The 72,089-nt window shown below is 39.5% G+C and overlaps 1 protein-coding gene across 2 annotated transcripts; it reads left to right on the forward strand.

Annotated features, from left to right (window-relative positions):
- Positions 1-16,554: 16,554 nt before the first annotated feature.
- COLEC10 (collectin subfamily member 10) lies at positions 16,555-55,832 on the forward strand. Of its 2 annotated transcripts, XM_058698903.1 has the most exons (6): positions 16,555-16,831; positions 38,089-38,160; positions 39,534-39,605; positions 49,586-49,639; positions 51,272-51,367; positions 53,209-55,832. In XM_058698903.1, the coding sequence occupies exons 1-6, from the start codon at positions 16,684-16,686 to the stop codon at positions 53,598-53,600; spliced, it is 834 nt and encodes a 277-aa protein (XP_058554886.1). In that variant the 5' UTR covers positions 16,555-16,683; the 3' UTR covers positions 53,601-55,832. The 2 variants fall into 2 exon arrangements, with proteins under 2 accessions (XP_058554886.1, XP_058554887.1); XM_058698904.1 differs by lacking the exon at positions 49,586-49,639.
- Positions 55,833-72,089: the final 16,257 nt, after the last annotated feature.

Below are 72,089 nucleotides of genomic sequence, written 5' to 3' on the forward strand. Positions count from 1 at the left end.
CAAATCGAATTCAACAGCATATAAAAAGAATTATTCACCATGATCAAGTGGGATTCATTCCTGGGATGCAGGGCTGGTTCAACATTCGCAAATCGATCAACGTGATACATCACATTAACAAAAAAAAAGAGAAGAACCATATGATCCTGTCAATCGATGCAGAAAAGGCCTTTGACAAAATCCAGCACCCTTTCTTAATAAAAACCCTGGAGAAAGTTAGGATAGAAGGAACATACTTAAAGATCATAAAAGCCATTTATGAAAAGCCCACAGCTAGCATCATCCTTAATGGGGAAAAACTGAGAGCTTTTTCCCTGAGATCAGGAACACGACAGGGATGCCCACTCTCACTGCTGTTGTTTAACATAGTGCTGGAAGTTCTAGCATCAGCAATCAGACAACAAAAGGAAATCAAAGGCATCAAAATTGGCAAAGATGAAGTCAAGCTTTCGCTTTTTGCAGATGACATGATATTATACATGGAAAATCCGATAGACTCCACCAAAAGTCTGCTAGAACTGATACATGAATTCAGCAAAGTTGCAGGATACAAAATCAATGTACAGAAATCAGTTGCATTCTTATACACTAACAATGAAGCAACAGAAAGACAAATAAAGAAACTGATCCCATTCACAATTGCACCAAGAAGCATAAAATACCTAGGAATAAATCTAACCAAAGATGTCAAAGATCTGTATGCTGAAAACTATAGAAAGCTTATGCAGGTAATTGAAGAAGATATAAAGAAATGGAAAGACATTCCCTGCTCATGGATTGGAAGAATAAATATTGTCAAAATGTCAATACTACCCAAAGCTATCTACACATTCAATGCAATCCCAATCAAAATTGCACCAGCATTCTTCTCGAAACTAGAACAAGCAATCCTAAAATTCATATGGAACCACAAAAGGCCCCGAATAGCCAAAGTAATTTTGAAGAAGAAGACCAAAGCAGGAGGCATCACAATCCCAGACTTTAGCCTCTACTACAAAGCTGTAATCATCAAGACAGCATGGTATTGGCACAAAAACAGACACATAGACCAATGGAATAGAATAGAAACCCCAGAAATAGACCCACAAACGTATGGCCAACTCATCTTTGACAAAGCAGGAAAGAACATCCAATGGAAAAAAGACAGTCTCTTTAACAAATGGTGCTGGGAGAACTGGACAGCAACATGCAGAAGGTTGAAACTAGACCACTTTCTCACACCATTCACAAAAATAAACTCAAAATGGATAAAAGACCTGAATGTGAGACAGGAAACCATCAAAACCTTAGAGGAGAAAGCAGGAAAAGACCTCTCTGACCTCAGCCGTAGCAATCTCTTACTCGGCACATCCCCAAAGGCAAGGGAATTAAAAGCAAAAATGAATTACTGGGACCTTATGAAGATAAAAAGCTTCTGCACAGCAAAGGAAACAACCAACAAAACTAAAAGGCAACCAACGGAATGGGAAAAGATATTTGCAAATGACATATCGGACAAAGGGCTAGTATCCAAAATCTATAAAGAGCTCATCAAACTCCACACCTGAAAAACAAATAACCCAGTGAAGAAATGGGCAGAAAACATGAATAGACACTTCTCTAAAGAAGACATCCGGATGGCCAACAGGCACATGAAAAGATGCTCAACGTCGCTCCTTATCAGGGAAATACAAATCAAAACCACACTCAGATACCACCTCACGCCAGTCAGAGTGGCCAAAATGAAGAAATCAGGAGACTATAGATGCTGGAGAGGATGTGGAGAAACAGGAACCCTCTTGCACTGTTGGTGGGAATGCAAACTGGTGCAGCCGCTCTGGAAAGCAGTGTGGAGGTTCCTCAGAAAATTAAAAATAGACCTACCCTATGACCCAGAAATAGCACTGCTAGGAATTTACCCAAGGGATACAGGAGTACTGATGCATAGGGGCACTTGTACCCCAATGTTTATAGCAGCACTCTCAACAATAGCCAAATTATGGAAAGAGCCTAAATGTCCATCAACTGATGAATGGATAAAGAAATTGTGGTTTATATACACAATGGAATACTACGTGGCAATGAGAAAGAATGAAATCTGGCCCTTTGTAGCAACGTGGATGGAACTGGAGAGTGTGATGCTAAGTGAAATAAGCCATACAGAGAAAGACAGATACCATATGGTTTCACTCTTATGTGGATCCTGAGAAACAGAACAGAAACCCATGGGGGAGGGGAAGGAAAAAAAAAAAAAGAGGTTAGAGTGGGAGAGAGCCAAAGCATAAGAGACTGTTAAAAACTGAGAACAAACTGAGGGTTGATGGGGGGTGGGAGGGAGGGCAGGGTGGGTGATGGGTATTGAGGAGGGCACCTTTTGGGATGAGCACTGGGTGTTGTATGGAAACCAATTTGACAGTAAATTTCATATATTAAAAAATAAAAATAAATAAAAAATAAATAAAAATAAAAATAAAAAAAATAAAAGTGATTGAATCCTTCCATCCTTCCCCCCCACCACCCTGCCCCCACCACCAAGTGTTTCACTGAAACACATGTATGTTTCAGAGCGGTTGACTTAAGCTCCTTTCCAAGCTGGAGGAGTAGGAGCTGCAAAATTCAGTTTTTTTAAGGTTTATTTATTTTTGAGAGAGAGAGAAAGACAGAGTACGAGTGGAGAAAGGGCAGAGAGAGGGAGACACAGAGTCCAAAGCAGGCTCCAGGCTCCGAGCTGTCAGCACAGAGCCCCACGCGGGCTTGAACTCACGAATCGCAAGATCATGACCTGAGCTGGAGTTGGACGCTTAACTGACTGAGCCACCCAGGCGCCCCAAGATCTGCAAAATTCAAAACATACCTGCATTTACTTGTGGACATTAAGAGTCTGTAATAAAATAAAAATTTTCAATTCACCTGTGAGAACTGGAAATAAAAGCATGAAATAAATAACTAAAAGCATGAAATACAAGTAATGTACCCATCATTGGCTCTTCCCAGATAACTGTTTTAGGCAGAACTTGCTTGACAGCAACTGCTTTCCTTTTCAGCGCTGTGGCGACAAAAGCCACGAGAGCCAATCAGAAGCTCTGAACTCGAGTCCCTGCTATTTCCTAACCAGCAGGCTGAAGCAAGTCTTTTGACCTTCCTGAGACTGAGTTATTATATTTATAAAATCAGGTTTTTATGAGGAAGATGAATATCATGTATCTAATGAAAATGTTATCAGTGTCTTAAAACAGCAACAAAAATACTTTGCTCAGGAAGTCTGGGTCTTTATCACACACAAGTGTGCTTGGCACACAGATGGAGCCAAATACGTGTTCTTTGAATGTTTATCAATGCGTGGATGAATAAATGAATGTACAATAGATGAAAGATTGTGACATTTATCTTCGCTTGAGGAAGGAAAATCAAACTGCATCTCATTTCACTCATATGCAGAATTTAAGAAACAAAACAGATGCGCATATGGGAAGTCGGGTGGAGAGAAGAGAAGGAAACAAACCACAGGAGACTCTTAATGATAGAGAACAAATTGAGAGTTGATGGAGGGAGGTGGGTGGGAGATGGGCTAGATGGGTGATGTATTAAGGGGGGCACCTGTGATGAGCAGCGGGTGTCGTAAGTAAGCGATGAGGCACTGAATTCTACTTCTGAGACCAATATTGCACTGTATGTTAACTAAAACTTAAAAAGAAAAGAAAAGAAAAAAGCATCTGGTATGGACAAAGGCACAGACATCACCCTCATTTGAGGCAGTGAGCGCATCGTTTAAGTTGTCAGGGTCTCAAATGCGTAACATGCCCTTTGCTTAACACGTCGGAGCAACGTGGCAAACTGGTGGCAGAGCTCAGAGACACCCAGGCTCAGCCTAAGTACAGCCTAAGTCCACGGCACTCTTGAATCCCATCTCTGAGCCTCAATTGCCATGTGATACTAAGCCAGCCACTTAAACGCTCTGTGTCTCAGTTTTCTCTCATGTACAATGGGAAAGGTAACAGTTTTATTTATTATGTATTTTTAATATTTTTACAGCATCAAAAGAGATAGCCAGAGTGCCCAGGACTCAGCAAAATAGGACCTTTGCGGGGTAACTTTGTAAGCCCCTGAAGAACTGATAGAAAATATACCAGGATGGCGAAATTGCTGTAATCATCCTCACCCGCAAGATTACCAACGTTTCTCATTCGTAGGAAGTCATTTGGTTTGGTCGTAGCAAAACATTTCATTCGCTGTGGCTCCACCAACATCCCCTAGTCTGGCGAGGGCTCACAAGACACATGCATTTTTTTCCAGTAGGCCAGATGCTAGCCAAGGTGTGGAGAATAGTAGCGACACCAAGCCTGTGACATACTGATCTGTCACAAAGATCATGGTAATGTCACCTACACTTAACCCTGAGAGCCACGTACAAGTTTGTCTGCCAGGTAAGTGTTTTAAGATGACAATGACAGACCCTTCCGTTTCCCGAGGCATAATTTCATTCAGTTTTTAAGGCTACTACAGCTGACAATTGCTGACTTTAATTTTTTCGAACAAATTTTCTTTTACTTCGTTTATTATTATTTTTTTTTTAGTGAAGTACAGTTGACATACAATGTCACATTAGCTTCAGGTGTACAAGGTAGGGGTGGGACAATTCTCACCACAATAAATGTAGTTACCACCTGTCACCAGATACCACTATTACAATATTATCGACTATATTCCCTTGGCTGTGCTCTTACCTTATAACTGGAAGTTTGTACCTGTTAATCCCCTTTAACTATTTCATTCACCTTCCCACTCGCCTCCCCTCCGGCAACCGCCAGTTTGTTGTCTGTATCTCTGAGTCTATTTCTGTTTATTTATTCATTTGTTTGGTTTGGTTTGGTGTTTAGATTCCACGTGAGTGAAATCATATGATATCTGTCTTTCTCTGCCTGACTTCTTTACTCAGCATAATACCTTCTAGGTCTGGGTTGTTGCAAATGGCAAGACTTTATTCTTTTTTGTGGCTCAGTAATATTTCACTATACATCTATAATTTATTTAATATATATTTATTTTAAGTGTTTATTTAAGTATTTAAGTATAATTTCTGTACTTCAACTTCTAAATTCTATGCTTAATTTCTATACTTTAATTCCTATAACTCAAGTTCTGTCTGTGGCACTTATTAGTTATACAAATTTATTATGTCGCTTAAAGTCCCTGAACCTCCATTTCCGCCTACTTAACAAGACTATCAGACCACTGCAATATCTGTGGAACAAATTATAAACAGTAAAGCAAGCCAAAGTTCTCTCCCATCAGCTGGTGATGTTGTTTTTGTGCCCATTCCATTTTTAGAGGAGAGAAAAAAATAACCATTTTCGCATTTTAATTTAATTGAAAGAAGCGTTACTGGTGGCAATTCATACTGGGAAAAAGGTATTTTATTTTAGAAATTGTAGGGTAAATTTAGGTGAAGGCGCACAGTGAGAAAGCAAAAGTATCTGCAAAATGAAAACTAACCCAAAAAATGATTTTGGGACTTCTTTGGCAGCTCAGGGAAGATGGAAACTGAGGGTATCTGGAACCAAGAAGAGAGGAGCAGAGGTAAAATTTCCAAGAAAAATGTGGAGAAGGAAAGCACAAGAGAAGATAGCAAAGAGGATATTCCTCATATGTTATTGGCTCCAGAACTTTGAAGAACATGCCTGCTACTCACACTTCAGTTGTTTGAGATTCCCTGAAATTGTCAGCTCCCATAGGACGCTGACCGCATATAACCACCTCGTGCCGGTGACACGTCAGAGAAATCTAAGGAAAGAATTCACCTACATGTGAGTGAAGCAGGGTGGAACATTGAGATGAATTGCATGTGACAGACAGGGAGCCGCTTAGCAGAGGCACCAGGGGACTGAGATTGAGGAACAGAACACGACACCAAAAGTGAACAGAGCTCAGTGGTATGGCCCCGATATCCTAACACATTCCCCTGCATACCTATCCTTATTCCCCTGCATACCTATCCTTGTGGCGCCCAGAAACATACACAAAATTATTCCTGGGAGTTCCTAAGTTCTGCCTTCCATTTTCTATGATGCAGTCTTGCCTCTGAAATTAACACATTTAAAAAATATTTTTAGTAACGAAATATTCATTTTTAAACAAACATGTCCTTCGGTGTTGTATATATTGTGACATGTCCTTGTGAGCTTTTGTATCCTTTGAAGGAAAAAATAATTACATGCGTAAAAGGCTTCAGTATCTCTGCATGTTATCAACTAGAAACTTCAGAGTCATTTATGAGAATTTAGGCAACGAAGGATATTTGCTTGATTATTAAGTTTAGATCTTCTCAAAAGAATTTCAGGAAAATATGTTTTGAGAGTTCTATATGATGTAAATGGCCAAGATTTGTGATGTGATCTCTAAAACATAAACAGACCGTTAAAAAAAAGGAGCATGCCATTTGTTAGTCACATGCTTCCCAGCACAGCTGAAATAAATATTTATCTCCACAGTGCAGGAAATATTTTCCCAGGAATGGCTTATATTCTGCATTTCATCAGTTCAACAAATGCCTGATAGTCTGTCTTTAACTCCTCTGTGTTGAGCGTCAAACAGATACAGCAGGTCAGCCACATACACTCTGTCTGTGTGGAAACCCTGCTGCTTTAGGCTTTTTGGAAGCAAGGGGTAGGGGACGAGTGCACAGGAGCAATTACCCTGAAGAATCCTCTTCCCTGACCTCTGTGCACAGTGAAGAGAGAGACAAAGATGCCCTTTAGTTACTCGATCTATATCTGTCTGGTGCCTGTGTCCTGGATCTCAGGTACCGTGAACCTTTATTTGACCCATCTGCACGAGCAGAGCAGGGATGTGGGTCTCCACATTTGCCACATGGAGAGGCAAGATGTAGAACAAGTAAATAATCTTCCCAGAGGCAAAGTCTGCAATGGAATTGAAAGTTGGGCTCAGGCCTCTTAAATGTCAAGTCATGACGACTGTTTAACATAGTTTCTATTAAACATATTCAATTTAATCATCTATTTGTCCTCGAGAGCATTAAAGCAATTCTAAAGAGATCATGTATTTGAGCAGACTGCAAATAATAAAATGCCTTGTCAAAAGGAAAAAAAAAAAAAGCGCCATAAAGTATTATTTCGTTTTTGTGCTGCCAAAAGCATCCAAGCATCTCCCGGTTATAAAATGTGAACTTTCCTTCTCTACACAGATTTGACAATTTACCAAACTCTATTGATTCTACCTTTGAAATACTTTGACTATATTTTCTTCTCACTTTTTATTCTCTCAAGGTCTCATCCACTCCCATGGCTTTAAATACAGTGTATATGGGGATGACTTTCTAATCTGTACCTAATCTGAGATTTCTTCCAGGTCATCAGATGCATCCCCTTGAATAATACAGAAGGACGTTGAACTAATGTATCCAAAAATTTAATTCAGCATCTTTCCCCCCAAATTTGCTTTGTGTATCCCAGTAAATGGCACCACGTCCAACTGTTCAAGTTAAGAACCTGAGAATCCCTCAGACTCTTCCCTCCCCTCCCTTCCATTTCTAAACAGTCAGTAAGTCTTGCTACCTCCACTTTTTTTTTTTTTTTTTTTTAATCCATTTGCTTCTCTATATTCCCATTGGCCCTGCTAAAGTTCAGGGCACGCAGAGTCAGGCACTACTGTTTACCTGCTTACTGTCCATTCTTGCTTCCAAAGCCCAGGTTTACCCAATTGAAATAGTTGATCTCTTAGCCTCCCTTGCTGCCACCATAGGACCTAATCCTGGCTAATGAGGTGTAAGTTGATTTCACCCCAGAAGCTCTCCAGGAATGTTCTTTAAAAATGTGACTAACTTCGCTGTCTTGTTTTCTTAGTCTTTTGTCTACAACCATTCCCTTCATCCTGCCTAGAATTTAGGTGGAGTGTTTGAACTATAGCAGCCCTTTTGTGACAATGAGGAGAAAAGCCACAAATAAATTACGGGAAAGCCAGAAAGTGGAAGTCATAGTTCCTGGTGACAGCATGGAAATGCTCTGTTAGGATTCTCTGCCTTCAGATTCCTTATTATCAAAACAAACAAACAAACAAACAAACCAAACACGTCTTATTTCACTAAACCAGTAAGTTACTGTTGCTGGGTTTCTATTACACGAAGCTGATGAAGTTTTATCTCTGACACATCTCTTACATTCTGATTATTAGTTCTAATAGTGACATCCCTTTTCTTAAAATCCTTTATGTGCTCCCACTGGCCTTAGAATATTTTTCAAACTCTTGAGCGGCACATAAGTGCCTTCAGGATCTAGTTTTTATTGATAGCTTGAGCCTCATCTTCCCCACCAAGTTCCAAACTCTAGCCTCAATGAACTACTTTTACTTCCTACAGACTAGCATATACTAGTCTGTTTATGTGGAATATCTTCCCTTTATTCCTTTTCAAGTTTATTTGTCTAACGCTGACAGGTTCCCAAACCCCACTTAGGAAATATCCCCTAAAGGAAACGTTTCCTGAGCCTCCAAGTCTAAGCTAGGTCCCTCTCCTCTAGGCGTCTATGAAATTGGATACCTGGTATTTATCTCCATCTGAATGGTGGGGAAAAAAAGGTAATGGCAACTACTTTAAACTTCTATGTTTTCTCAACAAGACAATGATAAAATCCTTAAGGAAGAGAATGTCTTGTGGGTGATTGTAGCTACAGATATTGTACCAGTTGTCGAATGAGTAGATGAATTAATGCATTTTCATCACACATTTCTATCTTCCAAACTCAAACTTCCATCATTATGTGCCTGTATAATTATCCATTCTCATTAATCCAATATTATTCAAGAGATTACTATATATAATTAATCACAGAACAAACATAATGAAAATCAAGAATTCGCCCCTACTTCCATTAGGGCCAGCAGAAGGTATTGATCCCTTAGTAGGTAAAAAAGATTGGCGATGCCTGTGCTCTTTACTGTAATTAATTCTTATAATTAACTTTATACTTAGATGTATTTAAGTAATATAATTTAGCTGTGTACGTATAGTCATATTTTTTCTTTTCTCTGGTAATTTTCTATCGATTTCTTTAACTGAAAAAAGACACTCTTCAGGTGTGCCAAACCCACATACACTGGACTGGAAACAATCTTAGGATTGATGACTTACTGAACATGTAAGGACTGCTTTCCGAAGTAGAGCAAAACCAAGTTTGTCTCATTCATGATTTCCAGGCTTATAAACACTTCTTGAGAATGAAAACATTCTAAGAGTTTTGATTGCAAATTGAATGTTAATTTTTTTATAGTTTTATGGAGGTATAAATCATATACCATAAAACTGACCCGTTGTAAGTAGAGAGTTGGATTCTTCAGTGTATTTGTATACTTGCACAACAATCCCTGTGATTCAGTTTTACAACATAGCTATCTGTCGCTTCCAGAAGTTCCATCGTGCCAATATGCGATCAATCCCTGCTTCTACCCCCAGTTCTAGGCAATCACTCATCTACTTTCTGTCTGTAAAATCTTGCTTTTTCTAGAAATGTAATGTAAAAAGAATCATCTCGTACATAGTCATTTGTTTCTTAATTCTTTCACGTAGCATAATTTGGAGAGGAGATGTCATCCATGCTGCTGCATCTGTCAGTCGTTTTTCCCTTTTATTATTGAAGAACACTCCATTGTACACATACACTACTTGACAGGCGAAATGCATTCACTGCCTGATGGACATGTGTATTGTTTCCAGTGTTTTACTACTATGAATAATACTATTATGAACATTCATGTACAAGTGCTTGTGTGGACACACTTTTTAATTTCTCTTGGTTAGATATCTAAGAGTTGAATTGCTGGGTTATATTTTAAGTTTATACTAACTTCTTAAGAAACTGCCAAACTGCTTTCTAAAGTGACTGTGCCACTTTACATCCATACCAACAGTATATCAGAGTTCCAGTTTATTAGCCAACACTTACTCCTGTCACATTCTTCAGTATTCTGACTAGTCTTCTCTGTGTGTAGTGGTATCCCATTGTGATTTAATAAATGATGACATAGGGCATCTTTTCCTACGTATATTAGCTATTCATCTTCTTTGTAGATGTGTCTGTTCAAGTACTTAGGTCATGTTTCTTAGTCATTAGTATTCTTATTATTGAGTTAGATAAAAGTCCTTTATTGGATGTATGATTTGCAAATATTTTCTTCCAGTCTGTGATTTGTCTGTTTTTTTTTTTCCTTAAAGATATGTGTGTGCATGTGTGTGTGTGTGTTCGAAGCATAAATATTTTACCTTTTGAATTGGTATGATTTATCAAATTTTTTTTACGAACCATGGCTTGGGTGCAATATCTAAGAAATTTTTCCCTAACCCAAGGTCACAACGATCTTCTATTATGTTTTCTTCTACAAGTTTTATTCTATACCCAGCCAAAATAGTCATAATTTGGAGGTACAGTTATCATATTTTCAGATGTGCACTATCTCAAAAATGTATATACAGCTACATGCTTTATAAGAAATTACTTATGCTACCATAAAATGAGAAAAGAAACCAACTATGAAACCAGGGAAAAAAAGAGGTGGATACAGGAAAAGGAGCTGTAACAGATTGCTAGACAATGGCAAAGACCCATCCCAATTGAATAGCTCTACCAGAAGCCTAAAGAATATCCAGTCCAGATGCAGCAAAAAGCATGAGTGTTCCAGAATAAGTATTTCTTAGAAAAGCAATGAAAACTAATTGGACATTTTGCATTTTCCACAGAACTGACAAATCTCAAAGAATTAGTAGTTATTGTGGGATTGGTACATTGAAAGCTATGCAAAAGAAAACAACCCAATTATTAAACCTTGTGAAAACAAAATTAGTACAAGAAACAGAATGTAATCATAATGCACCATGTGATTCAGCATGAATAATTGTTATAGCATCCTTATGATATAAACATTGAATATTATATTAAATGATAACATTATTAAATTACCAAGAGAAAGAAAGGAAATGTGTATGGAGGGGGGTGTAGGGCTAAGAATGAAAGAGAAAAAAATCTCCATCTTCCATATTAAGAAGACAATGAGTATCCAAATTGAAACAAATAAAAATCAAGAACATTAGCATAAATTTATTTTAAAATATGGAAGAGATAAAAGAAGAAGCACTACAATTATTAAAATAATTTTCTTACAGAAGTAAGAATCAAGAATGGGATGGGAACAGTAGGAGGTTTCTATTTAATCTCAGAAGCCAGTTAAAACCATTTTTTAAAAATATGTTTTTATAAATGTGAAATTTAAAAAGTGAACGATAATAAAATAATTTTATGAGTGTGTTTGTTAGCATGTTGTTTCCTAACTATATGTCATTTTAAAAGCTATTCTACTAATTCCCATTTTTTTACAAACTGCATTCAATTGAATTAACTCACAAGAGAGAACCTGAGTCCAGTAAGATGCTTATGTGAATGGACACATACAAAACCAAGTCCAAAACGGAAGTATAGCAATTTGTCAGGAGATTCCTTCAGGAGAGGAGGGTGTCATTTTGTTGCCATCCTGAAGATAGCCTGAGTTCTGCCTAGGATGTGCTGGTTTCATATGTATTTCATCTCCCTCCAGATATCACATAAGCTGGATGCATGACAACTAAATGCACAAGAATAGATGTTGCTCGGTCTCTGTCAGGCACTGAGTAAATGTTTTGATGTGTCATTCCTTCCAGTAACTGTGCACGAATATCATAAGAATGGTGTATTAATTCCCTAGGGCTCCTGTAACAAATTACCACAAATGTGATGGCTTAAAACAAGAAAATTTGAGGGGGCACCTGGGTGGCTCAGTCAGTTGAGCATCCAGCTCTTTATTTCAGCTCAGGTCATGACCTCACAGTTCGTGGGTTCAAGCCCAACACCAGGCTGTGTGCTGACAGTGTGTGTGGAGACTGCGTGGGATTCTCTGTCTCCCTCTCTCTCTCTGCCCCTCCCCCCCCACTCATACTTGCTCTCTCTCTCTCCCCCCCAAAATAATTAAACATTAAAAAAATTATTAAAAAGAAGAAAAATTTATGAACTCACAGTTCTGAAGGCCCGAGGTGAATCAAGGCATCAGCAGAGCTGCATTCCTTCTGAAGGTTCAAGAGGACCCTTCCTTGTCTCTTCTAGTTTCTGGTGGCTCCCAGTGTTCCTCAGCTGCATAACTTCAGCCTCTCCAGACTCTGTCTTCACATGACCTTCTCCTTTTGTCCCTATGTCCCTCCTGTGGGTGTCTCCTAAGGACACTTGTCACCATCACCCAGATGATACAAGATTATTCCCTCTTGAGAGCCTTAGCTTAATTACATCTGCAAAGACCCTTTTGCCAACTAAGATCACATTTACAAGTTCTAGGGATTAAGTTGTGGGCATATTTTTCGTGGGCTCACCATTCAACCCCATGAAAAATGGGTCAAAGAATAAGAGTGGGGAAATATCACATATCATTCACTTTAGTGGAATGTTGTATTCAGACAAGCACAAAACCAAGCCTGAAATTTCAATGCCTTGGGAAGAGGAAGAGAAAAACATTCAGGAAAATGTGGAATTACAGAGACAGTTTCATAAGCCAGTCACTAAGTCCTGTCTTTTTAGAGTTACCATTAACTTCTTCCAATTTTATACCTGCTGAAAACTTGATAGGTTTATTGTCTATTTCCAAACCATGTTTTTCTAAAAAGAAAACAATTGAATTGTTTTACATCTCAGTAGAAATTCTTTGGGGCATTAGGTATCTGTCTGGGCATTAGGTATATTATTCACACACTAAAATGAATACACTTAACATAATTTGACCACTTCTTTTCATTTATCCAATCACCTAACCTATTCTATTTTATTTATTTTTTAAAGGTTATTAATTTATTTATTTATTTATTTTGAGAAAGAGAGAGCAGGGGAGGGGCAGAGGGAGAGAGAGAGAATCTTAAGCAGACTCCATGCTGCTCATGCCCCTTGCCTCAGGAGTAATATCTAGAAAGAGCTGCGATGGCTGATGTCAGAGAAATTACTGCCTGTGCTCTCTCGTAGGATTTTTATGGTTTCAAGTCTCACATGTATGTCTTTACTCCATTTTGCGTCTATTTTTGTGTATGGTGTAAGAAAGTGGTCCAGTTTCATTCTTTTGTATGTAGCTGAGTAAGAACTCATGAAATTGTGTCCCTCTGTTTTTCCTGCAAGTTCCCCATGCCTGGGGTGCCTGGGGTGGGATCTGGTCCTCCCCTCTTTTCACACCTGTGGTGTTCCTCCCTCTCACAGATAGTACCAAGGGTCTGTTTGCCTTCTGACCATGTCTCTGCCCTTCCCACCCTCTTCAATGTTGCCTCTTCTCTACATCTAGCTGGGGAGAGTCTGTTCTACCAGTCTTTGGGTCATTTTCTGGGTTATTTAAACTGAGTGTATCTAGATGTATCTGTGGGATGAGTGAGTTTAGGGTCCTCCTACTCTGCCATCTTCTCTGGAAGTCTCTATGAATTGTTGAACTAAAAAAAAGGAGCGGGGGGGGGGAGGGAGAGGTTGGAAAAAATAGGCATAGGCTATCCCAAGGAAAAGTACTAAGAACTATTATTTGCTTCAAACTGCTACCAGTGGATTTCTACATATAAATGTAATGAATGTATTTCACAGTTTGCCAGGAAATGCTTGAAAAAAAATGAAATAGATTTAGAATAGTCTAAACAACTTAAATAACACCTATTCTCAGAGTATCTTAGAATTAAGAAAATACATTATATATCAAGTCTAAACTCACTTTATATGCCTTATAGCAATTGAAATTGAGTGTTTTGCTCTATGTCATTTGTCTGGTTATGATAGATGTGGAACTTGAGGTTGCTCACACCATTCTATGGATTCCCACTATTATCCCATCACTGTTAATATGGCAAATGAAACCATTTTGACATTTTAAGAATATGTGAAAATTAATGCATCTTCAAAGCTTAAGCTTATTCACCTTTATGGAAGACAAGTAGCATTTTAAAAAGCAGGAATTTGGGGAAGTGATTTGTATTAGACTTATTTTGGTCCCTTTTTCATTTTTTTTTTCGTTTTTTTAAATGTTTATTTATTTTTGAGAGATACAGAGAGAAACAGAGCACTAGCAGGGTAGGGGTAGAGAGAGAGGGAGACACAGAATCCGAAGCAGGCTCCAGGATCTGAGCTGTCAGCACAGAACCTGCCATGGGGCTCCAACTCACGAACTGTGAGATCACGACCTGAGCTGAAGTCCAACGCTTAGCCGACTGAGCCACCCCGGCACTCCTTTTTTGGTCCCTTTTTCAATTGGTGACTATTAATCAGAGTTCTCCAAGGAAACAGAACCATCAAGATATGTCTGTATCGATATCCATATTCTGTATACATCAGGATTATCTCTAAATTGAGAGATGGAAGGATTTGTTAGAAGACATTGGCTCACATGATTATGGAGGCTGAGAAGGCCCATGATCTGCCATCTGCTAGCTGGAGGCCTGAGAAAGCTGGTGGCATAGTTTCAGTCCAAGCCCGAAAGCCTGAGAATCAGGGAAGTAATGGTGTTAAGTTCAGTCTAGGTGCAAAGGCCCAAGACCCAGGGAGATGATGCTATGAGCTCCAATCCAAGTGCAGGAAAAGACCGAAATCTCAGTTTCACCAATGAGGCAGAGAGGGAAATCTTCCTTCCTCTACCTTTTTGTTCTAGTAAAACCCTCAGTGATGTGGATGAGGCCTACCTGGATTGGGGAGGGAAATCTGCTTGACACAGTCTACAGATTCCACTGCTAACCTCCTCTGGAAACAGTGACACGTGCAGCCCAGAAACAATGTTTAGCCCAATACTTGGGCACTCTATGATGCAGTCAAGTTGATACATAAAATTAACCTTCACAGTGATGTTAAACAGAATGCTTATCTTTTTGAACCTCAAGTACTTTGTCTGCAAAATGGGCATTCCACAGGGCTATCTTAAGGCTTAAAAAAGATACACGTAAGAGATCAAACCTATTTTGCACATAATGACTATTTGATTAATGCCAGTTCCCTTTCCTCTCTCTCCTTGTATTGCTAATAAAAAGGTTCAGTTATGTCATATGATAAACCTTTTGTTAGGGGTTGAATTGTGTCTTCCCAGACCAAAAAAAAAAAAAAAAAAAAAAAAAAAAATTCACATGTTGAAGTCCTAAATCCTAGTACCTTATAACATAACCATATTCAGAGATAGGATTATAAGAGGTATTCAAGTTAAAATGAGATCATTGGGGGGCAGCCCTAATCCACTCAGAATGGGTAGGCTTATAAAAAGGGAAACATTTGGACATCGAGAAACACACAGGGAGAAAGCTGTGAGAAGACTGGAGTTGTACTGTCACAAGCCAAGCAAATACCAGAAACTAGGAGAGGGGCTTGGATTAGATCCTTTTCTGGTGTCTTCAGAGCAAGCATGGCTTTGTCAACACCTTGGTCTTAGACTTCCAGCCTCCAGAACTATGAAAAAGTAAATTTTTGTTTGCTTAAGCCACTCAGCTTGCAGCACTTCGTTAACAGCAGCCCTAAAAAACGAATACACCTGTATTTCTTACATTGAGCATTACTTGTAATGACATCTTTTAGAAATAATTCTTCATTAGCCCTTATCAGGATAAGGTCCTGATTTTTAAGCAACAATAATAGGGGCACTTGGTTGACTCAGTCGGTTAAGTGTCTGAGTCGATTTCAGCTCAGGTTATGATCTCGCGGTTCATTAGTTCGAGCCCTACATTGAGCTCGGCGCTGACAGCATGGAGCTCGGGATTTTCTCTCTTTTCCCCCCGCTCTCTCTCAAAATAAATGAATAAACTTAAAAAAAAAGAAATATAATAGTATAGAATGCCCCCCATTTTAGCAAAAACTTACTACAAACATTTTAATAATGTTGTCAAATTGTCATGTCACACTCTCTCATATGTTTGTTATTTACTATGATTTGCCAGCCATAATGTATTGTTAGGCAATTGATGTCCCTTCCTCTTTTTGCCACATTTTCTCAAATAAAATACTGTCCACATTTCAGAACATTTTCTTAAAATAGTGTAACAGAAAGGCAATAACTGGACCAAAGGCTATAAACATTTTTAATATTCTTGGTACTTATTGCCAAATTGCTTTGTAGAAAAGCTGCTGTTCATTCCTTGGGGGTTTAATCCCAAGACAACTCTTTGTAATGAGAGAAGGAAATAAGGTCATGAAGAACACTGGGAGCCCTAGCTTTCAGCTGCCGCCAACAGGTAATGAATATTTCCTTAAGAAAAAGCTCAAAGCCCTGCATAGTGCTTCCATGTCATGCAGGTGATTCAAGCAGTCTCTGACACCATCCTTCTGGAACCCAACATATAAATGCAACATAGGATATTAAGTTGTCAGCTCATGTACTGAGCAGAAGGCATCTCTATCCTCTCTGCTCTCTAGGTTGTTTCTACTGACCTGCACACTAGAGTGTTTAGCTCAGAGATAATTTTCAGTAAACTGTTGTCACTTGAAAATAAACAGTCTGGATAATGTATGGTCCATTTGGAGCACTGAGAAAATAAACAACCTAGGATATGCTTTCTTCTTGTCTTTGTAGCCCTTTTTGGAATGTGTGATCCAGATACACTACCTTCTTCCCCAAAGCACAAGTTTTATTTAAAATAAAGCTGCTTGTTTGGCACTTCTGGGCAATCATTTTTGAAGAACCACAGCCATGAGTGGCTTTGGAGCCCTACTTGGAAGAAAGCAGTTCATCCTTCTGGTGCTTTTTCTTTTGCAAATTCAGAGTCTGGGTCTGGACATGGAGAGTCGTCCTACCACTGAAGTCTGTGCCACACACACTATAGCACCAGGACCCAAAGGTGAGGAAAGAAAAACAAAATGTTCATATATAATAAGCGAACTCTCTTTTCTCCTCCCTCAACCCTACTGGAGCTCTCAATGACTTTCTCTTCTCCCTCTTCCTCCTTCTTTCCTTCTATTTTGCAAAACCTGTTATTTATTTTAAAACCTCCCTTCATGTTAGGCAGGAGAATGTGGGGAGGGGGCAGGATGTGCCCAGGGCAGGGGAAAATTCCCTCCTCTGTGCTGCTCCAGGGGAAGATACACAAGCCACAACTTTGGTCTTTCAGGGATACTTTCCTGAAGATCATCTCTATTCTTGGGGTACTCTATTCCAATGCCTTTCTCAGTACTGATTTTGGTAAAGCTACCAGGCAAAAGCTCAGTAAAGAGAAAATTAAATATTTCATATATCTCATAAATTTGTGGGGTTCTGGCTTCCAAGGAGGAGGAAAATTTTTGTTGAGGATTGCAGGTAGTACATAAATGAACATTTCTTCATTGAAAGTGGAGTCTTCGGGGCCAAGTGCCTTCAGTAGAAGGAGGATAGACTATTGCAAAATTTTTTCAAGTAGAGCCAAGGTCTAAATGTGCTTCAAGCAACTGGTTGATAAAAAATGCTGCTGTTTTCCTGGTTTCAGTTCTGACCCTTTTGTTCTGAAAGTGGTCACTGCAGTGTAGATCGGTGCCCTTATTAGTAATTCCTGCTATGTTTCTCCAGGCTATAGGGTGGAAGAATCGCAGCTGCTTAAAATTTTAAGCAGAAAAAAAGGGTCTTTCAGAAGAAGCAGAAATACATCGCCCTATGCTTGTCTGTTATTTAAATGTGTATTGCTTAAAGTGCATTTTTCTTAATCAGTGAATTAATTTCCTCCTAAGATTGCAATCCAAGCTTTAACCTTTGATACCATAAAATAAATGCAGGGAAGAACAATGAGACCTTGGGGCTTCCAAATAATTTCTTGGGTGAATAAATGAATAATGTGAGGGCAAATGTTCAGAAAAGAAAGTTTTGATTAGAAATAAAAGTATTTACTTAGAACTATTAGTGGCCTTTCCATCAAGAGTATAAGAAACTTTGTGCCATTCCTGGGCTCTCATGGAAAATGCTGAAAATTAAGTTTTCTTTGTTCCTGCAAATGGGAGAGTCCATTTGAGAATAGCACTGTTGAACAATTTTCCTTGCAGAGAAACTACAATGTTCAAGCTATAAGAAGAATGGGCAAAGCTCTGCCAAAATAATATCCAAAATATAATGGATTCCTATTCAACAATTCTATTTATTCCAATCAGCCAACATATATTGAGTACCTATTAAGTTCCAAGCATTGTTTTAGGCATAATAGATGCATTCAATAACATACATCAGTGTCATGAACAGTAGAGAAAAAATTTAGGAGGGACGGAGGGCAATTAATATTTATTGCATAGCAGCAGCCTATTTGCCATGGTCTTCTTACCCTCATTTCTTAATGCAAAATTTCCCCCTTCCTCCTAGAAACCTTGCTAAGATTTCAAACAATGTAAATCTTCTTCACTCTCTTCCTGAGCCTTGTAGAAATTATGAGATGATTACAAGCAAAAATATGACAGAATGAAGAAGTAAGTCTTCCTGGGTGGAGATACTTGGAAAGGAGCCCTCTAGAACCCTGGGTTCCAGAACTAAGTCTATTAGGGACCTGGTATGATGTCTTCTTCTTTTCCCAGAGCCTGGGGACTTCGCATTAAAATGAATTTTAAGTCCCTTCTTATAAAAGAGATTCCCCAGGGGCGCCTGGGTGGCTCAGTCGGTTGAGCGTCCGACTTCGGCTCAGGTCATGATCTCGAGGTCCGTGGGTTCGAGCCCCGTGTCCAGCTCTGTGCTGACAGCTCAGAGCCTGGAGCCTGTTTCAGATTCTGTGTCTCCCTTTTTCTCTGACCCTCCTCTGTTCATGCTCTCTCTCTGTCTCAAAAATAAATAAATGTTAAAGAAAATTAAAAAAATAATAATAATAAATAAATAAATAAATAAATAAAAGAGATTCCCCAATTCTGGAACGTACTGAATACCTACGACATCTCAGGCCTCATGTTAGATACTAAAGGTTTCAAATGAAAGCACTTGTCCTAGAACGTGTCTGCATTTCAAGCTATCAGATTGCAAACTCTTGGACTCAGGGCTCAATTAATTCATTTTCTCTTTGCAAATTGCCTGTATGCACACACATGGAGCAACTTATACATGTTCATCCCTGCCTTTCTGCCACTCGAGGCACTGTGCTGGATGCTGTGCTTACAGGGAAAAACAGGACTTAGTTTTTGTCTTCTCTCAAGATGTAAACTGCCAACTACCCTACCTCATTCCTTAGTGAAAGTGAGCATAGCTCCTCCCCTCCCAACAAGGCAGATTTGCATATTTATTTCCACAAAAGAAGGAAGGAAGGAAGGAAGGAAGGAAGGAAGGAAGGAAGGAAGGAAGAAAAAAAGAAAAATAAAGAAACAAGCCTGATGGATAAAGAAACATCTTAAAGGACTGAACTATTGCTTCTGTTCAATATATCTTCCTACGAGCAAGCTGGTCTATATTTTTCTTCAAGGCTAATCATGTCAATACCATAGTCACTAGTATAGCACGCAGAAACTTCTCTAGATACCCTGAGAAACATTAAAAGGAGTTTTCCCTAAATTCATTTGGGAGACTGGGAGCTAAATACATCATTTAGAGTTGTACGTGGAAAACCAGTAATGCTAATGTGTCATATAATATGTTTTCCAACATACACTGATCATTTTTTACTGCATTATTTCCTGAGCATGACTTGGTGGTAAGAAAGACATTGAATTCAATCTGATCTTCAGTATGTTATTACACCTATTGAGTTTTTAGTTTCTTTATTTGCAAAGTGAGCTTCATCAGAGAACTGTTTGAAGAATAATATAAGGTAAACAATGTAAACTTTAAGCCATGTAGACATCATAAATAGATAATTAAATTCTACTTATCTTTCCTTCCTCTCCCTGTTTATCTAAGTCTGTTGAGTAACAATTTTGGGAATAAGCATTGTTCCAATTATCAAAACTTCTTTGTTGAAAGTCATCTTTTCTTTCTGTGCCTTAAGTTTACTATTGTATGCTGTTCGGCCAGAAAATGTTCTTTCTTTCCCACCTATGTTGTTTCTTTAAACAATTCGTGTAAAAGTCTGACCTCTAGTGGTTTTAATTGAAAACAGCAGGGGTGATAAATTTTAACAAGAAATGTTAAAAAGAAATGTAAAACAATAAATATTTGAGTGATGATTCACAATTTCCAAAGTATTTTCAAGTAGATTATCTTGTTTAATTCTCACAATTTCCCTAAGTGGTAGCAATTACTTTAAACTTAAAGATAAGGAAACAATCTCAATGAGGCCAAGAGGAACTCTCAAACTCTTTCACATACTTACAGAACAGATATGCAATTTGAACTTTAGCCCTGGGCGTCTGGCTCTGGGTCCAGTGCCATTCCATGACATCTGCTGGTTTCTGTTAATTTCTTTACCATTGATTTATTTTTGAGACAGAGAGAGACAGAGCATGAACGGGGGAGGGTCAGAGAGAGAGGGAGACACAGAATCTGAAACAGGCTCCAGGCTCTGAGCTGTCAGCACAGAGCCCCACGCAGGGCTCAAACTCATGGACCACGAGATCATGACCTGAGCCGAAGTTGGACGCCCAACCGACTGAGCCACCCAGGCACCCCCACTGTTTTCTATTAGAATCAGATTTGGAAGTATATTCCACTGACCCTTGCTGGTAAGAAATGGATGCAAGAATGCCTAAGAACACAGTGTTCATGCAACGTCACAGCTCAACATTGTACCAGTATATGCTGAAAATAATGATTGCCTCCCCTTTGATAATCAACTCCATTACCTTATTAGTTTGCTTGGAAATTAAAGGTATTTTGCCTAACAGCTTATGTTGGCTTCCATTAGTTTTCTTTTCTTTCGGAGATTTTTGCTTTTCAATGACCTTTGTGTGTGTGGCCTAAAAGTTCCTTTGCGATCCATCTGGCTTCTCCCGACTTGTACCACATGAAACTGCTTCTTCACCTGTAGTCTGCTTCAGGCGCCGTTGCTTTGTCTCTCATTCTTAATCCAGAACCTTTGTACTCAATGCTCCCCTCTGTCTGGCCCAACTTTACCCCAGTCCAGATTTTCCCAAAGATAGTTCCTTCTCCTCATGCAGGTTTTAGCTCAAATGCCATTTTCACAGGAGGCCCTACCTGATACCCTTCATTTTCTGGTCCTGGTAATTGGCACAAACTCGAGTTGTTTCCGGGAATCTTCTCAGTCTCTAGTGCAAACAAGCCTTCTTGTGGCTTCCCCAGACGGATGGCCAAATATGCCCAGAAATGTCAGGATCACTTTCACAGCCAAATTGGAAGTCTCACTACCTGTAATGTAGCTATCAGAGGTAATTTGGTTTCATCCCAAATTACAAATTTTACATTCGTTAAAGCTGAAGCCCAGAGAGGTAGAATAACTTGGTCTAGGTCACACAGTGGTTAATTGGTGGCAGGGCTAGAACTGGAACTCATATTCCATTTGTCAGGCCAGTCATTGTTCCATTCTACCATGTTATATCATCATCCTCACATTTTGTCATTCTCATTAAGCATGAAATGATCCTTCCCTTAGTTTTATAAATTAACATTAGAAAAGGAGTTCTGTGAGGTCAATGTATAAACATGGTACAGAATTGTTTTAACTCGGTCACCTTGATATAAATTAAGTTGCTAATTTCTTTCTGGTGACTTTATCAGAGAGGTTAAGCAAGTAGGTATTTTCCCAAGACCTTTATGTTAACGGCATTAATTCACTAGATTCTTTCATTGAGAGTTTTAATATGCATTCTACGCCTAAAGACAAACCAAAATTTTAAGTGGTTTGGCCAGGTTGTTCTGAACGATTTTTCCTCTCCTTTTCCTTTTGGATAGATACCAAGAAAGTACTTCAAGGTTAAACCAGAAAAAGAAGAGTAAAACTCCAGTCAATCAAAATGTGGGCAAAGACGAGTCAGGAGGCCCTGAATGACAATGATTTAAAAAAATTAGCTTGTTTCGTTTTAATAAGGATGTGTCCTTTACTCATGCCCCCTCTTTCCCCAACTCTCTTGCACAGTAACTTGACCACCTATTTGTCACTGCTAGGGCCACAGTAGTAGGCACCTGCATGTTGGTAAAGATCGTGGACTTTGAATTTGAGCTCCACTACTTACCTGCTCACGAGACCTTCAAGCCTCAGGGCCTTCATTTTTAAAATGGAGATAATGACATTGTCCATGTCAAATACTTCATTTGAAAATTAAAACATGTTCGGCATACAGCTTAATCATCCTCCTTTTTGCCATTAGCTTCCATTTTCGATTACCAGCCACCATAAGCTGCTTCTTTCCCCCATCCTGACAAAAGGCTCACAGACTGTAAAGTTGGCTCTATGAATAGAAACCACCCAGGAAATGCCACCGTCTTCCGCAGGTGGCTGCAATTTCCTGCCTAGTGTAGCCCCAAGGCAAAGTCCACTCTTGTTCATCAGGAGCTCACAAACTTGAGACCACCCTTACCCTTCACTAATGTTGCCTTCTTTCCGCAGTTGGCAGTTCTCCAACTGAGCCTGGTAATCTTTATCCATTAAATAGGAATAACAATAGTGTAAATGCCCCTATGGATGGGATGGGATTAAATGAGTTAAAACCCACAAAACCAAAAGTCAGTTTTCTTTCCAGTAAGAAAAGATGGGATGATAATAGTGTACTCACACTATTAGTGGTGAGGAGAAATGAGTTAAGCCACACAAAGCACTTAGCACTGTCTCTCACATAGACAAGGACTCTTTAAATATTAGAAAACCGTGGATTAGCAAAACTCGAGAGAAAACAGGAATGTGTTTCTTGTGTTGGGGGTCTTTTTTTCTTCCTTTAAGGAATGTTTTCCCATGACCCAGGCCGGCAGGTTTGTTCTCCTTGGATCTTGACCATATACGTAGGCCAGATACAAACTTAAGTCTCTCACTCTTTTTTTATGTTTATGGGATATACTTCTGTTAGAAATGGTGTGTTTTGGCCTTTTCGCATATTTTCAGGATATTCCAACCTATAACCAGTCTGGCTGGTTTTTGCACCACATACTTGATCTGCAATATTCTATACTTTCACAAAATTCGTTTGCAACGTTCTCTGCTACAAATATGTGCAGTGAAAATACGACACTCAAAGGCTCAAGTGAAGTAGCGGCTAAACAATGTAATTGTTTGCAAATTATTTACTGTAATCATTCTTGATTTGAAAACTCTAGAACCATCGTCTCACGTCTCTTGTGGCCACTTGAAAATACTGGTATCTGTTAAATAAAGTATACGAATACGAGTCTTTAGAATTTACAAAGGTTTATCAATTATTTTTCATTGGCTGTAGTGACATACTACAGGAATCATTATTCCTATTTAAAGAGAAGAAACTAAAGCACACTACTCTTGCCTGTGACCCTTCTGAGGGTCATTTATTTGCTATCACCCAGGGGTGACTGTATGTGCAGACACTGCAGTCTTGAGTACAGTCAAAAATAGTTTAAATGATGTTGCTCTGCCTGGCTTGAGATGAACAAAAATCTAGAAAAAGATTTTGACAGGCAGCACCAAAGTTCCCCACCCCACCCACTCCTCAGACCACATGTTCTGTGACCAAACAGACCCTTATGTCCAATGGGAGATGGACAATATGCTCTAGTAAGTAAGCAAGTAAGACAATATGCTCTAGACCAAAGCGAAAGTCCCCAAAGAGATGGAGGGACTTTGACATATTACAAAGGAAGTTCTCTGGAATGCATTTATCAGTGTTACCCTAGCACTTGAAGAGTAAGGCTGGGCCAGTGATCTTAAGGTAAAGTCAGTACTAGTCCATAGACACAGACCAAATACACTGAAATAATACTCACATAGAGTGTGCAAAAGCAAGGGAGATGACCTACTTTCCTAGGTTAGAGGACCATTAAGATAACATTTTATTTTTCAAATTAGAATGGACTCGACATTTTGATTAATCTCTCTCTCTCTCTTTCTCTTTCTCTCTCTCTCTCTCTCTCTCTCTCTCTCTCTCTCTCTCTCTCTCTCCCTATCTCAACTGTGTCTATATTTTGTCTCCTCATGATCAAAGGAGGAAATATCATGTTAGTATGTTTTGAAGGTGACCCAATCATGCCAATGTGGAACTTTCTCCTGCTCCCTCTTCCTGATTCTCTAACATTTTAACTCTGCACAGATGAGTGTATGCAAAATTAAAACGCTCAGCATTCATTGATGCCAGGGTGTTTCTGCACCTGCCTATAAGGCTTTTCTATTGAGAACTGAATCTCCCAAATGCATCACTCTTACTCCCTGTTCTCCTGTATTCCTTCCTATCTTACTTTTTGGATTTAGAAACATGGGTGGGTGTGGGAGGTTAGGGTATAGTACTCTGCCATGTCAAAATGCATCACTAATGCAACAAAGTTATTGACTTAATTTTCTGGTCAGTGGCAACTTACTCTTGGAACAGGGGTGTCCACTCGAGGAGAAACTAAGTGTTATTCCATCTCCTTTTATTAAAATCAATCTTTTAATAAAGTAGAGCACAGAATGTTTTCCCTATTCCAGCTCCAATGGCTTCATTGTAAATGGAAGCTCATTACATTTTGTTAACCTAATTTTCATTATACCTTGGGTTTTCTTTCTTCTTTTTTTTTCTTTTTTCAGTTTTCATGCTATTTTGTAGAAGTTGTAAGATTGTATCAGGTCTGACTAGCCAAATGATAGTTTAAACCAGAAGAGCCATTGGAAGTCTGAGTAGGAGAATGAAGCAACTTAGATTTTTTTTTCAGGTAGATGAATCTCTTGGCAAGGTTGAAGGTAGACTGAAACACTGAAGGATGTGAGAAGCTCCCAGTGGGATATGAACTAAAAGCAAGAGATTAATGAGGGCTGTTGGGATAAGAAGAGAGGGGGAGATTAAAGAGAGATTTCAGAAGCAAAACTGGCAGGTTATAATGAGTTCTAAACAGTTTGGGCTGCCTCTGGACATTCAGATGGAAAAGTCCAGCAGACAGTTGAAAATAGATATCGCAAACATTTTTTAGGCATTTCTTCTCTACAAAAACAAATCACACTATTTGTCTTGACTCATGGTTTTTGTGACTTGTCTCATTTAGGGGAATCATCAGGGAGGAGGATACCGCCATTCTCACAGATAGGTGGGATGCCCATGGATTGGGATGCTGGGATATAATCGCACAGTTATTACTTACAATGCTACTCTTTTTCTTCAAATTAGTTTCGGCCCCACTTTGTACTGAAAAGAATTTTAGACAGAATGTTGTATGTTACATCTACAGAGTGTTGTGAACGTTTCAATGCCAGTGGCATAAATCTCTGGAAGCAAAAATACACTTCAGCCAGGGAGTTGCAAATCTGCACAGCCAAGGAACGGGCTAAAAGAGGCACTGCTTGCCCTTGGCCTCTTCTTTGCATCCCTCTAATTTCTACTGGCTAGAAATTCTAGGTGGCTATTGGATGATACTGTTATAAATTTCTCCAGTGCTCACCTCATTCCAGGCGCCATTTGACCCTTCGTGTGAATTATCACATTACTCCCCTCAACAACACTGTGAGGGAGATATTTCATTACTCTGATTTATAAACAACTTAGACTTGTACAATTTAAGTGGGTTGCCAGTGAGCCAGTGATGGATCCAGGACTTGAACTGAGCCCTTAGATCCCAGATCTTCCACTCCTAACTACCGCACTGCATTGCAAAAGCACTCGCCACTTAGTCCTGGATGGATGGGATTTCTCCTTGCATTTGTTTCTACTAACATGGCTGTGAATGAATTTTAATAGTGAATGATATGTGCAGGCAGGAGAAACCTGCCCAACAAACCTTGATATTGTATTTTTCATTAAGTACAATGTTAGTTGTTGTTGGGTTTTTTTCTTCCTGTTACTCAGACATGCAGTGACTACAAAAGACTTGGAGGTTCCAAGTAGTAATTCTTTTTAAACCAAGTAAACCTGAAAACAAGAGGAGGTGCTTTATAATCCAAGTAGGAAATATTGCAGGATATTTGAAATCTTCACTTTTCTTTGCCAGGTCACACAGGAAAGAGCTGAAGGAGGAATAAAGTTTTCAGTCTCTGAAACTGATGGGGCACAATAAGAGAACTGGTTGATATCATGGTCATGCACGTCAACAACCTGGGTTGGATCACAGGAAGCCCCCAGTAAACACAGTTGTTATCATTACTGACATTGATATTGTTATTAGATGACGTAATTATATGTCCTTATATATGTTATTTCCTTGCATTACTTAGCATATTAGTATAGAAAAAGCACTTCTTTTCTGTTTCCTTATTTGACACATTATCTTGTCATCTGAGGAGAGAGCAGTAGAGTTGAATAAAAGCCAAATCTCCTTACTCCCATATCACCGATCTTTTCAAAATCGCACCCTGTTAGGTGCCAACAACACACATGACAATTTCCCTTTCGTAATACTCATGACATTTAGAAGACCTTGTTTGGTGTCTCCTTCCAACCAAACTTTTAGGCTTAGATCATGTCTAGTCTGAGACCGTGCCGTATGCCTAGGACTCAACACAGGACTTAGTAGTTAGTAGAGACTCAATAAATATTTGTTCAAGAATGAGTGAGCAAATTGTGAAGTTTTGAACAGCTCTTGAGAACAAAGTGTAAAATATCTGCCCTCATCACAAGGAACTTACCCTCCAGTTAAGGAGTTGACATTAATACAAAAAGTTAAATAACAGTGCATTTTAAAATAATACTCCAAGGCAGCAATTATAGAGTAGTAACAGGGAAGCAGATGGTGAATTACCAAGGAAATAATTCTATCAATAAATTCAGAGAATTTAGAATTTGAGACAGACTGATGGGTAAAATTTACAAAGGAGAGAAGGGCCATAGTTTCTTTATATTATTAATGATTTATTTTTTAAATTGAAAGAGTATTTTATGCTTGTTAAACATATAGCATGCATAAATATATGCAGAATAAAGATGTGTAAAGAAAAAACTAATGATTTCACATTTCACTGTCACTCTTCCTTTTCCAGACCCACTTCTCCCATGTAATCATCATTAAGAGCTTGGTATTGGCACTTTTCTCTATATTTTTTCTGTTTATTATTCTTTCTTCTAAGTAAGATCATATGCATGTGACTCTCCAAGAGACATTCTTTATATACTATAACATGGAGCTCTTGCTTTCTCCAGAGGCCTCGCTCTAACTCATTATTTTTAGTAACTGCACAGTATTTCTTCTTGTATTTTCATCAGTTCCATGATGACAAACTTTCAGATTGTTTATGGTTTTTGTTTTTGCCACAGCAAACAAGTGTTTTCATATACGTAAATACACACACACACACACGTTCTTACAAGTAGTTTTTAGTTCTTACAGTTATTCCCATAAAATAGGTTCCCTAAGGTAAAATAGATGGTTTGGATTCTTTATTTTAAACCTTATTGACAGACTAGCTTCCAGAAATGGTGTAGCAATTGATGTTGCCAGAAGCAATGACTGAGTGCTCTCTGCATCTGTGGCATCGTTTGATGCTACTAGTCTTTTTAGATAATTACTAAATCTAAAGGCAAAGTACAATAAAGACATTTCCATATGTACTATTGTTATGACTAATAGTGAGTATGGGCACTTTTCATCTACCATTTATTACTTATATTTTTAGATCATCTTTTTATTTCACTTATTATCTTTTTGCAAAACCTTTTTGCATGTTAAGAATATTAATCATTTTCTGTATCTTAGTGCTTGATTTTTTTCCCTTGTCTGTCATATATTTGTTTATAAACTGTATATATTTACGAGGCATCTTTTATCATATAAAAACTTTTAATTTCTCATATGGTCATATACGTTTTTCTTTTCTTTTATGGCGTCTGTGTTTTTTTCCCCTGAAGAGACGAACTTCAAACAGAGAGAAAAGTGTGTGGCACTCAATGGAGGCATGAATTGAAAGACATTTTAATAAAAAAAATGAATAACCAAGTTGAACAGGAATAGAAGGTTATGCAACTCAATGACAGAAAATAACACCAGAAATTTCCACCGATGCCAGTCTGTGAAAGTCCAAATGCTAGACTAACTAGTTTGGGCTTGGCCTATAAACACAGAGGAGCTGCTGAAATGTTTTGAATGGGGCAGTTTTATAATGAAAATGCTATTTTATAAAGATTAGTCTGCAAGATGGTTTGAAAAAGTGAAGTTCAGATCTAAGGAAACCAGTATTTAAACAATTATTCATTGAATAGACACTATTCTAGGCCCTTGGAGTCACTGGTGAATAAAACACCATGCAGACCATTTGGGGACCACCCACAAGGAATAAGGATTATATGAGGACGGGAAGGGGTAGAATGATGGCAGTAGTGTTAGGAAGAAAAAGAAAGGACACATGTGAGAAAAAGTAAGAATCAAGGTGGAAGTTAGGAAGGAGGAATAGCCAAAGCCAATCTGGGTACTGAGCCTGGGAGATTAGAGCATGGTGGCAACACTGGGAGACATGGGAAAATTAGAAGAGGGAACAGGGATGCCTGGGTGTCTCAGTCGGTTGGGCATCTGACTCTTGATTTCAGCTCAGGTCATGATCTCATGGTTCATGAGTTCAGCCTCTTGGGATTCTCTCTCTTCCCCTCTCTCTCTGCCTCTACCCCGCTTATGTGCACGCACTTACTCTCTTTCTCTCTCTCAAGATAAATGAATAAACTTAAAAAAAAAGAAGAGGGGAAAAAAAATATGGGGTGGAGAGAGTAGTAGAGCCAGTCTGGATGCCTTCCTAGATTACGAGCCATCACACAGACCTTTCTCAGCTGACTCCAGTCAATTCATTAATCAGCCATTTGAGAGAATGACATTTCAATCAATTACTAATTTATTTAACTGTATTCTCATTAAGCTCACATTTCTCTGTCTTAACTTTAAGGGTGTTATTCCCTTTCTTTTGAAAACCTTTGTTGAGAAAGCACCCATTACATCTGAGATGCTGTGCCAAGTGCTAGGGATACAGAGAAAATAGTGCATATCCCTGACCTGTCCCATCACGTGACACAGTGTGGTGGATGCTTTGAAGTAGGAGGGGTGTTCCCTTCAGAAAATGAGATGATCCTGACAGTTAAAGAGGGAGATGGCAGCAAGAAAGTCTGTATCAGGAAGACTCCTGGGGAAAGGATGTGACATGTGAGCGGAACCCATAGGATGCATGGTTTGGATGGAAAATAAAAATCCACATGAACTTTTATTGATGAGAACAGTGTAGTAACAGCCTGCCCTCATATAATGACAAATTTGTATTTTATCTTATTTTCTTTTTCACTTAAGTTATAAATTTATTCTGGTGGAGCCCAGTGCAAGGGATCCCATTTCTTCCGGAGAAAGAATAGGGGAGAGTTTCAGGTGTAAGCAGGTAAAGGCAGGTGTTTCCTCCATTGTGCTCCCATAACAGCTCCTCTTCTAGCATTTATCACACTAATTATATGCTTACATGCCTATCTTCTCCTGAGGTTTTGATTTCCTCATAGGAAGGCCCTTTTTTCCTGATCTGTGTCTAGTAGACACATAATATAAGTTTCCTTACATTAGTAAGGAAGTAAACTTAAACTGGTTAGTCAAACAAGCAAACAGAGGAGAGAAGGGGAATTCATAGACTCATGTAACAGGGAGGTATTCAAGCTGCACTATATCCAGTCCGGAGTGAGGTGCTCAGGACTCAGTCTTCATACCTTGCTTCTGCTTTCCTCAATAATGACTTCACTTTAAAGAAGCTTCTCCCTTCGTGGTGGTCAAATAGATTCAGATATTTCAATAGTAGTTTATCCTCTCTGCAACCCTTGCAGTAAGAGCAAGTCTCCATTTTTGAAAGTGATAACTGCTTGAGTTGTTGAGGAGACTTATCTACGAATTGAGACTCACTGGCTCTTGGTGAGTCACATGTCCATTGCTGAACCAATCACTGTGGGTTAGGTTTAAAACACATGGACGTAGAATAAGCAAGCGTGGTTTCCTATGGAAATTTGTGGGAGCGGTACTAGAAGCACAGAAGACGATACCAGGAAGGTAAAAGCAAGAGATCCCCACTATACACTCAACATTTAGTGGATCATTAAGGGCACACTCAATGCACAGGTATCCTCTGTGAAATTTGCCATCCATAATATCGTTTAATCTTCAAGCAACTCCGTAAGAAAAATGTAACTATCTCAACTTTCTAGTTTAGGAAACTGAAGCAGAGAGAGTACGCACTATACTTATATTAGTATAATATGAAAGCGCTGTTAAGTGGAGATGTAGGAGTTGAGCCCAGGTCTCTGTGACTATGAATTAGTCTGCTAGGGCTACCATAACAAAATACCACAAACTGAGTGGCTTAAACATCAGGAAGTCATTGTCTTGCAGTTCTGGAGGCTGAAAGGCCAAGGTCAAGTTGTTGACAAATTTGGTCTCTCTTAGCTAAGACCTCTCTCCTTGGCTTGCAGATGGCCGCCTTCTCACTGTGTCCTCACATGGCCTTTGCAGGGATTTTTTTTTTTTTTACATTTGTCCTTGTATCCTTTTGTATGTCCAAATTTCCTCTTCTCATAAGGACACTGCCAGATTGGATTAGGACTGCCCAAACAGCCAGAATTTAACTTACTCATCTCGTTAAGGCCTTATGTCTAAATACATTTGCCTTCTGAAGTACTGGGAGTAGGGCTTCAACATGAAGGGCTCCAATATGAATTTTGGAGATGAGGAAACAATTCAGCCCATAACAGGCTATAAAACTCCTATTCTTCCCATTGCACCAAGCTTCCAAAGACCTGTGGTTCTGAAGGCTGAGACCCTTGCCAAATTGTATCTTGGTTAAGAGCTGCTTTCTTCCACAGAAGATTGTCCCTTGGACAGCTTTTCTCCTTAGAGGCAGGCAGCTTCCTATGGACTAAAATGAACTTAGTTCTTTTGTAATCATATCCCGACTGTAGGACCAAAATAAACATTTTGCAAATGCTTTAAATGTATTGGGGAAGATGTTAATTGTTTTACAAGGATGGTCTTATTTCATGCACATTCTTTATAACTGGGTGAGATAATGTTAGGGAGGAGCTCAGAAAAATCTCTTAGAGGACCCCTGCCCTACTGTCATGGAAAGATGTTTTTCCATTCATGAGGAACATAGTATTTTTATTATTATTATTATTATTATTATTATTATTTTGCTGTTCTTCTTAAGCCAAGATGGCCAAGGTCTGGGTCTCCCTTGACCCACAGATAAGTTGCCTCATGGCAGTGAAGATGCAAAGTAATGTCTACACATCATTCTTCCTTTAAAAACTATGCTTGCTCATTTTTTCTGCTTTCATTAAAAGAAATATGAAGAAAACCCCCTCCATGTCTGAAATGGGGAAAGAGAGCTGTGATGAAATGTCACCAAGGGTCTGTAATCTCTCTACAGTTTATGACCACTATCTTTGAGGGTCAGTGAGCCATGCTTGCAGAAGCCTGATTTTAAATTACAGATCACCTTCTCCTGTTGGTTCCTGTTATCCGAGTGTTTGTTGCCAGTCCTAGGATATGAGACCACTTGGAGAGCTGAAAAATCCCACCTTCAAGGAATGGGCAGGTAACACTAGACATAACCTGGCAATACACTGGATAGGGGAAAAAGGAAATAAGAAACCTTTGTACTGATTTCTTCCTCTACCTGCAATTTCCATCACAAAGCTATTGAAATGAAAGAAAAATATCATGTGTTTCAGCATAAGGAAACAGCCCTCAATTCGGGAGACTAAACAGGTAGTTACTCTATTTATTTCCATTTACAGACAAAACAGAAACTTTGAGAGGTTAAATACCACACACACAAAGGGATATAATTAGAAATTGAATTCAAGATCTGTAAGAATGAAGCCCATGAATTTTATCAATATATCCTCCCAGCCTCACAGGGACTGCAGTCTTCTGTGAATGACCAATGGAAATGTGTCTTCTCCCAGCCACTCTGGTCATGACAGTTTCTTGATTTATTAGGAGTCCTTTCAGAATTAAAAATGGAATTTTTGTCATGATTTGTTTTCAGTGAACCTAGGTTTATTCCTCTGAATGTCTGTCTTTCTTTCTAAGGGCTCACCTCTTTTTATTAGTTTATATGCAGCACAGTAGTACAGGCTCAAGATAAACGAGGTCACAGAACTCTATAAAGATGGTTTTAGCAAATCCCGGTAGTAAATTAAAATTTAAGATTGACATAATGATATTATGTGTACACAGGAGAATGTTCCTACCTTTTAGAGACCTGCTGAAGTATTTAAGGAAGATATGTCGTGATGTCCGTAATATACTTTTTTTAAAAAAATCAATAAAAATACATAGATGAAGCAATGACAACATGTTAATTGTTAAACCTCAGTAATGGGTATAATATATATATTTCCATTTATCTTTAATTGTGTGAAAATTTACTTAGCACACATAGTTAAGTAAAAAAGTAAGTGACGATTGTAGGATAAGGATTGAGGTAGTGAATACAAAGGAAGGTTTAAAAGAAATGTCATTTCTGGTGGTGATGATGATGATGATAATCATTCTTACACCTCCCTTCTATTCTTGTTAAAAGAAGAACAGATGAGTTTGCCAAGCACTAGGCACTGTGCTGCACACTTTTCATGCATTGTCTCCATTAGTCTACAACAATCCTATGAAGTAACAATTATTTTCTCCATTTAATGGATGGCACTGGGATTCAGAAAAATGATATAATTTGTCCCAGAGCTCTCTTCACCAAAGGAGGGCAGTCCCTTTGCCTTAGGGAGAGCTGTGTAGGAGTGACTGAGTTGAAAGAATTCAGGATTAATGGGGAGATAAGTAAAGGCACAGAGGGACTGATAAACAGAGGGACTGGGGAGAAAGCAAAAGTAGTAGGTCCCAAGGATGGCTGAATAGTTCGGTAAAAGGATGAGGTGGTGATCCAGGAGGTAAAAGTACTGGGAGATAGTCCATTTTATGACTGTACTAAGATATGTGGTGTATATGAGAGGTCCAGGGAATAATCGATATGACAACAGAGCTTTCCAAGAATGAGAATGTAATTGGCAAGAAGGTGTAGGGAGAGACGAGAAGGATATATTTTAGAGAAGAGTGCTGGCCCCGTTAATAAAGCACCCCATACCACCTCCACTCAATTCAAAGGCTGATCAGGAGGAGGATTGCTAACAACCTCCTCCTAGTCCATAAGACTATTTTGGCAGTGGGAAAAGTTCAGCTTCTAGTGATCTTTCTTTAGCATTTCCAAAACCAATTCACTAATTTTTAATAATTGCTTCCTTTGAGCAGGGGGTACTGACCTAGGTTCAGCAATTTCAACTCAAACTAGACTTTAATTTTTAAAGACTTTTTGCTTGTTGGGGGAAAAAAACCTTTCTCTTTCCCTAAGAAAAATTAGTCAGCTGTGCGCTCTGCTGGAATTCTGGTGGAAAGATTATCACAGCAAGCTGGCGGCCTGGGGGGGCCGAAACAAATCATTTTTGTAAAATTGAAATTAGTTCATTTCAATTGATAGCTTTTCATTTAATTTTAAAATGTAAGTAGCTATTTTTAAAAGGAAAAAAGAAACTCTAAATTGCACTACTAATCCAATGAAATGTTGCCAAGAGGATGAAAGCAGACAACTGTGAGCCATGTGGGGGATCCTTTCCAAAGCTTGCTTTTATACCTCTCTTCTGTTCTCATTAAAGCAAGTCTTAAAGATCAAATGAACCCAGGGTTCAAGCTGAAGGCAAGGGCACGAGTTGTTTACTTCATCTCTGCCAGCAGCCTGCTCAGCACCGGGCTGGGATGCAGGCACACAGGTCAGAAGAATAATAATCCTATTTTCACCCTCCCAGGTCTCCATCAGGAGCCACCAGGGAGCAGTAGATGACTAAGTCCCTCATCTGGCTGCTTTCAGTTAGATACTTGCTTGAAAACGAATGGGAAAGCTCAGAGGAAGGTGGAAAAGAAGGAGAAGTAATAATGGCACCAATAATTTTTGTGGTTTCATGATTCACAAAGTGTTTCACATACATCCCTGCCTTTGATCTCACTTTTTGGTGAGCAGGACACGTATCTTTGGTCCCATTGTACAGAATAGCAATCCAAAACCCAGAAATGTTAACGAGAATTTGTTCCCAATCAGACAGTTTGTTCAGAACATGGGCTTTGAAGGCAACTGCCCTGGTTTGAATCCTGGCTTTATTACTTACAAGCTCTGTGACCCTAGGAAGTTACTTAACCTTTCTTTGACCCATTTCTTCATCTGTAGAATGGAGCTAAGAATAATATCCATCTCAAAAAGTTGTTGTAGAGGCCAAATGATAAGATGTATATCAAGTGCTAGGTACCCTTTGGCCCATAGTATTCAATAAACACTATCATTACACTTGTAAAATGTTTTATGGCTCACAAAATATATCCAGCTCAACTGTATTTATTAGGCACCAGACACAAACAATGTGTTAATTTATGAAGATGCTAGAATAAATCACCCATAACCCCAGCCATCCCACAGGTCACAGATGAGTGTAAGGAATAACACAGAAAAATGGACTCAGGATAAAGTGATATTTTCAACAATGAAGGTAATTAAAGGGAGGATTTAGCCCAGCCTGAAAGTGTTAGAAAGGGCTTCCTGAAGGAAAATACTTTTCTAATTTTACCTTTACTAAAACCCTCTGAAGCTCTGCAGAAGATAGTATTTTGTCCATTCTCCAAATCAGTGAATCAAGGCTCAACAAAGGTCAAGGATGTCCCAAGCTCCGTCAGCTAGTGAGTGGCAAAGCCAGGTCTCAATTATACAGAACTACCTCAAGGATACATTCCCTGTGGATTAAGTCATTGAGATGCTTGGCTGTTTTTTTGTTTTTTTGTTTTTTTGTTTTTTGTTCTTTTCTTCCCCACTGTTTCTTTTTTTAAAAAGGAACAAAAACAGCCATTCTTTCTGCATCTCTCCTTTTCCTCCCTGAAAAATTTGACACAATATCAAATTATTTAAAATCCACAATTTGCTAAGGGGCACAGAATCCCGGATTGGAAGGGATAAATGGAGGGATCTGGTAGGGATCTGGAGGCACAGAAATACACATGTTGAATCCTAGCTCTGCCATCCACAAGCTCTATGACACTAGGCAAGGAACTTAACCTCACGGAGTCTACTTTTCCATTCAAAAAATGGCACAATAATAGTTCTCACCTCCTAGAATTGGTATGATGATCAACAGTTCTGGCATACATTATAATAACTCAATAAACATTGGCTACTAACTTTATCTAAAGAAATGCCACTTTGTCCATCCACTTCACCCCTCTGGTCTGATCACACAAATCATCTGTGTGTTCTTTTTTGAAAGCTTCCCCGGAAGGAGATTTTAGAGCTTCACGTGGGAAGTGTTTTAATGCTTGACCCATCTCATGACCTGGAAATCCAACCGTTCCATACTTGGCTTTTTGACCTGGAAATCCAACGGTTCCATACTTGACTTAAGCTTTCATTTAAAATATTTACATTCTGCTGTCAGGAAAACATAGAGAATGGCTGAGCATGCTTTTTCTGGACAAGTAAATGACATCTCAACTTTCTCTCTCCTAAACTGTCTAATCTGAGGAGCTTCACTTTTGTCTTTAGAAGTTTTTTTTTTAATCTACTTCTTTCCATTAGTGATGGACAGGACTCCTTCATATCCTGAGATTGCTGTGGTGATAATTCAGGTAGCTGGTCATAATATCGTGTGTGTTGTGCTCTTTATTTTCAAAGCACAATTGCATACTTACCTTGTTGATGCTAAAACAACTGAGAGAGGTAGGGAAGGCAGGTATTAAGTCCACATTAAGGATGAGGACACTGAGATATAAAGAATAACAATATCCACCATTGCTAAGAACAGATTATGTTCCAGGTCTTTTATGTATTTGATCTTATTAAAGTTCTTATAAGGGCCCTTGTTTTGTAGGCGTTATTAGCTCAATTTGTATGAGGGGAAATCGAGACTCAGAAAGGGAGATCACATACCTAACTTTCTCCAGATAATGAGTGGTCAAGTGATAAAGTCCAGATCTGCCTTATTCTAAAGCCAATAAACTCTATCACTGACTTTTGAAGGGTTGCTCAACCCATCAGAGACTAACATGACCTTAGAACCCAGGGCTCCTGATTTATGGTCCAGGACACTTTTCATTAAAACACTCATTCTGTCCTTGACTAGATGGGGTGTGAGAGCTAGATCCACCTATGACTAAGATAGTTGCTGCCCACCTGGGTGGCTCAGTCGGTTAAGGGTCCGACTTCAGCTCAGGTCATGATCTTGTGGTTTGTGAGTTCGAGCCCCACATCGGGCTCTGTGTGAACAGCTAAGAGCCTGGAGCCTGCTTTGTATTCTGTGTCTCCTCTTCTCTCTGCCCCTCCCATGCTCATGTTCTGTCTCTCAATAAATAATAAACGTTAAAAAAAAAATAGTTGCTGCCCACACAGAACTGCTTTGCAGCTGTTCCTGTTTCCTACCTGTCTTCTATTCTTAGCTTCCTGGTCTATGCCTACTACTTGGGGTCTCTCACACATGCAGTCCGAGAGCAAGAGTTTACAAAGTATAAGTTATAATTTATATATTTTATAATTTGTATATATTTATATAATTATATATAAGTATAGAATATTATTTATATATGTATTACACATCAATATACACGTTTGAACATGTACATGCTTCCAGAACTGGCCAAATTCACTATAAAAATAAAGACTTGTCATGCCAGATATGATACACACACACACACACACACACACACACACACACTGGAATATTACTCAGCCATAAGTAAGAGTGAGATCCTGCCATTTGCAACAACATGGATAGACCTAGAGAGAATTATGTTAAGTAAAATAAGTCAGACAGAAAAAGACAAATACCATATGATTTTACTTATATGTAGAACCTAAAAAGCAAAATAAATGAGCAAACAAAAAGCAGAAACAGATGTAAATATGGAGAACTAACTGGTAGTTCCCAGAAGGAAGGGAGGTGGGGAGATGGGAAAAAATGGGTGAAGGGGAATAGGAGATATAGGCTTCCAGTCATGAAATGAATAAATCACAGAGATGAAAGGTACAGCATAAGGAATATAGTCAATGGTTTTGTAATCGTTTGTATGGTGATAGATGGTAGCTACACTTGTGGCAAGCGTAACATGACCTACAGACTTGTCAGATCAGACTTGTATACCTGAAACTTACATAAAATTGTCAACTATACTTCAGTTAAAAAAAAAAAGAGGGGAGCGTGGGTGGCTCAGTTGGTTAAGCATCCAACTCTTGATTTGGACTCAAGTTATGATATCATGGTTTGTAAGATCGAGTTCCACATCTGACTCTACACGGACAGTGTGGAGCCTGCTTGGGATTCCCTCTCTGCCTCTCTCTCTCTGCCCCTACCCCACTCATGCACATTCTCTCTCTCAAAAATAAATAAACATTAAAAAAAAAGATTTGCAAACTTCTCAGGAATTCACCAGCAAAGACATTTCTTCAAACATAAAGTTAGCTAGGTTTGCAAACTTGAGAATTTCTTGGGAAAAATTTGAAACTGCCCTCCTATCCTACCTATACTGAGAGCAAGGGGAGACGAAGGAAAGAGGCAGACCACTCCAGATCGGTAGGTGGTGATGTGAATAAGCAAGGGAAGTTACATATGAGGCTTGCCTTCGGTGGTGGTAAGACAAGAAAGTTTCCACACCTGCCTGCCAGAATCTCAAAAGTTTATATAGATGCCTTTTCAGGGTTCAGTCACATATACCTGCCAGATGGTCTCAACAACACCTCACTCTGTCAAAGCTGCATCCTTGAAATGGCTCCCACTGTGGGAATGGTGGTCATACATTGCAAGATAGGGAAAGGGGTGAGTAGCTTTTAACTGATTTCCTGGGTCTGGTTCAGAGGTCAATGGGTGGTCACATCCCTTTAATGACCTCCCCCAACAGCGTGGGAAAAGTGAAAGAGTAAAGATACCAGAAGTGTCCTCTCTTTCCCTGACTGTCCAGTCTATGTGGGCCCATGAACATAGTCACATCAGAGTTATAAGGCAAGCCCTTGGCTGAGGAATGGATTCCAACCATGTTCACCACCATATCCTGGGGAGGATGTGCTATGTTATTATTCGAGCTGCTCCACTCATTCATTTTCCATTTCCAAAGGAGATGATGGCGAAAAGGGAGATCCAGGAGAGGAGGGGAAACATGGCAAAGTGGGACGCGTGGGCCCGAAAGGTGAGTGCAATGATGTGAATGTGACACTGTAATATTAGAATCGCTTTCCTCTCTCTACTGGCCTTGTCCTGGAGATTGGCAGCTTTTGGAACACTCTCGGCTCCAAAGATGAATGAAAGGTACTTCAGATATGAATGTACTTGCTACCAGAGAGCTCCTATGACAGTGGCTGTCAATAAGTCACCACACATTTCTCAGGCTGCCTCCTTAGGATGAGCAGGGGTGGGATATTCCAGGAGACCTAGGGAGGAGCAGTCTCCAGAAATATCTAAGAAACCACGAGTTTTAGAAACACAGCTGGGTTCATAGCTGTGTCTTTTCTCAGAATCCACTGCTAAGCAACTCCTTTTGGCTGACCTAGAGTGTAAGGAGGGGGATGAGAAGAACAGAAAGAGTTGACTGATCCATTGGCTTACTCACCTTTCTAAGATCTGTCAGTAGATGATGGAGTGGGAGGAACAGGGCCAAGGAAGATGAGAATGACACAAAGGCCATTAGGGAGTGTTTTTACTCATAACGCCAAGAGTAGCTTCACCAATACATAGCTTCTGGATCGTGGTGTCTAAGCGTGTGTCTTCCAAGCACTGGACATATTCTCCGTCAACTGTTACAAGGTGGTGGCCCTAGACCACTGACTTCAAAATCTTTAGCAAGTTAAAGAGAAGAAAAGACTCACAAGCTTTTGAAACCTCAATTTGAGAAATGCTGATTTATACTCTTCCTATTCTATAAATATGTATAATATTCTATAATTATGTACAATCAGTTGCAAAATTATACAGCTTTATTACTGGTAAATGTTTTTTAGGTCATCATAGAAAAAAAACAAAACTGATAATTTTGGAGGAAATCATGATCCCGATCATATTTTTGGGGGGTAAAAACTCAGTAGGGCAATCTCTGATGTCCCCTTGATCATGAAGTTTTACGATTATACATTCTCTCCCCTTCTTAAAAATGGCTAAGATAGTCAAATCTTGTTTTGAAATAGGGAGGAAACAGAATTCCCAAGTGAAGCCCAAAAGGATCTAGAAAGGAACAGAATTAGAATAAAACTCAAGAATTCTTCCACTCAGCCCCTTATTTGACCTCTAGATTAGACATCCTCTGCTATAGACCTTTTAGGAATATTGTATCAGGAAACATTTCAATACCATTGGGTCCAGGATTTTCATTCTTACCCACATTTAGTTTTCGTATATACACTACAATGCTATTAAGATAGATAATAAAACATAGGATATATGTTCCATACCACAGACAGAAGAGTATGGTTTTTGGATTTCTTTCAAGCGGATATCATGTACTAGCCACATCTTCAAAGGGAATTTAAAACCTTAGGATGTAAAGATGACACATGCTTTGCTTTTCAGGAATTAAGGGGGAGCTGGGTGATGCAGGAGACCAGGGCAACATTGGCAAGACCGGGCCCATTGGCAAGAAGGGTAAGCTGCACTTTTCTTTCCTCCAGTGGTAATTTGAGGCAAATCAAGCATACCGTTGATAGATTCCAAAACGTTCTGTATCATGAAAATGACCCCTTGTCTTTCTTTTAAAATATGAGTTTTTTCTTTTTTCATATCTTGGCTTTTTTTTTTTTTTTAACGTTTATTTATTTTTGAGACAGAGAGAGACAGAGCATGAATGGGGGAGGGTCAGAGAGAGGGAGACACAGAATCTGAAACAGGCTCCAGGCTCTGAGCTGTCAGCACAGAGCCCGACACGGGGCTTGAACTCACAGATCGCGAGATCATGACCTGAGCCGAAGTCGGCTGCCTAACCGACTGAGCCACCCAGGCGCCCCTGGCTGTTCCTTCTTTACATAAACAATGTGTCTAAAAAATAAATAAGGGGCTTGAACAAAACTAAATAGAAATTCAGGGACAGAATCAAACATAAAGTTCTGGCAGCCTTGGGACGCCCAGGTGGCTCAGTCCGTTAAGCAGCTGACTCCTTGATTTCGACGCAGGTCATGAGCTCATGGTTCGTGAGTTCCAGCCCTGCATCAGATTCTGCGCTGACAGCATGGAGCCTGCTTGGGATTCTCTCTCTGTCCCTCCCCTGCTTGTATGCATGCTCTCTCTCTCTCTCTCAAAATTAATTAATTAATTAATTAATTTAAAAAATAGTATTTGTGGTCTCTACATTGAACTATTTCCTGGGATCTGCTGGTTGTAATCCTTGATACAGTTAAAATGGGTATCACCACCATGATGCATGTTCAGTAACAGAAAACAATTATTCCTAAAACTCAATGCAGTGAAGGGCAGTAGAATTTTCTTTAAAAATTTTTTTTAATGTTTATTTTTGAGAGAGACAGAGACAGAGACAGAGAGACAGAGCATGAGCAGGGGAGGAGCAGAGGGAGAGGGAGACACAGAATCCGAAGCAGGCTCCAGGCTCTGAACTGTCAGCACAGAGCCCGACGTAAGGCTTTAACCCATGAACGGTGAGATCACGACCTGAGGTGAAGTTGGATGCCTAACGGACTGAGCCACCCAGGCGCCCCTGGAATTTTCTTTCTTAAACTGAACGAAATAATAAAGATTCTTCATCTGGAATTTATTAACAGGTTAGAAGCTTTGAGTGTATGTATGTATTTTCTTTTGTTTTGAGTCCTGTCCCCATCCTGCACAAAATTACTGCTTTCCTCTTATACAATAGGGGTGGCTTCCTCTTTATCATCTGAGCACTCCTCCCTCCTGTCTTCTTATAAAGCCCCACAATGACAGCGGGTTCTAACTGTTCCTGATGGTCAGCAGTTCATGCTTCGTTCCACTTGGTTTGAAGATACCAAGCTGAATGAGAATCCCAATTTTCTTGCAAGAAGTTCATAGACTATTTGGGAGGACAGGACTTGCTCAGAAAGAATCATAATTCTGAATAACTAAAAGACTACTATAGGAGCCAGGTGGGAGAGGAAGGCCTGACTGATATAAAGAACCTACCTAGGTCTTGAGGAGCGGTGACGTGTATGGAAATGGAGGGAAAGACATTTGAAGGGGAGGCAAGAGATTCTAGTGCAAAGGTACAGATCTGGAGAAACTCAGTGCCACAGGCGACGGGACTCTGCAGCCTGGATGTGCACCCGGCAGCCTTCCTGCCATCCGCGTCCCCAGCAGCGGCATAGTCAATATTGTGCCCCCGGTCACCAGAGGTGCGTTCTTGAGCGGTGAACTGGCGCAGTGGGAGAGAGGCTGCGGTCCCTCTCCATTCATCCTGGAGCTTGGTTATCTCCTCTCTCCCATCCTTTTCCAACTCATTCCTTTGAGAATTTTCCCTCAGCCTGCATTTGAGGGCAGGGACAGAGGGTAGTGCCACTGAAAAGAAAGTGCTGTGCTTTTTTTTGATCCTGTGGCTTATAGTGTATGTTTGCCTGTGACTGAAATTCTCATAGTTGGGGAAGAGCTACGTGGACTCCTCAGAGATTATGACTCTTCCCATTTTATGTATTTGGGGTGGTTTTACCATGAAACGAATGAAGCTTTGGCTTTGGAGCCCCACACTTATTTGGGTCCTTCTCAAGACCCTGACAAGGAGCCTTAGCAATGGGTGCACATGTCCGTATGGCTTGGGAAAGTTTGCGAAGTAAGGCATTTATCCTCAATTGGTTAAAATGGTACCCCTCAACATAAAAACAAACAAACAAACAAACAAAACAAAACTATTTCCCCCCTTACAAGCCTTTTTATGCGTATTTTTTTTCTAATTGCCCTCCCCTATGAATTTTTAATACCATCCATGGACTATATATCTATTATGTATTATGTGTATATTTGTGCTTTATATATAAAAGAGAGCAAGATTTTTCACCCTTCTAGAACCGACTTTTATATCCTTGAACTGGTATTGTCCTTATCAAGAATGCGCAGGTTAACACTACTGTCTCCTTCCTTTTTTAAAAAAAATAATAAAGTTTGTTTATTTACTTTGAGAGAGAGAAAGAGGGAGAGAGTCCCAACCAGGATCCACACTGTCAGCACAGAGCCTGATGCAGGGCTTGAACTCACAAACCATGAGATCATGACCTGAGCTGAAATCTAGGTCAGACTTAAATGACTGAGCCACACAGGTGCCCCTACTGTCTCCCTCTGCTCCAGCTTCCTTCCATCAGACTTCTCTTTGTATCAGCTGCTTATGGGAGTGGACACAAGTATTCAGGGAGCTCGCCAAGAGGAATCTGAGTGGGGGAAAGAAACATTTAGTGTGGACTTCATGGGATATACTTACATAGTGTGCAGTTACTTCCAGGTACAATTAAGGTATTGCTAACAATATCAGTGTAGGAATTGCTTCCAAGAATATTCCTACCACTTACTGCACAGATCTATCTGAAGTCATGATGAAAAAGTGCAGAGATCCAATCATCACAAGAATGTGTCTTGGGACCCCAGCACAAGAAATGTGTGAGTTGCAGAAAAGAAACAACATTTGAAATGTACAGGGCAAGAGACAGGCTGTGGAAAATTTTTCTAAATCCAACAGCTCCTATATGGAAAAGACTTTACAGAGGTGTTCTCAAATTTGACAATATTCTTAAGTTACATACATCATCAATAATAAGTTGTAAAGGTGAAAGAAATTTCTTACATTATTAATAATAAAACAAAAGCCAGATTTCTGCTATAAGTCATGAGAAATTCACTTGCATTAATTCTTTAAGAAAGACTACCTAAGGGGCGCCCACGTGGCTCAGTCAGCTAAGCATCCGACGTTGGCTTAGGTCATGATCTCCCAGTTTGTGAGTTTGAGCCCCAGGTAGGGCCCTGTGCTAACAGCTCAGAGCATGGAGCCTGCTTCGGATTCTGTGTCACCCTCTCTCTCTGTCCCTCCCCTGCTTGCACTCTGTCTCTCTCTTTCTCTCTCAAAAGTAAGTAAACATTAAAAAAATCAAAAGGAGGGGTGCCTGGGTGGCTCAGTCGGTTAAGCGTCTGACTTCGACTCAGATCATGATCTTGCGGTCCGTGAGTTCGAGCCCCGTGTCGGGCTCTGGGCTGATGGCTCGGAGCCTAGAGCCTGCTTCCGATTCTGTGTCTCCCTCTCTCTCTGCCCCTCCCCCGTTCATGCTCTGTCTCTCTCTCTGTCTCAAAATAAATAAATGTTAAAAAAAAAAAATCAAAAAGAAAAAAAAGAATGACTACCTGAGTCAAAAAAAAAGGAAAAAAAAAAAAGCAAACAACCACCACCAAAAAATTAAAAAAAGAAAAAAAGAAAAGAAAAAGAAAAAACCACAAGACAAAACAAACGGGAGAGGTACCAAATTGAATAGGACTTTAGGGTCTTGATCTGGAGGAGAAGGGAACCACACTAAGATGAGCTATGCATTCTATTCTAATTTTCCTTTCAAGTTGTTCATCAATTCATGAGCGAGGCAGCACTATGAGACTAAGAAGCTCAAGCAGAAAGTTGCTCAAACTGAGTTGGTATTCAAGGCCTGCCAAAGAAGGGTGGCCCAGGAAAATGGTACTCTTTTTCATTTCAAAAATCAACATTTTCAGTTAGAACTCCAGAAATTCTGAAAAACACTGAATTAAACATAAACCCATTCACGTTTCAAAAACTATTAGCAAGCTAGAAATAGAGGGTAACATATTCAATATGAAAGAGAACATCAAAAACAGCAACAAAAACCCATTAAAAATCATACTCAATAATGAAACCTCGAACACTTCTCTCCTGAGATCTGGAGCCCTCATCACCAATTTTAACCAGCATAATAGCAGTGGTTCTAGCTAGAGTAAAACTGCAAGCATGAGAGAGAAGAATCACAATCATTGGAAACAAAGAAACAAAAGGGTCATTATTTGCAGATGATGTGACCGCATGATCAGAAAATACAAAAGAATCTACAGATTGGGGTGCCTGGGGTGGCTCAGTTGGTTAAGCGTCTGACTTTGGTTCAGGTCTCAACCTCATGGTTCGTGGGTTCAAACCCTGAGTCAGGCTCTGTGCTGACAGTTCAGAGCCTGGAGCCTGCTTCGGAATTCTGTCTCCTTTCTCTCTGCCCCTGCCCTGCTCTCTCTCTCTCTGTCTCAAAAATAAAATTTTAAAAATTAAAAAAAAAAAAAAAGAATCTACAGATTAACTATTTGTATTAAGTTTTTTACACAGTTTAGCCACACAAAATCCAATTTTGTTTCTATATACCAGAAACAGTTAAAAATGAAATTAAAACGATGCCACTTATTACAGCATTAAAATTCTTAAATATCTAGGAACAAAGCTAAAACAGAAGGTGCTTAGTCTTCTTCAACAAACAGTACATAATGATAATGAGAGAAATTAATGAATGTTTGAAAAAATGGAACTAAAACTACATTCAGAGATTGAAACACTCAATATCGTTAAGATGATCAATATTGTTAAGTTGATCCCCAAATTTATGTATCGATCAATGTTATCTCCATCAACATCCCAGAAGCAGCTCTCTTGGAATTTAATAAGCCAATTCAAAATTTATTTGGAAATGAAAGGCGCCAAGAATACCCAGAGACAATCTTAAAAAAGAAAAACAAAGCTGGGAGCCTGAATTTAAACATTTATTTTAAAGCTACATCCATCAAGATAGTGTTAATTTATGCAGAGATTGTTAAATACACCAATGAAAGGGAATGGAATATGCAGAAACAGACTCCTAAATTTGGTCTATGCAAAGTTGACATTACTTGGCAATGGGAAATGACGCAGTTATCAATAAATAGTGCGAGGTCAATTGGATACTCATGAAAGCAGCCAAACATATGCAGGCCATAGGTATGAAAAAAGAATTATAGAGGCACAAATTTATTAATTAAAGGGTTATGATTATTAGTGAATTTTGTGGTGTTTGCCTACTTTTAAAGTTTAATGATTTGTTTTTCTTATAAGTATTCATTTTTATACCACTTTTCTATTTGTAATTGTGTATTATTTTTCTTAAACAGGGCTCCCCAAATTGTATAAGTTTCAGATAAAATGAATTATGGATCTGCCCCTGGCTATATCAGTTTCATGTAGCAACTAGTTAAGAGAAGGAAAGATGTAGCCAGAAAGTGGGATGCTGGACTTCAAGATTTCTGAGATATAGCCATGTTCAGTAAGGTTGAGATCCTAAGTATTTCCCTGGAGATGAGCAGAAGTGGAGGCGGAGGGAGAGTCACGCTCATGAACACGTCCAGAATTCAAGACTTCATTTTCCAGATTTAAGTGTGTCAAACACAGATGAGGCTCCAGCTAGGGGAATTGGAGTTCATGATCTTGAATCAAGTCTTAAACCTTTCGTAGAATAAGACGATGTGTCTTGGGAGGGTGGTAGATAACAGAGATGATGAAGAGTCGAGTTCAGTATGATTTTCTGAGCCTCAGTGGATGAATTTCCACAAATGTTGAATAAGTAACAGTCTGGAAATTATAGGGTTAACTAACCTTATCTTCTTCAAGCCAATTCCATACCTGCATACCGTTATTACTTTATTCATTGTCATGGCTTATTAGCTTGTCTTTTTTGCCCCCTCTAGACTGTGAACTTCTGGAAGAACAAATGAATGAAAGATTTACTGGCTCTATTCGCTTAAAGATCAGCTCTATGTGGGGACCCTACCTTTTAATCATTTTTATCCTAGTGCCTATTATACAGTGGAAACTTTCTAAATGTTTTTTGCATTAAGAATGAAAATGTGAATGATAAAATATTTTATTTCCTGTGATGTGGCCCTCTTTTTGACTCTTTGTTTCTATAAGTACTACTGTCCCTTAACATCAATTTCCACCATTCACTAATTTCTTTCTCTTCCAGAGATATGCCATCAAAATTTATGAGCATGTCTCGGAGTTTAAAAAAAATTGAGGTTTAGTGTTCTGGCTCACCTGGATTAATTTCATTTTTAATCTGTACTTTGAAATTTATTGTCCTCATTTTGTCAGGGGCTCTTCTAAATTTTTCACTGACTCAGATTAATCTCAACTTTCTGGGATGACCTTAATGTTGTCACTTGCATGGACAAGGTAGCTTTCTGGATGTCGATATTTCATTTTAGGAATAAGAGAGAATGATTTAGTACAGGCAAATTCAACCTCATAGCAAAATAAATGTTTTTACTTAAGGTCAATAATCCTTTTACAGTGGAAGCATTATGATTTTTTTTGTTTGTTTTTTAAATACAACCTCTAATTCTTCAAGCTTATGACAGTTATTACTGACACGTTCCCACTCATGGGCCAAAATAAGTTTTTGTGTATGGCCTTAAACCTGAATTCATTTTCAGGAAACAGGCATTGTAAGCTCACATCCTCCATGAACCAGCTAAGTATTTGGCAGAAGCTCACATTGGTTGAGCAGCCTCTATGGCTTAAGCACAGAGCTAATCCCATGATAAGATGACATTATCCAATGAATCCTCCTTAATAATCTTCTGATTTTAGGTGCCATTATTTTCACTTAAAAAATGAAGAAACAAAGCCTTAAAGAAATTAAGTAACCTGGGCACGTTTAGCTAGTGAGCGGCAGAGCCAGGATTGAAGCCCTGGTTTTTCAGACTGCCTTGGTTGTTCACTCTACCACACTGGTTTGACTTTCCCATCTGTCAAAAAAGGAAAGACATTCATGGGAAAATACTGGAAAGTAGTCACAGTGCTTACATCTGTAAACTTATATGCTTCCAAACAATGCCATTTTTCAATTCAAAAATCCGTTTTCCACATTATTAGGATCCAGCTGAAGGCTCTTGCTTCAGTGAACATCTTCTCTGCCTGGATCCATGGCCATTTTGGCCGAAAACACAGCAGGCATTTCCTTTATTTCATTCTGTGAGTAGGTAATAGTGATCGTGTCCCATTTCCTTGGTCTGCAATGTGTGCTTTGTTTTCCTTAAAACCCCATTACTTTTATAAAGCAAATACTCCATTTAGGCTTCTTTAATGTCCACCACTGGGTTTAGCCCAGAACTAGGATGATAGCAGGACTAGAGTCAACTTTCAGCCCATGTTGAATTGAAAGGGATCCACATATAAAGAAAACACACTGTTTTAAAAAGATAGCATATTAAACTATATTCATATGAACTTTTAAGTCCATATTGTGTCTCGTGGTGACAAGGACTTGGCATGCCTTTCAACTACTGAGAGCATTTTTTAAATACTTCACTTTCTTTCATTAAATCATCGGTTCACTCATTTGGGAAGCACCATGAACTAGGGAGTCAGAAATGATTGGGTTTCAATGCCAGCACTGCCACTGAATTGCTAGATGTCCATGAACAAGTTATTTTGCCTCTAGGATCCTCCATTCTTTCAGCTGTAGAATAAAGATAATGATAATAGCTAGCTTAATGGATTTAACTTGATAATATCTATAATAACATGAATATCTGTAAAGTATCTGGAACAGTACTTACAAAATGATTGGCACTTAGCAAAGGCATATTCCTTTCTTCCATTAATATGTCCTCAAATTCTATTTTTACCTTTAACAATTTACATAAAAGAGAAATGGAGGCATTTGCAGGACACAACTTAGGTGTGAGCAGATCAGTCTTCCTCATCAGGGTGCATGGCATGTTTCCCATGCTTTTTCCAGTGTACCTCTGTTAGACATTGTCCCCTAACTTGCTCCCATCTTCACCTGCTGAAGTTCTTCAGAACCAAGCTCCAGTGCTGTCTTCTTCATCCCTCCAGCTGAAGTACTGCCTCGTCTACCTCCCCCAACCAGAGGATGTTATCTCTGTCCAATGTTCAATGTCTCTCTTACAGCATTTATCACATTCTGTTGTCATGGATTTCATCATTGCCTTATTTCATTCAAGTGCAAGTTCTGAGGCTTCCTCCTACACACTTAAATTGCATTTTGGGTTTCAAGGACTGCTTTTTCTCTTTGGGGAGCCCATGAACATCTGGCATCCCTGTAAAAAGAAGTGTCCACATGGGTCAGTTTGGAAATGTTCGGCAAACTCCTGGGGCCTGGGCAAGCGGGCTTTCCTGAAAGATCAACAGTCAATACGTACAGGACTCCTTTTTTTTTAATCTTTGTTTTTGAGAGAGATAAAGAGACAGAGTGAGAGTGGGGAAAGGGCAGAGAGCGAGGGAGACACAGAATCTGAGGCAGGCTCCAGGCTCTGAGCTGTCAGCACAGAGCCTGACACTGGGCTCTAACTCACCAACCGTGAGATCAGGACCCAAGCCAAAGTGGGACGCTTATTGGACTGAGCCACTGAGGCGCCCCCAATATGTACAGGACTCTTAATGAAAGGCACTCAGCAGACAGTGATGAAAAAAATAGCTAATGAGCAGGCAACATGGGCCACCCTACAGGTTTTAGAGTGGCTCCCATTTTTTTCCCTTTTGCTGGTAAAGGATGGGGTTAGGTAGAACCTTCATGCTGACTCCATTTCCATTCATATTGCCCCTTTAGGGCACATAACTAATTCCCTGGACTCACCAAACTCCTACAGAGATAAGCCCCATACCCTTCTGGCCTGGATGACCTTCACCCTATATTCATCCCTCCCAAATTCCTTTTTTTTTTCTTTCTTTTTCTAGTTCACCATTGAAGCATAAACTCTATTTTACTTCTATCAGGGTCTTCTCTTTTGATTCTCAAGAACTTCAGCCAAACATTTCCTCTTGGAAATCAAAAGCTTTTGCTTTCAATTATTGTGTCTGATGTAGGCTTCAAGGGCTTATTTTGAAGTTGAAAAAAAAAAATCAACATTTCTTTCCTCTCTGCTTTAATACTCCTGATTCTCTGAGAGTTATTTTGTGGATGCCTCTGACTGAATAAGAAAATGGACACATACAAAGAAGAGCAGAAGAGAAAATTATCAAGGTTGATATTTTGGCATAATATATTTGACACAGCTTTATATTACAGATATTTGCATACATCACATCTTTTCCAAAATGTATAAACCCCTTCAAGTCAGAAGTTTAATCTTGTCTCTCTTTATACCTTCTCAAAGTACCAAGCCTTTTGTCTTGCACAGTGTAAGTAATAAATAGTAAATATTTGAATTAAATTGGAAAAGCACAATATATGTTTTTGAGAAGCCAAGGGTGAAGCCATATGGGAGAATTGGGGCACCACAATGTGCTAATCAACTGATCCAGGTATACAAAACAATGGTGCTTTTAAAGTTAAAAATATGCAGAGCATTGTATTAGCCTTTCTCAGAAGGCCACGTTAGTAGGGCAGGTGACACAAATTTAAATGTTCCCTACCCATTCTATCGGAATTCTACAATCTAAATAAATGATGACTTGTTTGATTAGTCGTACCTGTGCAGCCAACGCAAAATCAAATTATTTACATAAAACCAAAGAATATTAGTTGGCGACACTACAAGTGAAATTCAAAAACTGTTTCCTATGATTTTAGGTGTATAAGATATTGTCTGCCAGAAACAATCTGCCATTTTAGTTCATTGTTCTTTTCATGGTGATTGTTTTTTTTCAGGTGACAAAGGGGAAAAGGGTTTGCCGGGGATCCCAGGAGGAAAAGGCAAAGCAGGTAAGGCTTGCTCATTTTTCTCTTCAATGTCTGGCATCATTCCAAATATATTCATCTTTAAAAATAAATACATTTTTATGAAAGAAAAAAATAGTCCTCTCGGTGCTTAACCTGGTTTTACTCGGGCTGGGGGAAAGGAAAGAAGGGAACTTTCCTCTCCATCTGCTGGTGACTTTCCAAGCCCTGGGGAAGGAAGTGATGGCACATTCCATCCCAGTCATGCTTAGTGGGAGAAGCAAACCCAGCACATCAGGAAGCAGCCCTCATTCTCCCAGAGCCAGAGGAAAATCCACGTTGGCCGTGGCAGTGGGACCGAAGCGGCGTTCCCTGCATTCCACCGGCATCTCAACCAAACGGAGGGGAGGCCCGCAGCAAACTGGCCTGATCCAGAGAGACCCCATGGGTACAGGACACACCTTCGGTGGCCAGAAAGAGTCTTCCTGAGTCCTGAAAGAGTTTTGTTTCCAATGCTCTGTGCAGGGAATGTAGGTAGATTGCTTCGAGGGGAGCTCACAGAGGTGCAGTGAAGACTAATTGTTAAGAACTGTTTTAAATTCCTTATATTTAGCTGTGAACACAGATAAGTAAAGCCACAGATTTCCCCCCCTCTTTGGGTAATAAATTTTTTTTGCTTCTCAATTGCCAAAAAAGAAGGCAAAAGGAACTGATTACATGAAGCAGCCATTAAATAGAAAAAGGGAATCATTTGAATTTCACATCACTTCCCTTACAATTCTTTCTCTGCCTCGGCATTAGCAGGTAGTTGAAAAGGTAAATGAGCAAAGCGGGAATGAATGGTGGAAATTAAAATCAGAGTTAATCCACAAATGGGGGGACTGGCTCTTGAAATTATAAGTTGAATCTATTCACAAGATTTAAATTTAGTCCTTGAAACATTCAAGGATCATTCAAGCTATACTTGAAATGGATAATCAAAATTACCATTCGATTTCATCATGAAAGTTTTCTCCTGTCTTGGGAGAGTTGTGTGAGCCAGTGAGCAATGCAGTAACAGAAGAAAAGACTGGCTAGAAATTTGTTTTAAGAAAGCTGTAAAGATTCTATTTTGAGATTGGATGGGCACATTCTGTGTTCAACAAAAATGCCAAGTGGTCCACAGTGTGTGTGCAGTGGTTTGCCACAATTTACTCTTCACTTTAAAAATCTGGCTTAGGGCTGTGTTTTAGCTCATCTAAAATACTTCAAAAGATACTCTGTAAATTCCTGAAGACAATGTCAATTGGAAACTTTGTTTTATTTATTTATTTATTTTCCTTATTTTTTTATTTTTGAGACAGGGAGAGACAGAGCATGAACAGGGGAGGGTCAGAGAGAGGGAGACACAGAATCTGAAACAGGCTCCGGGCTCTGAGCGATCAGCACAGAGCCCGACGCGGGGCTCGAACTCACGGACCGCGAGATCATGACCCAAGTCAGCTGCTTAACCGACTGAGCCACCCAGGCGCCCCTGGAAACTTTGTTTTAAATAAAAGACTAAAAGTATAGCCATTCACAGAAAGACACAGCCAGACTAGGAAAAGATGATAGTAAATATTGAGAAGAGAGTCATTGTCCTTTCCAACTGAACTATGTGTACTTCAACATGAATTCACAGTTTTTGTCATTTCAAAGGCACCGTCTGTGATTGTGGAAGATACCGGAAAGTTGTTGGACAACTGGATATTAGTGTTGCTCGCCTCAAGACATCTATGAAGTTTGTCAAGAATGGTGAGTATATCCTCTTTTGCTTTATGCTGACAATTCAACCTCTTTCAACACTGTAATTCCAGTATTCAAGAATACAATTCCAAAGTATTTCCAGTATTTTAGCGGCAAATACCTTGGGTCAGGCAAAAGCCTACTGAGATACTGTCACCACTTTGCAGGTCTCTCAAATGTTAATTATCCCTTCAGACTCCAGGACACTACCTACATATATTCATACATAATACATTCATTTGCCTATGGATAGAAAAAGATACTTTTTGGAGAAAAGGGAATGGAGAAAAGGGCAGAGTTTAGCAAGCCATGCCTTAAGAATAAAAAAGGACAGGAAGAGTCCAACAGAGTTAGCATCTCAGAAAAGAGAAGTAATATTAAAAACAATAGCTACTTTCTTGAGAATTTGAAATAGTGATCGCCATGTGAGTATTATGTTTACACTGAAGCTTAGAGAAATTACCTTGCCCATAGATACAGAGCTAATTAACAGGGGAGCGGGGATTTGACTGTGGGTTTCACTGATTCCTCTACCCTCAATACAAACCAACAGATCATTATGTGTTTCTCAGAACGGTGCAACTTCCCACGCTAGCCATTTTTGTTATCCCTGGTCCATTTCTCCATTGTAGTTAGCGGTGAAACCCTTAAAGTAGGGCCTATGTGTTCTCTTCGGAGACAGTATGAATGAAGAATCTATGGTAGTTACAGTTGAAATTGGTTTCCTTTGCTACACTTTTATTTACTGTAATCCAACTATGTTTGTTGTACATTATTAGAAACACACATATGCCATCTGTGTTCCTCTTCATCTTGTAAACTACTCTTAGAGATGTTGTCTCTGACATGGATTCTCATGAAAACCCCAGACCCTTGAGGTGCAACACAGAGCAACAGTTTTTGATCTATATTGGCATGGTCACAGATTTCTTGGCAAATTTTAATTTATAGACCCTAAGAAATATATGCAGATGTCCCTGAAACCTAAAACATATTTACCGTATTATGAGCTCAGGATGATTCTGAGTCCCCAATTCTGCCCTGAATCTTATATAGTAGCTCAGTACTTCATGTTTCAGGAGTGAACTATGGACAATTTCAATCTATGTACACGTTCATAGCCCAGAAATTCGGCCCCAAACAGACACATTTCTGCATTATTCCGATATCCGCTTGATAAGCTTTTACCATCCTGGGCACTATTGCAGGCTCTGAGCCTACAGAGTGGTAAAGACACAGACATTGTCCTCAAGACACTCATAGTTTAGTACACGAGACATACAGACAAATCATTAGACTGGAATGCACTGAGGGATACACAAGAGAAAAAGCCAAGAGCAGTGGAAACGTGGGGAAGGTGCACAAGAGCCCTGTGTCTGTGCAGGGACTTTAGAAAAGCTCGTACAGGAGGAAATACTTCCACTTAGATCTAATTGACAAGGAGTTTTCCAGGTAAATCAGTGAGAAGACTTCCCAGGCATAAAAGTCATTGAAGTGGAAGAGAGAAGGACAGGCTGTTGGACTCTGTATGGCAGAGCGTAAAGTAGGACAGGAGAACAGTCTGAGAGGAGCTCAGTGCAGTTCATATGACAAGTCTTTGTCAAAACAGTCTCTTCTTCACAGTCGCGTGGGAAGTTAAGGAGGAAGGACAAGGAGGGCAAATGGGAAGCCTTTGTTCTCCATTTGATAACTACGAGGGTGATAAAAACATTAAACCAGTGCCTACCTCATAATAGGGGCTTGCAAAATAATTGTTGAACATCGAATACACGAATTTAATCACAGCAATATTATATACTTGCTTTTTCCCTTTTTGAGATACATAATCTTGCTCATCTTTTCCTGCCAAGTCATCGCGGGGATTAGGGAAACTGAGGAGAAATTCTACTACATCGTGCAGGAGGAGAAGAACTATAGGGAATCCCTGACCCACTGCCGGATCCGGGGTGGAATGCTGGCCATGCCAAAGGACGAAGCTGCCAACACCCTCATTGCCGACTATGTCGCCAAGAGTGGCTTCTTCCGGGTGTTCATCGGGGTGAACGACCTTGAGAAGGAGGGACAGTATGTGTTCACAGACAACACTCCACTGCAGAACTACAGCAACTGGAGAGAGGGGGAGCCCAGTGACCCCTACGGTCATGAGGACTGTGTGGAAATGCTGAGTTCAGGCAGATGGAATGACACAGAGTGCCATCTTACCATGTACTTTGTCTGTGAGTTTGTCAAGAAGAAAAAGTAACTTCCCTCGTGCTACACATTTGTTCTTTCTCTGCGACTACCATTGCAGTTATTTGTATCCATCCTTTTCTTTCTAATTATGCCAAATTCATTCTGACTCAAAACAAGTAGAAAATGCTGAACTGAGGTTTGGAATCTCCATTGCTGTCGTCTTCTCTGATGATCTTGAACATTTTCATACACAGTGTATTATTGAGTCAGTAGCACACCGAGTTACATGGATCCTGAGAGAGAGTTTGAATTACTAGTTGTGCAGAATGTGGCTATCCATGTGTCAGATGAAGTGTTCTCTTGGCATTTGCTCCGCTGTCTCTCCTTAGGTTCCTAAACCACTGTCCATTTAACCCAGTGGATAACTGGACAGCTGGTTGGTGACGATTAGGCTAACTTACCCTTGCTCAAAGCCAGACGCATGGGAAGGCCTTCTGCTAGGGGTGCAGAGATGTTATCTGTCTTTGAAGCCGAGATCCCCTATTCTTTTAGTGGTCACCCACCATGCCTGTAGCCACACTTGCAAGGTCCTCTTGTTTGCTCAGACATAAGATTATTTTCAACCCCAAGCCTCTGTATGAGAAACTTCTAGCCCATGACCTGTTCCAGACCGTAAGGAATCACACAGAGAACTGTGCTTCTGATTAACAGCGTTCACTGAGATCTACCAGGAAGTTGCTTTGGTCTCTTTCTATAGGCCCACAACTTAATCCTAGGGCTCCAGGTTCTGACTCTGATTTGAGGAAAGGGGAACTTTAGAAATTGAAAAGAAAAAAGGAAGGGAGAATTTTTTCCCAAACAGTATTATTTGTAAACCTGTTAAATTGCCCCTTGCTACTAATATCGCTCCATTTTTCTGTGTCTTGGGTTTATCCATATCAACTTTCTTCCCCTTAGGCATGGGGAACAAAGGAAGGAGTTTGTGAAACCTTCAGAAAACTCTAGAAGCTTCAAGGTGCTACCAATGTCAAATTGCTAAGTCCTCTCCTTCTTGCCTCTAATATATCACTTACGGTGACATTTCATGGGAGACCTTTTACTTTCCATAACTGTATGTTATAAAAACCCCATACCAGAGATGCTCTTTGTCATGCTCTGACATCATAGGAATGTGGTGGGTGTGGAGCTTGGAACTTGCCTAGAACTCACATTTATTGAGCTGGTAAAATTCTACTTTGAACTGCAGATCAAAACTCAAAGCAGCTTTCGTTTCAAATTTGAAAATAACATAGTCAACAAAACTCTAGATTTTTCCCCTTCTAAACTGCTGTGCCAGTTATAGTTTGTGACATATGATCAGACTATTCAAAATGCTGGCGAAATGGTTAATGAAATAAGAGAAACAGATCAACAACATATGTTCACCTTCAACCATCTGTCCATGATTTCACCCATGACTAACTGGTTATGAGATAAGATTTAATTAGGTTATTTCTGTGGGTTTATTGAGAGTCACAGACTCAGGTCCTACAGGGGCCATACAAGATGACATAAATAAATCAAGCGGAACGGGTGGGGATCCCAGTGCTGAACACAGCTTATTCTCCTAAAGAAACCGGCTGCTCCTCAGTCACTGCTGTTTTTCCTATGGAAGATCCAATATCACTACATGCTCTGATATTTCAAGAGAAGTCAGAAACCTGCAACTTCATAATGTATATCCATATTTGAAAATACTGCAATCAGTCCATTTTTAGCCCAAATATCTAAGTTATACAAAACAGTCTCCTAGCCAAAAGGCTGAACTTTTCATTTCTCACCTCTGAGGAAAAGTTCTGAAGGTTCTAACCATGTCGAATGTCATTAGGATACAATGACATCAAAGTCAAGGTCTCCCATTTGTACTTCAATCAGTTCAGCTCAATGACAGGAATTTGTCCAGGGTTTGCCATTGATCGAGTTAATAAACTCGTTACTTAATCAGACTTTTGAGAATGTGGCATATGATATTTGGAAGGCAAGACAGTTTAATAAAAATTACAAAGCAGGACACGATATCAAAGCCGGTAACCTTGGATGGAGCCTAAGGAACAAGAACCTAGAAACAGTTGGAGGAAAAGAAAGAAATAAGAAGAAAGGAGAGAAAGAATGGACAGCAAGCATTGCTTAGAGGTCACTTGCAGTGAGATCCATATTCTGATTTGTTCTCAGTGGCAGAAATATGAATATTTATTGTGTGTACTGTAAGCACTATTATTAGTTATTATTATCATTGTTACTATTAAAACATTTCTTTCAATGACTCATCTTTGCTGCCAATGCTTTTAAGAGAAGATGACAGAATGTCCAAGTTACCACACATTTAGATTTACTATAAAACTTGCTTCAGTTTTATGAAGCCCTGTGTGCTTTACAAAATAACAAAATAAATTCCCTTACACACCATTTCTCATTTGGTCCTGATACGCTTTGTGCAGTAGGAAGGGAAGACATTTTGCTGCCATTTTCACAACGAGAATACTGAAACCCAGGAAAGCTAACCAATTTACCAAAGTCAGCTCATTTGGGAGAAAAACAAGACCAACCTGCTGATCAAAACCGCCAATCCAGTGTTCTCTCCAGTGTTCTCTCCAGCCTGTTTACTGATCATGTTAAATGGAAGCTCATTCATGATTCTCTCATGATAGTGGGCACTCAAATTATCTCTCTTGATTACTTTCCAAAGCTAAAGATTAGAGTCAATTAACAGACATGCTGGAGATAGAGAAACTTGCCTTACAAATTTGGTGTTCACTAGCTTATTTTTTAATTCATAAATGTCTTTACATGGCCTTAGTGCTGGGGAGGTGATTTAGTACGACCTCCCTATAGTTTTGCAGATAACTACTGCTAAAGGAAAGCAGAACAGATATATGAAAATCAAGATCTGCTCAAAGTAAAGATGAAAAAATAATTTATTTGCCCCATAAAATTCATAAGAACTCCCTTAAATAATTAGCATTTAAAATCAATTTTATTCTCAAAAAGTTAAGTTTATACTCAACTTTTCAGGGGTACATCTGTGTACTTCCCAAAGACTACATAGAGTTTCCATGGGAAGAAAATTTTTAAAATACATTGACAACTTCACAGCACTACCTTCTCAGAGGAACACATTCCATAACTAGGTGAGAAGAAATATCATTGAGTTATTGCCCAAACACTGTGGAAAGGTGTATACCCAGAGTTGAGACATATATAACTGACATTGATTACACTTTGGACGCCTCACCCATAAAAACTTGGCATTAAAAATATATGCGTATTTTGTCCTGCTTGGATATATATTAACCAAATATGGGCTGATTTGATTGTTGCTAACCAACTAATTTTCAGCTCTCTGGATTGCATACTTTGAGACAATAAGATATCTATTGAATAGGAAAGGTTAATTAAATAGCAGCACCGACTACATTGTCAACAGATTTGAGACTAAATGTCTGCGGGTATTATCTCTAATAAAAAAATTATGGGGCGTCTGGGTGACTCAGTCAGTTAAGCTTCCGACTCGAGATTTTGGCTCAGGTCATGATCTTGAGGTTCGTGAGTTCAAGCCCCACTTCAGGCTCCATGCTGGCAATGTGGAGCCTGCTCGGGTCTGTCTGTCTGTCTCTCTCTCCCTTTCCCTCTTCCTCTCTTTCTCAAAGTAAATAAATAAACTTAGAAAAAGGAAAGAAAATCATGATGGGATTCCATGTAAAACCCTGCATCTTTGAGTATCACTTTAAAAGTAAAAATCCAGGGATGCCTGGATGGCTCAGTCAGTTAAGAGTCCGACTTTGGCTCAGGTCATGATCTCACGGTTTGTGGGTCCGAGCCACGCCTTGGGCTCTGTGCTGACAGCTCAGAGCCTGGAGCCTGCTTTGGATTCTGTGTCTCCCTCTCTCTCTGCCTCTCCTCTGCTGGTTCTCTCTCTCTCTCTCTCTCTCTCAGAAATAAATACAAACTTAAAAAAAATTAAAAATCCAGATCTGGTGTCATGATGTCTTGAATTCCAATGCCAACTGTGCCACTTATTAGCCCTATTAAGGGGGAAATTTCCACGCTCTAAACCTCATTTTCCTAATCTGTATAATTCCTCCACAGAGTACTGTGACAATTAAAGACAGGATGTGTAATGAGGTAAGAGCCAGGGTACGAGCCAGGCACATTACAGGGGTGCGATAAAACTTGACCATTACTATCAGCCACATGTTGAAAAGAAACAAGTCATATTCTAAGATACAGGTTTCCCCCTAGTATCCGAAAGTAGAACATTCCCATGAAACCTTTTTGTGAACTGAAATGGTGTGAAGAAACAATTACCATTAATGTATATGGAATATTTTTTGAGCGTTCCAGACCTAAAAAAAAAAAAAAAAAAAAAAAAAAAAAAATCACCTGTCTTAGGCTTTTTTGATGCCTTTGGACACATCTTGCTAATGATGCGCAAAATAAATCGAGGTAAAGCCTAGATGCTCATGGGCACACGTCAAAGCTCTGGCGGTTGATGCTGAGATGTTGAGTGTAGGTCACAAGGGACGGAGCTTGGCGGGACGACTCCCGCTCCTCAGGGTGTGGCTCCTTCTCTCCCCGGCTCCTGCAAGACCAACGCTGAACGTTGTGTTCACTTTTCAGATTTTTTCCCGGGGAAGTGAAAATTCTCTGCAGATTCTTTCAGTTAGTGAAAGCAGATACTAATGTAGGTCTTCTGTAAAAGCAAAGTGGCACAATGTGAACTTTCTTAAAGTGGGGGATATCTATATACATTTTATACACAAAAAAATTACTTAAGTGAAAAAATATATGTATATAGCATATACGCTATATGCATGTATTTCTGTACACATTATACACATATATACACATTATATGTGTGTGTGTGTGTGTGTGTATATATATATATATGAATGTGCTGTATATGTGTGTCTGTGTATGTATCCTTTTCTTATCCTCATTTCTAGAGAAAATTTTCATCCTCAGGGCAGTGAATAAATTTGCTGATTAGAATTAGTGTTGAGGTTCATAACTGGATATGATTGATTCCTAAAATCATTTCTACTTTTCCTGAGATGCGGTTCATCTGAACTCATGTTGATCACAAAAAAAGTAACTATTTTTTAAAAAATTAAAAAGGAAACCATCACCTTGAGGTTGTAAGGCCTTCATCATCTAGCTGCGTCCCTTAAAATTTGAAGGGAAAATAGTCATGTCCTTTAGAGTGAAGATTAAAGGAAAGGAACCATTTGCCACAGATATTCTATACACGAATCTTTTTCTGAATATAGGAATTTCTTTCACTGCTCTTGTAACAGATGGTAATACAATGCATATTTGAATGGTTTTGGTAATTCGCTAACCCCATTAGAGAAATTTTCCTGATGGTGAACTAAAATCTTCTTCCTTCTAATTCCCACCCATCGTCCTTGTTATGGTCTCTGCTGTTTATACCTCTGAAAGTTCTGGCCCAGAGACAAGCTAGAGCAGGTACTTAATGAAAGTACGAATCAGGGCAGGGAGAACTGTCCTCACTATGGCACTGACTACTAAGGTGGATATCCAGTTTTACACGTTTCTGTAAACCTAGATGGTATTCTCCACATTCAATGAATTCAAATTTTTTTGGTGAGGCATGAGGGGCACAGAGGTAGAGTATGAATGGTGTTCGAAGTCATGTGGGGCATCTCAGTCATAAATAATCTATTTATTAGGAAGGTGCATGGGTGCACAGGGTTCAACCCCAGGAAGGATACTGTTAAAAGGTAGATGGTGGGGGAAGGCCTCGATGAGAGGGTTCAGAGCAGGTGTCCCAATGCTAGTGGGAGAATGAAGTCAAAATCAGAGTCCATGTGCATAGAGCCTACACGATGAGTAATTGGCCTGGGTGGATAGAAAAGTTTATTAATTTATCAAATATATTTACGGAGCATTGAATATGTGTTAAGTGGCAGGCACTATGATAAGGTTGGAGACACAATGGAAAAGAAGACAAATCGGATTTCTAGACTGATGGGCAGAACTCCCTTCATGCTCATTGAACATCAAGTCTACCATGCTGAGGCCCAAGATTTATTCCATTGTCAGGGATGGAATATATAAATCTATCCTATTTTTATGTGTACTTCCTCTTCAACATAACACCTCTTCAAAGATCTACTGAAATAAGTTGGGCAAGGAATTTTCATGTCACAATACCACATTACCCTTTCTCAAAGAGTAACACAGACACATTCCTTTGAATACATTTACACATCCATTTTAACTGACTCATTTTGAGGTGAACAAAAAGCTCTCATATCAGTGTCTATGCTCACCCACATCACTTCCTCACAAAGATAGAATGTATCCTTGAGGTTGTGCATAAATGAGCATTGATACCTGGTAAATGTCCCCTTGCCTTATTTTTTCCTGGTGACCTATAGCTGACCTTCAGTGAAACTCAGATTTCCCATAGATTGTCACTTTCATAATAAAATAGGGACACTTTAGGATGAAGGGACGAGAAGTGAGTCAGACATTTTGCAATTCATTAAAAAGTGAGTACAGCAACCCCAAATTAATCACTATGTTAGCCTCTGCATTTGAGAGATAATGGAGATTAATGTGTGTCCATGCAATTTTAAAGCTATATGACCCTTTGGCACATGTATTTTTCACTTTAAAACCCTTAAGCAGACTAATTTATCAATAGGTAACACTTACTCTTTGTGTAAACCTGATTGGTGGGCCTTTGGGAGAGGGGATGGAGATGAGGACTGTCTACAGTCAACCCCTGGATATATTGATAGAATGTCATCTCCAGGGACGAGTACTCATAAGCTCTTTCATGATGTGTGAAAAGCCCAGGCAGGCATAGGAACATCTTCTAAGTCTTGAGAAACTGAGGTAAGGAGAGATGTAATTGCAGACACATTTAATTGAAATCCAATAAAGTCTAGATGAATATTTTTATTAAGTACAGTTCACATGGCAAAGAATTATGGGAGACTCTTCTCATAGTAGATAACAATTTCACATGGATATTTCCTAAATCAACTTGGAGAGGGTGATTCTGGAGAAGGCTACCAGGAGAAACATGTGTTGTATAAGTGGATGATTTCTGGAAATGTTTATGTTTAAAAATATCTTCCCCAACCCCGTTTTGTGTAATCTTATCTCTGAATTTGATGAGCTTGGTATTTTACAGAGACACAACCTTCAGGGTGGATGAGGATTTTGTACTAGCAACTTACAAGCACTATAATTCCCTCTTCCACAGAATCGGGTTATTATCTTTGCCCTAAAGGACCTTAGAACTTAAAGAATAGAGTGAATGAACACAAGAAGTTATTTCTAATTTTGGTCTCTATACTTGAGAAAAGTGATAAGTTGATATATCCAAAAATACATATGGAGACACCAAAATAAAGTACCAAAAAGCGCAGTTTTTAAAGAAGCTTGAAAATATTTTTTCTGGGTTTCTTTCTTTTTTTTTTTTTTAACTTTTATTTATTCATTTATTTTTTTAATATAATTTATTGTCAAGTTAGCTAACATACAGTGTATACAGTGTGCTCTTTGCTTCGGGAGTAGATTCCCATGATTGATCACTTACATAGAACACCCAGCGCTCCTCCCAACAAGTGCCCTCCTCAGTGCCCATCACCCATTTTCCCCTCTCCCTTGCCTCCCCCATCAACCCTCAGTTTGTTCTCTGTATTTAAGAGTCTCTTATGGTTTGCCTCCCTCTCTGTTTGTAACTGTCTTCCTCCTTCCCTTCTCCCATGGTCTTCTGTTAAATTTCTCAAAGTCCCATCCCATTCCCAATAAGAGATTATCTGAAAAAAGAAGAGCTTAGGTAGTTTTCCTTTTGCACTTACAAAGGTGGAGATACAAACGCACATATTTACCCCTGTCCTTACTTTTTTTGTTTTGTTTTGTTTTTTAATAAAATCTTACTATGCCGGTGCGCCTGGGTGGCTCAGTCAGTTAAGCGTCCAACTCTTGATTTCAGTTCGGGTCATGATCTCGCAGTTCATGAGTTCAAGCCCTGCATCGGGCTCTGCACTGATGCACAGAGCTGCTTTGGATCTTCTGTCTTCTTCTGTCTGACCCTCTTCAGTTCATGCTCACACACTCTCTCTGTCAAAAATAAATAAATATTTTAAAAAAGAAATCTTTAAAATAAAATAAAATAAAATAATAAAATAAAATAAAATAAAATAAAATATTTAGTGTTAAGAAACCCAGAAGGATTCACAGAGAGCTTTTTTTTTTGTGGGGCTTGAACTCACAAATCTTGAGATCGTGACCTGAGTCAAAATCAAAAGTTGTTCGCTTAACTGACTGAGCCACCCAGGTGCCCCTGCATGGAGAGATTTTATTTAAAAAAAAAAAAAAAAAAAAAAAAGGAAGGGGGTGAATATGTGTGTTTGTATCTCCACCTTTGAAAGTGCAAAAGGAAAACTACCTAAGCTCTTCCTTTTTCAGCTAACGTCTCATTGGGAATGGGACGGGGCATGACACTGCTGCCTCTCCTTCAAAATGTTATATTATCAGTTTCCCTCCTTCCTACGTTTTCAAAAATTCAGTAGCTCGGTATGCATTAATGTTCTGGCCTCACCGATTCATACCACTACCAATTATCAAGATAATATTTACAGGGTGAAATTATACACACCAAAGAATGTGTTCCTCTGAGCACCACAAACACGCCCTCAGATCCGTATGGATAGAAATTACGTGATATCTGGGTCCTGGTGTGCAATCTCCTTACACTGGAAATATTTACTGTTAAATTTTCTGCAAATACTCCTAAATAATTTTAGGAGTTTAAGATTCTGAAACATCCTTGCATTTATCATAATCTTTATGGCCCCTTATTTCCTGGGCATTTCTAGCCATAGTTGTTGGAAAATACCCTCACACTTTCCTGAAGTATAATAACGATGTAGCCACTGGGATTATAGGTCCTTAGTTCCTTTACTGTTAGTATGGTTTCTTCTATTGGTCCCCAATGATGATGAATTTGTCAACATGAAGTCATAAAGGAACTTAGCAGAAGACATATCAGTAGTATGATGGAGGCAGAAGACAAAGTACAGTAGGGTTGATGGAGAAATGGGCTGCAAGAAGGTAGAGATGATATATATATAGAAAACATCCCAACAACATCCCAACATACAGAATTCCAGGAAGTAGATCATTTTAAAAGTACCATGTGAGGGGCGCTTTGGGTGGCTCATTCGGTTAAGCATCTGACTGCAGCTCAGGTCAGGAACTCGCAGTTTGTGAGTTCGAGCCCCGTGTCAGGCTCTGTGCTGACAGCTCAGAGCCTGGAGCCTGATTCGGATTTTGTGTCTCCCTGTCTCTCTGTCTCTCTCTGTCTCTCAATAATAAATAAACATTTAAAAAAAAATTTTTAATAAAAAATAAAAAAATAAAAGTGCCATGTGAGACACATGTTTTAATTTAAAACCACAGGATTTGGGGCGCCTGGGTGGCGCAGTCGGTTAAGCGTCCGACTTCAGCCAGGTCACGATCTCGTGGTCCATGAGTTCGAGCCCCGTGTTGGGCTCTGTGCTGACCGCTCAGAGCCTGGAGCCTGTTTCCGATTCTGTGTCTCCCTCTCTCTCTGCCCCTCCCCCGTTCATGCTCTGTCTCTCTCTGTCCCAAAAATAAATAAAAAACGTTGAAAAAAAAATTTAAAAAAATAAATAAATAAATAAAACCACAGGATTTGACAGAAAAGGGAAGTCACATCTACTGACAAAAAATATTTTTAAGAAGATTCTGTAAAGGAGAGTTAAAGCAACAAGATCAAGAATGGTGGTTGGACATTGTCAATCAAAACAAAGGTAATAACTGATGTAACTCAAGTGTTATGCTAAGCATTTTACATGCGGTTTGTGGTTTTTAATTTAATCCACAAACCAACCCTATGTGGTACATACTATTATTATCTGTGTCTGCCTATGGGTAAATTGGGACACAAAGATTAAGTAACATCCCTAAGTTCACCCTGCTGAGATTCCATGCAGGCCATCCAGTCCAGCGTTTGCATTATTTATCACTGCACTATTCTGTCTCACCATAGGATAATGGGCATATCTGGAAGGTCCAGAGTTTCTGCCTTGTTACTCATGTTCTATGTGACTAATTCACATAACTTTTCTGAGCTTGTTATCTGCGTATACAATTCACGTATTGATGGATGTATGGAAAAGAGGAAAAACTGTACAAAGCCCTGACTGTTTCACAATACCTCCATCAGTTATGGATAGGTTGGAAACTCAGGAACATTTCATCCATTCCCCAAAAAGAATAAACAGATATTTCAAGAATTCTGAAGACAACTCTTTTATTCTGTCCTTCAGAAGGCAAGGAAAAATACTGCCTCACATAAAGGAAAACATTCTAATAGAGATAGATTGTTCCAGGGGGATCTGGTTGAAAACACTTAAAACCAAACATGAAGTCTCTGAAAAAAACCTTGAGAAGCAATTGCTCTAAGAGAAGGAAAAATGACATAATTGGGGTCCCCTGGGCTGAAGTGATGTTATCCTGGGATGGAGTGTGACAAGAAGATGGAGAACACAAGATCCTCCGTTAGGACACCATGAGTGCCTCTGGAGGGAATTCCATGTGGTGAGGACATCAAGTCCTCTGTTTGGGATTCTGAAAGCATTCGGGTCCCTCTGCTGTATAGACAGTATTATAGACTGGGAAAACAACCCCCTAGCTCTTTTAAATGATTGCTGTCTCCCTCTCTTATTATTGTGATGTACTTAATATGATATGTTGTCTTTATTTAATTTTAAGAATGCAAAATCACTTATTCCATGATGGAAGCAATTTTTTAAATGTTGCAGGTATAAAGTCACTTAACTCTAATGTCCAATTATATCTCGTACCCATAGTCTTATAGAATAGAGCCACACAATCAAAAAGAATGAAATCTTGCCATTTGAAACAATGTAGATAGGACTAGAGTGTCTTATGCTAAGCAAAATAAGTCAGTCAGAGAAAGACAAATATCATGATTTCACCCATATGTGAAACTCAAGAAACAAAATGGATATAGGAGAAGGGAAGGAAAAATAACACAAAAACAGAGAGGGAGGCAAGCCATAAAAGACTCTTAAACACAGAGAACAAACTGAGGGTTTCTGGAGGGGGGCGGTCGGTAGGGGGATGGACTAAATGGATGACGGGCATTAAAGAGGGCATTTGTTGGGATGAGCACTGGGTGTTATATGTAAGTGGCAAATCACTAAATTCTACTCCTGAAACCATCATTACACTATGTGTTAACTAACTTGGATTTAAGTTTTAAAAAAAGAATAGAGCCACAAATTCATAATATAATGTATTATCAAACTTGGATATTTGATAAATGAATATCCACTCTTTGTAATATGGCTTCTGCCAGCCTTTTTAGTCCCTCCTTATGCTACCCACTTCCAGGTGGGTAGCAAATCTACAAATCTACAAATCTACACATGTGCTAGAAGTTTCCACAACAAGTTCATCTCTCTGATTTGTGTGTTTTGCCCTTGTGTATTGTTCCCTGTTTTGTGTTCAGCAACCTCTCATGCATCTAGTGGGATGCGGCTCACAACCTCAGCTTCCCAAAGGCCCTCAGGGGCTCTCCCACTGTTCTGTAAGCCCAGCTCTACATGTTCCTGTCATGGCATCTTGTGTTGAGGACAGGGATTAAAGGCAAAGGCAAAGTGTCCAGGATATAGGAACTAACCAGTGCATGTTTGCCCAATAACTATGCTAAAAGTGGTGAATCCAGGAATAGAATTCAAGGTCTCCTGGTGCCCCACTATGTGCAGGGCAGAATTCTAGAAACTAGGGGTGTTTCAATCCAGGTTCTTATGGGAAAGACATGTCACACATAAATGAGGTCATTGAGGAGTTGAAAGGGAAACTTTCCACAAAGGTGTAAATAGAATTAAGGGAAACCATTAGGGGTCATGAAACATGAAGGGCAGCAAGGCCTGTAGGAGCCAGTGTGAGGGTCAGCTTACCAGATGTGGAAAGAGCCACAGGTGAGAGATACCTGACAGGACCTATGGCCTTAGCAGTGAGGTCCCACTTCTGCTGCTGGGACCACAGGGAAGCCAAGAGGTCATTAGCTGACTCACATCTCTCACTGTTCTCTGTTTTCATAAAAATGCTTCCCGTTGGCCAATCCCACCTGGGAGCCAGAGGGTAAAGGATCCAATTGTTGTTGTCATAGACTCTGGGTCTGAAGTTCTCTCGTGTCCCGCAAGAGAGCGGGATGCAGGATGAAAAGCGAGACATGGCTGATGTCTGGGAAAAGACAAGAACCCCGAATAAGGGTCCTTGCCCTGTATTTATTAAGATCAGGAGGCTTAAAAACATGATGGGTGTGCACAAAGAGACAATGAATCGGTGAGCATTAATTCATGGGCATGAGGGAAAAGGGGTTTTGAAGATATACGGTGTTTGGGGTTTGGGTCAATATAAAACAAAATCCTGGCACTGGGCAGATGGGCAGATGGTTGTTAACAGCAGACAGGAGGCGCCGTGTCTGTTTATCTTAGCTAGCCTAGGGGATAAGACAGATAGGGCAAATAACCTCAGGGTTAACAAGGCACCTTTTCTTTTGTTAACCATCTGTGCTCTGGGCAGCATCACCCACAGCACAGTGCAGTGGTCTATGGCTGTATTTATCTGCTTACCTAATTTTGTCCTTCCCTCCTGTGAAAGCAGCTTTCTGCTATAATACTAAATTGGGGGGCATTTTCGCCCTGAATGCCCAATCTTGCTTACCTCATATACCTTTGATTTTGGGGGCCTTTGCCCTTCTCTCTATTCTGGGTGCCTTTTCACCCCCTCTCCATTCTGGGTGCCTTGCACCCCCCTTTCTATCCTGGGTCTTAATCTTGTTTATACAAACTTGAGAAAAGAAGCTCTTACAACTTCTCCATCTCATCCTATGACTTTGTACTTCTTTATGCCTTGTTAACCCATTGGTGCAAGCCTAGGGAGTTCCTAATCTTATTCCCCAGTTGTAAGCTATAAAATTCAGCCTTCTGAGGCTTTGAACATGGTGGAACCAGATAGAATTGGAACCGAAGGTTGAACCAAGGTATCCAGCACAGAGACTGGAGTCCAAACTCTTCTTCAGCAAGCAGTCTGATGATGGTTTATTGTGAATTCTGGGGACCAAGATGAGATGGAGAAGTTGAAAGAGCTTCAAAATTAGAAAGGCAACTAATAGTGCACAGCCAGGATTAGTATAGTCAATCCTCATAAAGCATCAGAGCTAGTAAAGAGCTAGGCAGATTTCTGGTAGAAATCAGATGTGAGCCAATGGGACAGGAATCCAGAACTGAGTAGTTTTAATGAAATACAGAAGGTGTGGCCAGGATAAATTATCTAAAACAATACAGTTGGTTGTAGTGCCTTGTTTTCAAAATATATACAGATTTACTCATAGGTGAAGAAGGAGCTGGTAAGTCTACAGAACTGGTTTTGGCAGATAACAAAGAGGATTAAGATGTGACTCCTTCTTTATATGTTCATCAATCCATGGACATTTGGGCTTTTTCCATAATTTGGCTATTGTGGATAGCGCTGCTACAAACATTGGGGTGCATGTGCACCTACAAATCAACATTTTTGTATCCTTTGGATAAATACCTACTAGTGTAATTGCTGGAAGATGTGGTATATATATGCAATGGAATACTACTCAGTGATGAAAAAGAATGAAATCTTGTCATTTTCAACTACGTGTATTATGTTAGGTGAAATAAGTCAAAGATAGATATCATATGATTTCACTCATATGTGGAATTTGAGAAACACAATAGATGAACATAGGGGAAGGGAAGGAAAAATAAGATAAAAGTAGAGAGGGAGGCAAACCATAGGAGACTGGAGGGGAGGTGGGTGGGGAGGTGAGTTAAATGGGTGATGGCAATTAAGGGGGGCACTTCTTGGGATGACCACCGGGTGTCATATGTAAGAGATATATCACTGGGTTCTACTCCTGAAGCCAAGACTACACTGTATGTTAACTAACTCGAATTTAAATTAAAAAAAAAAAAAAAAGATAGGACTCCTAACTTTAGGAACATCCTAAATTGCTAAAATCAAAGGGGCTGGACGCATTCCAAGAGTGCTGTCTACCCCTTGGCATATCTTAGCTTCTCAGTTCTATTACATCTCTCTTGTGACCCCAATACTTGAGAATTATTTTTGAACATTTCCAAAAGACTCTGAAATTCTTTGACATCACGGCCATCATGCTTATAAAGTGGATATATATATATATATATGCACATATATAACAACAATATAACAAATGATTAACATTATATATCAATTACACCATTATATATTAATTATATGCTAATTATAATAATATATTATTATAGATTTTATCATTATAAATATAAATATAATATTAAATACATAATTAAATACATTATTAATATAATTATGTTATAATATAATTATGTTATAATTATATTATATAATTATATTATAATGATATTCTTATGTTCTTCAAAAAAATTACCAGTGAGTTGCCTTTTTGAATGTTATCTAAATTCTAATAAAATCTCAACACATCAGTTCAATCAAGAAAAAGGTCGTTTGGAAAAGTAATGGTTTCTCCAGACTATACCCGTTCCCTCTGCACCACTAACTCTTGTAGATGCCTTCTCGTTCTGCTTCAGCCCAGAATCTTTTAATGGGAAGAAACAGAAACTCAACTCAGACTAATTGAAGCAGGGAAAGAAAGTGGGAAACACGAGGGCTAGACTATGACTCATCTGGATCCAGGCCCTGGAAAGGCTCTGTCTTCTCTGGGTTCTCTGGTCTTTGCTCGACTCCTTTCTACAGACTCATCCCATGATAAGAAAGATGATCCCTTGCAAGCCCGGGTCCCCACTCTTCCACTTTACCAACTGCAGAAAAAAATACGGTGTGCCCTGCTTTCTGCGGCAAAATGTCTTGTTGTCCCCAAGTAGCTGGGTCTTGTGCCACCACGGTGGCAGATGAATGGGTGAAATGGTGATTGGGGGAGAGGAGTCATGTTTTAATTAACTCATGGGATCTCTCTCTTTCTCTGTGTCTCTCTTTTTCTTTCTATCTTTCTATCCATACATCCATTCACTTACTTATCTAGAAATCAATATACCTTTGTCTGGAGTGATAGCATTTGGAATCATGTTCATTTGAACTGAACTGAAGGACTTAAGGAGAGAAAGGGAAAGAAATGAAAAGGGACAAAGGGCACAGGTGTGCCGTTACTCTATCTTCATTCTGCCAGGAGGGCATCATGCATCATAATTACTTGGAACATTCACCCTTAGAAATCCCAGGCCTGAATTTTGTTCTTCTTTCCAGTGACCTAAGACCACTGGGATTTAGATATAAATATCAAGAAGCACCAACCCCCACTCTGCTAAATTGTAAGATGCCTCCTACACCCCTTCTTTCCTTCTGTTCTCTCTCACCTCCCAGCTTCTCGGTTAACTTAGACACACAAACTCGTTCCTGCCAAATGATTCAGCCCAGGGAAGCTGAAGTCTATGGATGATGCAGAAATAAATTTATTTGTAGTTCTATATCTTATCTCAAAAACTCATCTAGATGCTACAATCTCATCTACAATATAATGTTTTGGTTTTAAGGTAAAAGAATGTATCTACCAGTCATTTAAGTAAACTAGTAGTAGAAGAATGCCACCCACCATATTTCTCCTTCGCCCTGCGCCTCTTCTGCACCCTGCTCTGAATACCTTCATTCAACAGACAAGGCTCAGCTTCCTACCTCACACAGAAACCAAACGTGGGTAAGCCCATGGGGATATGCCTGCCAGTCAGAGATCAATCCTGTGTTCCAGTATCACGTTCATACTAAAATTTCAGTTCCCGGGGCGCCTGGGTGGCTGGTCGGTTAAGCGTCCAACTTCGGCTTAGGTAATGATCTCACAGTCCACGAGTTCGAGCCCCGTGTCGGGCTCTGTGCTGACAGCTTAGAGCCTGGAGCCTGTTTCAGATTCTGTGTCTCCCTCTCTCTCTCTGCCCCTCCCCTGTTCGTGCTCTGTCTCTCTCTGTCTCAAAAATAAATAAACGTTAAAAAAAATTAAAAAAATAAAATTTCAGTTCCCCTAAGTGTTTTGACAATTACTAGATATTTCCCAAAAGAGGAAAGAGCAATTACAGTTTTTCAGAAAGCAGCTGCCATGAGATATTTAAAATTATTGCCATGTCCATGGTGATCTTATTATCTGTTATATATATTTTTTTTTTATCAAGGTGGCATTTTTGAGGTGAGAAAGCTGCTGTTTTATGATTTAAGGCAAGATATCGCCGTTAAATTCGCACACTGTACCTGGCAATATGACAGGGCCATCAGCCAGTTTGAGAACGTGAAGTTGTTCAGGGTGCGGGAATAAGGGCACGAGTACTCTCTTGTTCTGCTGACCCACTGCTCCTGCTCTACTCCCAGGGGGTGTATTTGACCACTGTCCTCGGCTGTCCCTGGTTCTATCTGCAGGGAAGTTTCTCCTTGTACCTTATTCTTCTTGGATACAGTCTGATGTGGGTGTAAGAGACAATGTCTTCTTTGGGGGCCTTACAACCTTTGAAGCCTGATTCTTTTCTTGAGTGTCTCCCAAAGTCTCATCTTTAACTATCTGGTTGCACCTTCTCACTTAGCAGGACCCCATTTTCCAGAATCTATTCTCTTTCAATTCTGCTTTCATGCTGGCCAGGTATCTTCTGATTTTTTTTTTTTTTTTTTTTTTTTTTTTTTGGCACTAACCTCTCCAAAGGCAGCCAATAATAGCCAATAGACACTAATTCTCTAATCCCATTATTCTATTTCTTTTAACATACAAGTTAAAGACACTTACTCTGTCTCCCAAGTTACTACAGGCAACAGTTTTTTCCAGCTGCTTCCACAGTATGAAATGGAGAGTTCGTTTCTTATATATCCTCATCTCTCATATTGGCCTTACTGTTGCCTAGCAATGAAGCCAATGCCATAGATTACTGTTTTACGTTAAAGCAATATGATTCAAAATACCAATTGCTTTGTTAGCACACACTAAGCTATGTCTGAATAAGTGCACTCTTAAATAATAATAGTTTGCGGTAATGAAAGTTTATTTCTTATTCATACATAGTTGAAAATAGGTCAGGCAGCCCTTTTCCATCTGATAGTGGCCCCCTGTGGTCCCCTGTGGGCCCCTGACTTCCTAAGCTGCCACAGAAGAGTGGGAGGACTACATACGGTGATTTCAAAGGCCAAGCCTGAAAGGGGAGGTTACACCATTACCTACATTCCTCTGTCCAGAACCCAGTTAACAGGCCCCATCTAGTTGCAGGACAAGCTAGGAAATGTAGCCTCTCTGTGTTATCTGAAAAAGGAAACATTGTAGTAAACACATAACCGTTTCTCTGTTATAGGCAACTACAAGCTAGTACAGGTTCTGATTTCACCATGCATAGGTCATGGGCCACTAAGCAAGTTACTTAACCTCTGTGTGCTTCAGTTTCTTTCTCTGTAAAATGGGCTCATAAAAGGATTAGTACATGGCAGGCAGTGGGGGGGGGGTGGTCATAAGTTTATACAGTAAAGTCTTAGATTGCAAGTAACTTGTTCTGTGAGTGTTCTGCAAGATGAGCAAACATTTGTAATAAATTTTAACCTGACAAACGAGCAATGTCTTGCAATAGGAGTAGTATGTGACACCGAACATCACATGATCACAACTGAGCCAATGGTTCTCTCTCTCGCTCTCTCTCTCCCTCTCACTGCAGGATTGTGGGTAATCTTCTCCCATGCGTGGATGCTCAGTGTCAGGCCACGGTGTTTGGCAGAAATCAGTGCTTTTTCAGAACATTGGAAGATGCCCACATCTGGCACTAGTGTATTTTTTGTCACTTCAAAGCACCCGTGGACAGTCCTTTCTTTGCTTGCTTTTCCATACAAGAGGAAGCTTAGGAATACTCTGCTTCATTCTAGTTCAGGCTGCCTGCAGATTGTAGATCCTTTCCTCTGCTGCTTTATCCCCAGTTACATTAAATACAGCATTTGACACAAGTTTATTAATACTGTACTGTAGTCAACTTCCGGCCAAGTGTATACAATGGCCCTCGCACAGAAATAGATTCCATTGAGCCAATAGATAGCAGTGATTCTCATAGGGATGGTGAAAGTTGTCCTACACAATAACCCTCCTCTCTCTTGTTTCCCTCACACCAGCCATGGAGGTTTTCAAAGGTAAGTGCAGGTTGATGTATTTATTTTTATTTTGTATTTTATTATTTTGTATTAGATTACAGTATTGTAATCATTTTTATATCAATATTTTGGGGTTGTGGAACAAATATCTGAGTTCCCATTCTTTCTTATGGGTAAATTTGCTTTGATATACAAGTGCTTTGGATTATAAGCATGTTTCTGGAATGAATTATGCTCACAAACCAAGGTGTTTTTGTATATATAGGGTAATCCAAATAAGTCTGGTCCACAGGAAGTGTTATGTAAGGTTATATAAGTGTTG

This window comes from Neofelis nebulosa, chromosome 14 (genome assembly GCF_028018385.1).
Source record: "Neofelis nebulosa isolate mNeoNeb1 chromosome 14, mNeoNeb1.pri, whole genome shotgun sequence".
Lineage (NCBI taxonomy): Eukaryota > Metazoa > Chordata > Mammalia > Carnivora > Felidae > Neofelis > Neofelis nebulosa.

Excerpts from the sequence above, each read along its gene's own strand:
- COLEC10 (XM_058698903.1), top strand. The coding sequence starts at position 16,684 with ATGAGTGGCTTTGGAGCCCTACTTGGAAGAAAGCAGTTCATCCTTCTG. Across the intron at positions 16,832-38,088 it reads TATAGCACCAGGACCCAAAG|GAGATGATGGCGAAAAGGGA; the intron begins GTGAGGAAAGAA and ends CCATTTCCAAAG. Across the intron at positions 38,161-39,533 it reads GGGACGCGTGGGCCCGAAAG|GAATTAAGGGGGAGCTGGGT; the intron begins GTGAGTGCAATG and ends TTTGCTTTTCAG.